Genomic DNA, 72,089 nt, shown 5'->3' with positions numbered 1-72,089 from the left:
GGTCAATAGGTGTCTGACAGTGGTTCACGAAACTTTACTAGGTATCTCCACAACCGATAGTCATGAGATTAATCCCTCGCCCCGGATCAGTGCACAAAGCGGTAAAGAGCTGACCACAGAATGCTTTCCATTCACAAGAATTGGAGTTCGAACCCCAACCACTTGCTTAAGGGACGAGATGCTGAATCATCACACCCACCGACGTGGTTCTTTACGGTTGATTTTGGTTCTCCATACCCTCTATGTGTGAAGCGATAAAACAATGGATCAAAATGGTACACAGACATGCTTACTAGTTTCTCTTCCTCAATAGCTTACTTGGGGAAACGCTCCAAGTCACGTGACACTTGACATAGTGCATACCACAAATAAGCCTCATCTTGTCTCGACCAATGAGCATCTAGCTAGTAAGATTGTAGTCCAATAAGAAAGTGCATATCCTTACTCGCATGAAATCCACACCTTCTAACCACGTGAAGACATATGTAAACCGAACCCCCTTAAGCGGTGGCATTAAATACAGGTATTAATGTTGATGATCTAATATGAATTTCCTCCAATGTGACAACATCAATTCAATTCCACATCAGAACCAAAATAGGTAACTTTGGGTTGATTTTCAAGAGTCCAAAATCTTTTGCGGCTAACCCTAGTGTCCATCTCATGGATAAGGTCGAGTTTGAAGAACAGGGGATGTTGAAGCCCAAAACTCAATATAAACAACTCTAGAGATGCAATTGCCATGAAAATATTTACTTAAACAAACTCAACTAAGTCATAATAGAAAATTTTATTTCAACCCTAATGAATAGCAACTTCATAAAATCAACTAGAATTACCACATTATTTTATTTTTCGTGTTATTCTCTCTCTATTATAGCAAACTTGATGTTTATATAGTCATATGAGTAATAATGAAAAACAAACATTTTTTTCAAATTATATCTTTCTTCATTTTCTCTATCCTCTCTTCTAATATCTCTCAAGTCTCTCTCTTCCTCTCCTCTCTCTAAAACAGAGTGCTACATGTTACTCAAATATTTTCTTTTAATTCAAATAATTTAATTTATGCAAATTTTTTATCATATTTTAAAGTTCAATATTTACTTTTTGTTTTGTTATGCTTTTTTCATTGGCATTTGTAATGCTACTAAATGTTAACATGCATTTTTTTTTTGTTATCCTGACTCTAATTGTGTCTATGAGGTGAGTCGACTCCGAATATCTCTATAAGTTTCAACTATTTAAGCCGACTATGAGATTAATCTCAAGTCGGGGTTTAATCACAGTTAAACTCCATCGCCCCCCATAACATATTTGGTGAGATGCTAACATGCATTTTATTATGCACATTTTTTTAAAACAAATGGAAATAAAATAATAGATGTTATTGTTTACATTGTTATTAATTATATTTTAAATATAGAAAATATTGTTGTTGATATTAGAGACTTAACTATTGTCAAAATGATTCTAAGGGTCGGTTTGGTGTGATGTATAAGGCATGATAGTATGAGCTTATACTATACGTTATGACATTTTCAGTTGTTTGGTGTGACCATCGTATAGTATGAGCTTATACAGCATAATCCCTTAATACATCAAAACGATGTATAACTTAATCCGGCCTAAGGGTGAGGAATAAGGCCTGATAAGAGATTTGATGTATTAACATCGTTGACCAATGTAATTCTCAAAAATTAATATATTATTATAATATTAATCTATCAAAATAAAAATTAATTTTCAATATATTAATTTTTAAAATATTAAATATTTTTATTTTTATAAAAATTAATTTATATTTTGGACACACTAATCAATAAAATTTTATAAAAGTTAATATCATATGACATTTTTTGAATAATTATATAAATTCTATATAAGGATATTTTTATTAAAAATATTTATTTTTATCATATATAGTATTATACAATGCATTACCAAATACTAGATGATATCATCTTATATAATATATTATTTTATACAATATCGTGCCAAACGCTAGATAGTATTAAAATTCAATCAGGTCTTATACAATCAGACCTTATACTATCAGGTCTTATACTATACTATGTATCACACATGCCCTAAGGCCCCGTTGATAGTAGGATAGGATAATATTTATTAGTGTAAGATCTAATACTATAAGCCTGATTGAAGGTAACGGGGCAATCATAAATTTTTGTAATGGAGGACGAAATTGTACCTTAGAAAGCTATATCTTGATTTGTGCCAGCATGTTTATGTAACTACGGGAAAATCTAACATGATCTTGTAACATAACTAATCCAGAAATATTTGGAAGTAGATATTATATATTTAAGTTGCATTCTTCTTGTCTTAAAAACTGTCAACTTTAGTCCAACCCCCTTTGGGTCCGGCCCTTATTGTATTTGTATGCGGCATGATAAATTTTATGGCGGTGCAATATTTGATATGATGTCATATAAAATAATGGGAATTATATATATCCTGTTGCAGAAAATGTTTCATCAACGGGCCACCATTTTTTAAAGGGTGCATATTTTCTTATGTTGTAGGATAGTAGGAGAGAAAAAAGTAGAGATAAGTTAAATGTGGGTCCCACATTTTAAATTAAAAAAGAAAAGAAAAATTAATTGGCACGGAAAACGAATTTGTGTAGGAAAAAGTTCTTATCTCATGTGGAAGGAGATAATGATTTCCCTTTTTTAAAAGAACAAAATAAAAATAAAAGTGTTGCATGAATTTTGAGCTGTCAGCTGCACCAACATGGATATGATACATCAGATATGACACGACAAGACACGTCGATACTTTAATTTTAAAAAATACCATATTTCGACATGTTAGGACACATTTTGATATTAAATAATATTTTAATATATATAATATAATTTATGTTTAACTCATATAATAGTCCATAATAAGTCATACAACCAATCAAATATTCAAATTCTACAACATAAGTAAAAAGCAAAGTAATTTGTATATCTTGTTTATTTTTTATGTCAAATTTCATAACGGAAAAAAGTTGATTTATAAATTAATTTTTTATTTGTAGTTAATAAAATAAAACTTAAACCTAAAAAAAAAAAATCTGTCGGAGCTTTGACTGCGTGTTAGAAAAAGTTGACGTGTGTCGGACACGTGTCAGTATCCGACACATAAATTTAAAAAAAAAAGCGTATCGATGCTTCTGAGGCTGTCAGTAAGAGATAAATAATTCTTTATATATAGAGAGAAATTATTCTCCCTAAAATAATATATTGGATAAAATAATACTATATCCCTCCCTAAAATAATATATTGGATAAAATAATACTATAGCACTGTAAAAGATATAATGATTTTTACAAAAATATTTGTTTACTTAAAATATACTATATTCATCTTTGAAAAATTCGGACTACTACGTATATTCATTAAATAAATAAAAATAGATATGCCCACAAATACTAACATAATTTCAATAAGAAGAGTGTTTGGTACAGGAGAAATTTTTTTTATCCGGGAATCACGATTTCCAGAAAAAATGATGAGAAAATGAGTTTTCTGAAAATGTTACTAAAAAATTGTTTGGTAGACTAACATATTCTTGGAAATATTGAGTTAATTTTGTTGATGTTGTGTTTAGTTTTATTAAATTTCCTCTTGTCATAGAAATCTTAAAATACCACCTTCTGGATTGTATTCCTGGATGATTTTTTCAAAAAAAATTACACACAAAAGGAAATCCTGGGAAAATCAGATTCCCGGGAAAATTTTAAAAATCTTGTACCAAACGATGCATTCTTATTTACCCAACCAAGAAAACCCGAAAAACAAAAAAAATCATGCTACTAAACGGGCCCTAAATTCAATAGCTAGCGACAAATTTAGAGATTATACAGGGGCTCTTCATCCCCTACTTATAGCCAGTGGCGGACTCAGAAAATTTTCTTTATGTCCGCACATTTAGTGACAGGGGTTCGGGGGCAGCGCCTCCAAAAAAATTTTTTTGTAAAGAAAGTTTAAATTAACGCTTCCGCTTATAATCTAGTTGCTTCCACAACAAGCTGCAGATAATAGTTTGACCAATCATTTTCTTCCCTAAATCTTACCAATCCTCCAAAATAAATATGAGAATATACTTCAGTACATCCATACATCATCATCATTTTATTTTATAGTGGTCAATAAAAAAGTCAACACTATCTATACATAAGGCAAACAAAATCACATACCTCGTCTATAGAGATTAACTTATTTCAGAATGTCAGAACTGCAATCAATATTCTTTTTTTATAAAAATGAAAAAGGAAACAAAGGATGAAGAGAACATAAGAATGAGTACCTGACATGGCAAGAAGAATAAGTTTTCTCTTTAATCAATTTGTGTTGCTACGTTGTTTTAATCATCTCTATACGTTGCTAACTAATATAAAAATATATATCATTTTTGGTCCCTAACAAAAATTTTGATCCCCAGTTTCGTCCATTACAAAAAAAAATTAGTCACCTGGTCACTATGAAAATCAAAGTGGACCCATTTAAGTCTTTTTGAGGGACTAATATGGATCTTTTTTGAATTTGTGAAGGACCACGACTTTAACTAAATTGATCCACTTTGAATTTCTCAGGGAACTCGAGACTAATTTTTTTTATAAAAGGGATTAAAGCAGGAACCATATTTTTGTTAGGGACTTAAAAGAGTATTTACTCTTAATATAAATATTGAACCAAAAGATAAATAAGAACCTAAAAAAAAAAACTAAAATGAAAATTTCATGTACGCACTTGCGAACATGTGCGTAGACGTGCGTCCGCCAGTGCTTATAGCCTACAATTTAGAATAGAAAAGTTTTCAGGGCTGTAATTATATATTTTTAATGCACTTATACATTAAAACTTAGGCTCTGATTGATTTCTATTTTCAAGAACAGTTTTTAAATTTTAAAAACAATAAAACAAAAAAACTTGATTGAAAAGACTATTTTCATCTATTTGTTTTAAAAATTGGTGTCTGATCAAATGATGTAGCTCAGTTGGCGTATGTGAGCTAAGTAGGTGAGAGTAAAAACATGTGTTTGAATCTCCCCAGTACTACCTTTGAGAGGGATTTAAAGCCTTAATCCTGGACCCGCCCCGAATCGAATTAATTGCGAAGCAATGAACCGATTGGAATATTTCGAAGAAAAAACAAACCGTGTCTGTTTTTTTGTTTTAGAAACCGAAAAAGCAAAACAACTCCAGGATGTTTTCCAAAGTTGTTTTGTGCGATGGTATTCTTGTAAATATGGAGATTCATTAATGACATTTTCATTATTAAATTGATTTTTTTTTATTTTAAATTACTTTGCGATGTCAATCTTGCAAATATGAGATTTCATTAATGACATTTTTATAAATAACTACATCTTCTTTATCACTCTAAAACTAACTATATTCAAACAAATTTTATTGTTTTTTACCCTCAAAATCAGTTTTCAAACTTCATTCTCAAAACAATTTTTAAAAACAAAAAAACTAAAACACATTCAAACACACCCTTAATAGCGCTTGGTTCACACCCTAAGACATGATTACACCGTCCATCATTTTTATGCATAAAATTAGTATGATAAATAAGTTAATAAGTTATATTTATCTTATGTTACATAAGATAAACAAGTTTACTACACACACAAAGTGAAAGTGAATCCCACATCTATTTTTTCTCTTTCCTCTTATGTGTAGATCCCACTTATAATTTTATTTCTATAACATTAGATAATCATTTTCCTACAACATAAAATAAATATAACCCTAAACTTATATAACACAATGCCTACACAGAAAAAACTAATAAAATTATATGTTGTAAAAGGTTTGAATTCAAAATCCACTTTGGAACAAAACCTGCAGCGAAGATTTAAACAACAATATGACAGAAATGTATATGAATTTACTCCTTTTTTTTCATCCATTAGTCAAGTGAAACACTATATATGTAAGTTGTTTTGAACAAATATTTTCGTTGCATTAAGATATACACTACATTTAACTCCTACATCTAACATAGGTTACATAGCTCTCTGTGACTCTATACAACAGGCATCACACTGTGTACGACAGAAATATTAATCATAGGATCATTTTCGAGATTAATCTACCATCTTTTTGTCTCCAATTCCTTTCCTTTCAATAAATTTGAAAATAACAATCAATGTTGGCAATTGTCTCATTCAGAAATCAGGATCAAGGATAGTAGACATAAAAAGTCCCCGTACAAATTCACTACGCCGAGCGCTCTCTATTTGATCTTTGTTAGATAAACATGGCTGGACATCTCTGCAATCATTAGAAATATTAGGACACATCCAAAAAAAAGATAAATGTAGTTCTGTAAATTAAGTATCTTAAGAAAAAAATATGTTGACATTAAACAGGACATCCAATAAACAGGAAGATACTGAAGTTCACATTAAAATCCCTCTTCTTTCATTTGCCCCCCTCTTCAAATTTGAAGAAACAAACAATGGAAAAAGAACCTTGAAACCCCCAAATATTTTGTTGGGACTAGCATATACAGCTAAGTTTGCTTTGGCTCAAATTATCATTTGCCTGACATATACTAGATGGAGCTCAGCATCCAGAAGAATACCCTTCAATTCTTTCCTCATCAGTATATTATCATCATCACTACTGTGAAAGCTACACAGTTAACTGTATTAATTACTTTAACAATCTATAGAAATAATCACATCTTACTGTATTAGAGGACCTTTTATGATTTCAGGTGAAGTGCCCGTTTCCAATTTGTCTAGATTACTGCTTCACAATGTGATAGGTGGTCTTTGAAAGTCAAGGTTTTGGTATATTATCAATCACTTAATAATCACTTGTTGATCTCAAAACCAATTTTGCTTTCAAAAAAGCAAAACCGATAATTAAGCAACATACATGCATGGAGATGAATATTTTGTTCCTAAGTGGTTAGTTGACTATTGATAATACGTGAGGAATGTGGTATAACACAAAGTTGACAGAGTGATAATTCATTATACCTTTCTAACGCACTATCATCTGCTTCATCTGAGTGTATTTCTTCTAAGCTAATTTCACTTGAAGAATCCGGCTGCACATTTTCACGTTCATCAGCAGAAGCTGCACTATATAAAAATGACAGAAATGGATCACGTGTTGTCTTGGAGGAAGAAATCACATGAGATGAACCAGCAGGAAAAGATTGCCAGCATCCATCCTGTAGATCCTTTTCGGAAAGAGTTGGATAGGACTCAAACTTGCAGCGTCTTGATTTGTGATGGCTGTAATCTTCAGTCAAGGAATTAGTAGCAAAACTCAAAGGAGGACAAAGAAGAACAAGAACGGTAAGAAAAAAGAAAGAACGGCTAATAACTTTCATAAAAAGGGAAATGAGGAAAAGAAATACGAGTATTTATTTTGAACAAATAAAAGCATTTCAATCAACCAGCTCAGAAAGGATATCTTAAATATGTTTCCGTGTTTTGCTGTCATGTGCTCAACAATATACATCCCCACCCGCAAAGCACAAACAGGACAAATCTGCAAATACAAGTAAAATTACATAAGTGAATGTAATTCAACAAGTATAGATAACACACCAAATGAGAAGATGATTAACAACAGCTTAAATAGCACTTAGTCACAGTCGATCAACATTAGTAACAATATCAACTTGTCCCTCATTCCTTACCAGTCTTAGGTAGATGGCTAATTAGATTCATATCAGAGTGACCGCTTGAGGTTCCACAAGCCAAGATATTGAAAGGCACCACATCATTTTATTATTGAGTCCTTTTTCAGGGCTTACTCATAGATGCAAGTAAATATAGAAAAAAAATCCAAAAAGAAAATCATAACTTCATAGAACTACATGAGTGGTCAATCATAAGGACAAACATTTTATTTTTTTTCCGTTTGGTGAAACCACCAAATATCCCACATGTAGACGGCAAACAAAATATTAGTCAAGAAATAAATTTAAAACAGTTGGGATCAACCAACAATGGTAAGGAGCTTATTTCCCTTAATCAAAAGTCTCAAGTTCCTGGGAATGGAGAAAATGGTACTGGGAAAAGAGTAGACCCTCTAAGTCTAATGGATGTGCTAACATAAAATAAAAAGAGAGAAATATAGCTACACAATGAAAGCTAATCAAGTGGGAGAGAAATACCCCGGACTTGGCTTCATTTTGATGCTCCAAGTCAATATGACACCACAGCTCCAACAGATCAAAATCCTCTGCACAGAACGGGCATGGATAACCCGTTTTTAACTCATCATCTCCATCGACATCATCAAAATCGATGCAGAGCTCTGCTTAAACAACCAAACGAAAAGAGTGAAACATTTAGCTAAGACAAGACCCAGAAAAGAAAAGAATTTTTTTTCTTTTTTCTTTTAACACGTGACCAAAAAAACAAAAACACAGAAAACGAGAACAAAGGTATCACCGAAGTGGGACTTGACCCTCGATTGGTAACTTGTTGAAGCATTTGAGAAGCCAAAGCTGAAAGCCTCGTCTTCCATTGAATTATATTATACAATATATGTGTGTTTTTCAGCTATAACAAGTACAAAGTTGTTTCCTTCCTGTTTTGCACTCTCTTCTCTTTCTTCTATGATGTTGGTCGTGGTTGTGTAAGTGTGTATAGTATTATACTATTTAGCACGAGTGAGAAAAGAGGGTAAGAGGAACAAGGAACAAGGAACTGAGGAAGTGAAAGGAGGAAAGGAAAGAGGCAAGAAATTTCGGATGGTATCTATGCATGGTTGTGGTCTGTGGATCCTTGTTTCTTAGCCAACACGAATTCTTGTTCTTCTGCATTTACCATATCCCCTCTAACAGAACGTCTTATTTTCATAAATGCCACCAACAAGTACCATCATGCACAATTGAGCAACCACATTTTGGCCCAAAAGCAAAGGCCCATCAATAGGAATCGTCTGCAGTTGAAAAAAAAAATGTAGGACATGTAGTTGTGGACTCAATGACTCACAATGTGTTGAGTTGTGTTTACAATTTTGTTTTTTGGTACCAAAAAAGTTTCAATTGTCAACTTTCAATACATTACCGGGAGATCGAATTTTCATTTTTCAATGATCGATATAAAAAGGAAGAGTGTGGCACTCTTCTTTTTTATATTTTTCAAGGGAATATGGAATTATTCCCCTTCAATGTTGTTTTCCTTTTATATCAATGTATTATACAATAGAAATACATTCTTGACTTTATCAAATTTTGACACCTTTGTAAAAAAACTAGTAAACAACAAACCTTTTTTTTTTTAGGATTTCTACTAATCGGTTCATCCTTTAGGACTAATTCGGAGTTGAAAGTAGTTAAGGACTTCCCCTCCTAACATATGCATTTCCAAATTTTGAATTTGCATTTTTCACCTTACGAGGGTCTTGAACTTGTTTTTGAACCAGCTATAGGACTAATTCGAGTGCGCAATAGGTCAGAAATTAAGATTTTATGCCTATCTTAATGCTGATATTGGTGGGGTTCGAACCGATATCCTTCCACTATCTAAGCAGTTACACCAACTAAGCTTTCACAGTCCCTTTTTGTTTTTATTAGGGTGCAACTCAAGATATAGTTTGGTTGTTGAGCACAAGGGTTGTTGATAACATGTAATTTCTGTACTGTGTGCTGAGCTTCACTTTGGGAGAAGGCCAGCAAAGTTTTCCAGGCACAGTCATCTAGCTTAAGATCTCCTCTACAGAGCCTTATTTGCGTTAATTTTGTTAAGAGTCTTGGCCATAGGAGAAATTGTAGAAGCAGTAATCAATTTCTTTGCCAAAATATTTGATATTCAAAAGAAGGGCTTCCCGGTTGTTTCCGCAAGTACTACTAGGGGTAAAAGTTTACGAGGTGGTTGTTACATCATGGTAAGCAAAACTTGGTTGTTGATTGGCTTCAGATTTGAGGAGAGAATGAAATGGAAGCAGCAGTGAAGAATCCATAGCCATCGTAGTGGGAGGAATAGGTTGTCTATTGAATTGAAGTGTTTGTAAGAGAAGTATAGAAGAATTGTTCCTTTCTCGAACTAGGCTTTTCTTCCGCATCACCTTACCGGTTTAGGTAAATATCTAATGCGTTCCCCGATCGAAGAGGTGATTTTTGGTGGAGAAACTATGCGGTTTTTGTATCTCTCAGCATGTTCGGCTGTTTGGAAGAGGTTGGTATCAATTGCAGAAGCATTGGAGCTTCTTGTGGTTGTCTTACCGTGCTTTTTGGGGGCCATAGTACTAGGTCCTGAAAAGAAAGATAGAGTAATTCAACCATAGAAGAACATCCCCTCAGAAAACAGAATGGTATTATTCACTGAAGAATTTACCCCTGCACATAACAGTGGTTTAACTAATCTCATACCACATAACTCATCTTCACCACACCCAGATTTAGCACATGCAATGCTCTCAATTTGGCACAAGCAAACACATAAAAGGCATGTCATTTTTAGTTCAATTCAAGTGTCAAACAAAGCACGAGGTAAGCATGGACCTCCTAAAATTCCACCATGTATTTCATAACAACTGACACAAAGTTACATTATGAATTATCTACCTCAAATTTCCATTTTCTATCTTAAAGACAAATTACCTTAACAACTATAGTTCTCCTTCCCAACAAAACACACCATATGCATAACATCATGGGATTCCACTTCATTCCAAATCAATAAGCACGTTTTTGCATGTTGAATCATCTACATACTTTTTCCATATTCCAATTTAGAGGGAAAATTTAACTTAACATTAACAACATCCCCTTCCAACAAGTATACTACTCACATTACTCAACAAAATACATCATATTATTTATGAGATTCTACTTCCAATCATGGCTATTACATCATATTGAAGGCACAATTGCAATAAAAAGTTCCTCATCCACCCGTTAATCATTCAATATGCTTCAAGGTACTGCTTTATATAGTTCATTTGTCGTTCTGCCTGACTTAAGTCTTAAGCCATTAGTCATTTAGTCCAAGTTTGAACACTATAGAAGTTATCCTCTAAAATTGTGAGCTCTATCATCTGTCTAAACATCTTATATTGTGCCTTGTTGTGTTAGAGATGCATTTAGTGTAGGTTTGCCACCACCTTAGATGGATGATTTCGAAGAAATTGGTACAAATATACAACAAGCTCGGACAAAATGTCTGAGCTAGTCAAAGCTCGTGTGAAGGCTTTATTTATTGCCCTCCTTTGGGGACGGCAAAGAAGATGAACATCTAATTTAAACCCCACCTGAGAGATTACAACTATTCTAAGAAAGTCTGAAATGAGGCTAAAAAGGATTTCTGCTGCTAGTGGGTCTTCTGATGATTCTAACGTCAGAAAAAATGTGTTGGTAATTCTGTTGTAAAATAACATCTCACGGCACTAATTTATTGAAACTTTACCCCTTTTTTTTGTTCAGTCTTACTCTTATATTTCTTATGGTAGATATAGGCTCTTGGTTTTGGGGGAAGAAAAGAAGGATGTAGTAGGTTACTGAATAATTTAAGTTCCGTTTATGCTTAGTCAGTAGATTGTTCCAAAATATGTTTTGAGACTGCAGAAAGCTTATTCATTATTTTTATTCAACTACGATTGTCAGGCCTTATGTTCAAACATAACTTTAGCCTCCCAATTCTTGGAACTTGGAAGCCGTATTGGCCCTTTCTTGTCTTCGAGTCACGTATTATTCTACATGAATTTATTTCCACTCTTCATATGGCTTTGTTGTTCTTTTAATTTTCTCAGAATTAATTTTCTGTTTATGTTTTGAAAATACAGTTCCTTGGTAAAAGGTAGCTTGTAAATAGAAGTGCACATAATTTTATCTTGAATAATTGCTTCAAGATATAGACAATTTACCAGATGCAATTTTTTTTCTTATATACTTGGCAGATTTTAGAGGGTGAGCCTTGGAATATTGGTAAAGTTCCTCTTTTGTAACAAGAGATCACAAGTTGGAATCTAGGAAACAACTTCTTTCTAAAAATGTGAGAGTAAGGACGCATACAATCGACCCTCGTTCCTAACCTGATAAAATCAGGGAGCTTTGTCCACTAGAGCTTGCCCTTTCCCTTTATACTTGGCAACTTTTAGAGATTCCATTACTTGTTTCTTTTAAATACTTTTAATAGTGTTCCCTTGCTACAGGCGTTTAGAATCTATCAATGAACCTCCGATAGAAACCATCAAGATATTTGAAACACATACAACAGCAAAAAGAGGTTGCGACTTTTTATGCCTTGCCAACTGTTGCGAAAAATCGGCAAGTGTACCGATCGCACAAGTAATATAATAGTAAGTAAAGTATCGTCTCCACAGGAATTGGGTCGAATATCAATTAATTGTTCCTTTTAAGAATGGATGAACAAGAGTTGGTTTGAAAGTAATGGTGTTTGTAACAATTGTGAACTATTCAATACTTTATGAACAATTCAGAGAGAAATTTGAAGAATTTAAAATAAAAGGTTTTTGAGAAAAATATTGTGAAAAGCTATTGCAGTAAAGGACTCCAACACCTTTTCGATCCCCACCTTGTAATATTGATTAATGTTTATATTTAATTACCCAATTGATCAAACAATTCACCATCTAATAATTAATTAGTTAAGCCCTAATCTCTTAGTGATCTTAACTTTATTAACCCTATTAGAATCCTAATCCCTTAGAAATTCTTTTTCAAGTTAATCCTTTAACCCAGTGAATTTTCCACGTTTGCAGTTCATGTAGCCTATCCCTAGTGCATACATGAACTGTTATTTTACCCTTTGTCAGGAATTAGAATCCCAATATTCTTATTGAAAACCCTAACCCTCGCAATCCTAATAGAGTGATCAGTTCTAGAAGAATTAGAAGATGAAGAATTAGAAGATGAAGAACAAGGTAAAATAAATGCAATTGAAATAATTAAATATAAAAATTAACCAAACTACAAGGGGTTCACATCAAGGGTTGTGACCCTTACCACAATAATAAAAGACTAGCCAGACATATTCATGTTTGACAATTTAAATAATGAGAAAGAGTTCATGAAAATGTAAAACCGGAAGAAGAAGAAGAAATCTTGAATCTTCAGTCACCGAGAGCTTCCTCTCCAATTTCTCCTTGCCAAAAGATGATTTTCTTTTAGAGTTTCTGCTTCCTTTATATAGCCAGCAACTCAATCAGGTCATAATCCTTGAATTGATTCTGATTAAATTTCCATTTTCCTCATAATTCCACCAATCAATCAGGTCATAATCCTCTAATTAATTCTGATTAAATTTCCATTTTTCTCATAATTCCACCAATCAAGGAATGCATTCATGACGCCCGCGTGATCAGTTCCAAATTCGCGACTCCACAATTCAAGGACTGCATTCATGACGCCCGCGCGATCAGTGCCATTTCAACTTCTCTCTTTCACTTCTTTTTGGTGTTTCCTGCTATCAAAATGCATAAATTGAGTGAGAGAATGATTGAGAAGGAATAATCAATATTTCTTGTATTTATGAGCTTATTTTCACACATTTATGATTAATTCTTTGCTTCTTTTACTTAGGAATCACCATATGTTAAACGCATATCAAACAATTTCCAGATTTAGATGTTGTTATCCCCAGCAATAAATAAGATCAAACATCAGGCAACAAGGATTAACTCTGTGAGAAGAATTTATGTCACTAATGCAATTTTCTACATTGAAGAGATTTAGAGTTATAATGCTATGCATGAGTGAATTCCAAGTTGAGAATTTTTCAGGAATCACTTTTGGTGTAAGGAATTAGAATCTAGTTTGATCACTTCTTACCAGGATAATCATTGCACTTGTCACTCTTGTGTATTGGATTTAACTCTCAATTCATCAGTGCAATAAGACTACCATAAGCTTGATCCTATTCTCAAGTTCCTAAAGATAAGGAACATGTAAAACATGCACAATTAGATCCAAAGGTCTTTACAGGATTGTAACTTGGCTTAGGCTAAGGTAGGAATATTTGGGAAAGTGGCTACTTTTTACTGTATATGAGATTGAAACACAACTATTTATTTTCAGTTGTTCATACTCAGACACAATTTCACTTAGTCTTTTCCTTTCTATTCATCCTTTTCCTCTTTCATCTTAACCTTTTCATGTTTTGCTGTTGCTTTGCAACTTTTCATTTTGTTTCTTTTCTCTTTGGTCTCAGCTTTTGCTTTCACTATCACTTTATTTCGGTAAAAGTTTCCTTGAATATCTATAAGCAGTGCTTCAATCTCATCAAAGGTGTGTGGATAGGAAAATAAGCTACGATTCTTAAGGTTAAATTCAACAGGAAACAACAGGCTAAAGCTCAAATGGGCTAGAAATGGAATAATAATTTTCGGTTCAGTTATTTGGCCAATGAGTTATCAAGAAAGAATTGCCTTTATCATTTCAGATCATGCATGTATTACAGAGAAACAGATCAAGTTCTAGAGTATTATCACAGTGAGGCCTCTCTAAAAAAAAAATACTGTATAGGCTCAAACCTCACGGCTGGGCAATCAAACTAGAATCTAAATTCCATTATCATCACATATCAACTGTAACTCTCAACAAAGAATTCAATCAAACAAGCAATAACAACTCTTATACTTCAATGCATTTCTCAAAACATTTATCCATTATGACTTCTCACACAGTATCTTATATGCTCTTTAAGATTTAATCATCTTATTGCATGAGTAGCAAATGGAAATTCAGGCATGTTATTCAAAGAGCGCATGTTATTCAAAGAGCTTCTTCTTTTGTCACACAAAACAAAAACAAAATAAAAACAGCAAATTGAGACAAAAGGGTTCAGATATCTCCCCTGATGATTCAGAAAACATTCTGTTAGAGGTGTTTCAGTCTGGTTCCTCTGTGCCACGTGTGGGGTGCCAATTTCCAGATTTAGAAAATTATTGTTCTCAGCAATAAAACTAAACTAGTGGAAGAATAAGAATTTATGCGCATGTACACACTCACACGGGTTAAAGCATCAATTCATCATAATGGGAAGGAAACTAAACATCATAATATCTCAATTGTGGCAACACAAAATGGAAATGTAAAAACATAATCAAAATAACAAATAACAAAAGATAAAATAAAAGACTCAATACTCTTGGGTTGCCTCCTAAGAAGCGCTTGTTTAACGTCACGAGCCTGACGTACCTCTTTATTTATGGTGGTTGGAAGCATGCTACCATTGATGACCCAATCTTCTTGATCCAGTATTGTTTCCTTTTATGATCATATGCATGTGGATAAGGATGAGGGTTCTCAGGAACTTTGAACTTAGTCTTCACATGCTTTTCTTTACTCTTGGGCTTTTCCATCTTAACCTTTGGCTTGCTTTCTTTATGCTGCTGATGGACTTCCTTATTGATGATAACAGGATATTGTTCTTCGTCTCCAAAGAAAGCATACTTAAGAGTTTCAGGCAACTCTTCTAATTCCACCTTTGGTACTAATGTAGCTGAGTCATCTTCTTTCTTTTCTAGTACCTCAAAGACAATTTCTCGCTCTTCTTCTGGAGCAGCTTCATCTAGAGCCTTCAACTCTTCTTCAAGCTCTTGAAGCTCACTTTTCTCTTCCATAACCACCTCTTTGACTGCTTCCTCAACCACATCAAGTCTGAAGCAATCACTGTGGTCAGATGAGTTCTTCATAGCATCGAAAACATTGATAGTGATTTTCTTATCATTCATCCTCAACTCGAGCTTTCCTTGTTCTACATCAATCATAGCTCGAGCTGTGGCCAAGAACGGTCTACCCAACAGAAGGGGCATTTCACCCTCTTCCTCCATGTCTAGCACGATGAAATCAGCCGGGAAAATGAACTTGTCAACTTTAACAAGAACATCTTCTATGATTCCATTAGGTCTCCTCAAAGAACGGTCAGCAAGCTGAAGAGAGACCATGGTTGGCTTCAACTCAGTAATTCCTAATGAGTTGCATATTGACAATGGCATCAAGTTGATACTTGCTCCAAGATCACATAGTGCCCGACCAATATTAGTGTTACCTACCGCAATCGGGATGTTGAAACTCCCAGGATCTTGAAGCTTTGGTGGGAACTTCTTCTGTATGATGACACTGCACTCTTCAGTAAGTGCTACTGTCTCGCAATCCTGCAACTTATACTTTCTAGACAATAAATCTTTCATGAATTTAGCATAATTAGGCATGTTAGCTAAAGCCTCAGCAAAAGGAATATTATTTGCAGCTTTTTAAACATTTCTAAGAACCTGGCATATTGTTGCTTATGTGCCTGTTGTTTGAGCTTCATGGGATAAGGAGGTTTCTCAAAACGAGAATAATCCATCAGTTTCTTTGGAGCTTCCACAGCTTTCTCCTTTGCTTCTTCTTTGTCTTTCCTTGTAGGTTCTTCTTTTTCATGCTCCAGCACAGGTGTTGGCTCATCAACTTTCTTTGGCTGAACTGATTCCGACTTTTCTTGAGGAGTGATCACAATTCCACTCCTTGTCACAATGGACTTGCATTCCTCCTTTGGATTCACCATTGTATCACTTGGGAACTGTCCTTGAGACCTTTCAGCCAACTGCCTAGACAACTGGCCTATCTGACTCTCCAAATTTCTGATGGAAGCTTGTGTGTTTTTAGTGTTTGCCCGAGTCTCTTCCATAAACGCATTAGAATGTTGGGCCATTTGTCCTACTAGCTTCTCTAAATCAGAAGGTTCCTTAGCTGGAATTGGTGGAGGCTGTAGATAATTGTTAGAACTATAATCAAGAACACCTCCTTAACCTCTCCTCTGAAAATTGCTATTTCCAGAAGGGAAATTTTGATTCCTCAGACTGTTTCGTGGCGGAGATCTTTGATCATACCATACCCCATTCACCTGCACTTGTTGAGGGGAGGCAGAAGATAATATAGATGAACAGTCATTGGATTCATGGTCACCCTTGCAGTACTCACAAACTACTGAAGCAGCTTAGGCTTGGACACTAGAGAGTTGCATCTTGTCAAGCCTCGATGTTAGATTTGCCATTTGCTGTGATAACAATTTATTTTTAGCTAGCACTGCATCATTATTGTCCAGGTGAAGAATACCTCTCTTAGGCTTAGATGACAACCCTTCATTTTCATTGGCAGCCATTCTTTCAATCAATGCAAGAGTCTCATTTGCTCTCATCGATTTGATGCTACCACCTGCTGCACCATTCAGGACCATCCGGAGATCCGGTTTACAACCGTTGAAGAAGATCCGGACCTGATCACCATTGGTTATGGGGTAATGAGGACACCTCCTCATTAGATCTTTGAAGCGGTTCCAGGCTGCACACATAGTTTCACCCTCAGCTTGAGTGAAATTGGTGATATCATTCACCATTTGATTGTACCTCTCCATTGAGAAGAATTCAACAAAGAACTTGTTTGATAAATTCTCCCATGAGGGAATACTTCTTGCAGGTTGCCTCTCCAACCAATTCAAAGCTTTTCCTTTAAGAGCAAAAGGGAACATCCTTAACCGGATTGCATCATTGGACACTTGAAGATGCTTGGTCGAGTCACAGATCATCAGGAATCGGTTTACAAACCTATGAGGGTCTTCATCATCCTCTCCACCAAACTGAGCTCTCTCCACCAGAGAATATTATCAGACTTGAGCTCCCAATTATTGTTGCCCACTTCAGGATGGACAATACTTGAATTGGGCCTGTTAAATAGTGGCGTCAGGATGGTGTCCATGAGTGGATTGTCTTCTTCATTGTTCCCTGCCATGATGTGTGTTTCTTCAGACATAATATCTAACTCGTTGAATGCAAGCTTCTTCCGAGCAAATTTTCTGTTTTTCTTCTCTGTTTTTGTGATCTCTAAATCAAGTGGAAACTCGGGCTCTTTACCTCGCATACAACTTAGAAAAGAGATTAGTAGCACTTGTTCCAAATATCACAAAAAGTTTAAAAATAAAAATAAAAATCCAATCTTAAAATAAAAAACAATTGATATAAGATACGCCAATCCCGGGCAACGGCGCCAAAAACTTGTTGCGAAAAATCAGCAAGTGTACCGATCGCACAAGTAATATAATAGTAAGTAAAGTATCGCCTCCACAGGGATTGGGTCGAATATCAATTAATTGTTCCTTTTAAGAATGAATGAACAAGAGTTGGTTTGAAAGTAATGGTGTTTGTAACAATTGTGAACTATTTAATAATTTATGAACAATTCAGAGAGAAATTTGAAGAATTTAAAATAAAAGGTTTTTATATACTAAAAAAAAAAAGTTTTTGAGAAAAATATTGTAAAAAGCTATTGCAGTAAGGACTCTAACACCTTTCCGATCCCCACCTTGTAATATTGATTAATGTTTATATTTAATTACCCAATTGATCAAACAATTCACCATCTAATAATTAATTAGTTAAGCCCTAATCCCTTAGTGATCTTAACGTTATTAACCCTATTAGAATCCTAATCCCTTAGAAATCCTTTTTCAAGTTAATCCTTTAACCCAGTGAATTTTTCACGTTTGCAGTTCATGTAGCCTATCCCTAGTGCATACATGAATTGTTATTTTACCCTTTGTCAGGAATTAGAATCTCAATATTCTTATTGAAAACCCTAACCCTCGCAATCCTAATAGAGTGATCAGTTCTAGAAGAATTAGAAGATGAAGAACAAGGTAAAATAAATGCAATTGAAATAATTAAATATAAAAATTAACCAAACTACAAGGGGTTCACATCAAGGATTGTGACCCTTACCACAATAATAAAAGACTAGTCAGACATATTCATGTCTGAAAATTTAAATAATGAGAAAGAGTTCATGAAAATGTAAAACCGAAAGAAGAAGAAGAAGTCTTGAATCTTCAGTCACCGAGAGCTTCCTCTCCAATTTCTCCTTGCCAAAAGATGATTTTCTTTTAGAGTTTCTGCTTCCTTTATATAGCCAGCAACTCAATCAGGTCATAATCCTTGAATTAATTCTGCCATCAGCCTTTTATTCTTTTTTCGTCTCTCGCTGCCATCAGCCGCCACTGGAATTTTTTTTTTCCGGGGACCTCTTGGACCGAGAAGTTCACTGTTCCTCTTTTTTTCCTCTTCACTCAGTAGCAAAACAACACCGACAGACACCAGATTCTTTTTCCTCACTGTTCATCGCGTTTCAACAAAGCAGCAACCTGTTTATCGCGTTTTGACCTTTTTCCGGCGGCCTTTCAACTCCGACCAACCACAGACGGGACCGCTACCTCCAGACGACCTCACGGTGGAAAGCCCAGCTCCAGCCAACGTCGCATACGCTCTCACGCGTCGTCTCTCTCTCTCTCTCTCTCTCTGTGCGTGAATCCCACTCGCCGACAACTCCACCAGCGCGTGGCAGTGTTTTTTTTAGGTTCCGACCAAAAGCAGCGGTGATCGTCTCTTTCTCCTCTACTTGGATCTGTGCTTCCCCTCTGATCGGACGTCGTTTGGTATTTGTTCTGTATTTTTTGGCTTCTTGGTGCTATTCTTTGACTAGTTTTTTGCAGTATGGCCTCCGACACTGAGTCAACCCTTGCAAACACAACTACAAATTCTTCTACACAGTCTGTGGTGACCCCTCTTGGTCACAATGATCTTCCTGCTCTTCATCAGAATTATCGTCTGAATGGAAAGAATTATTTACAATGGTCCCTGGTTGTTCGTACCATTCTCAAAGGACGCCGTAAAGTTTCTCATTTTGAAGGACATGTTCCTGCCAAAACAGATCCAACATTTGCTGATTGGGATGATGAAGACTCACTTATTATGATGTGGCTATGGAACTCTATGACTCCTGAAGTTAGTCAACATTGCATGTTTTTACCTACTGCTCTTGAGATCTGGAACGTTCTTAAGCAGACCTATTCAATGAAGCAAGATGTTGTCACTTGTTATGATCTGAGGAATCGGCTTTTTTCTACCAAGCAAGGCTATCTTTCTATAACATAATATTATGGTATTATGAATAAGTTATGGACTGAGCTTGATCAGTACGAGAATTTGAAGATGGAATGCAGCAAGGATGCAGCCACTCTGACCACCTCCATTGAACGCCATAGGATCTACGATTTTCTTTGTGGTCTCAACTCAGAATATGACCCTATTCGAGTTCAAATTCTTGGTAAGGAAAAATTACCGTCTCTTTCTGAAGTTTTTCACATTGTCAGGGGTGAAGAAAGTCGCAGGGCTGTCATGATGGATACCAAAGTGTTTGAAAGGTCCATTATGCTCTCATCTAAAGTTATTACTCCAACTCCATCTGATTCTAATCCCACTGATGGGTCTGCTATGATTTCAACAAAAAAGGATGGTTCTTCTCAAAGGAATTCCTTTACAAAATTTTCTGATGGTGCATCTTCTAGACCTAAGAAAGATGATCGCTGGTGTTCTTATTGTAAAAGAACGGGTCATATCAAGGATCTATGCTTTCGCCTCCATAGAAAGCAAACGATCTTAGAAAAGATGGCAAGGATGCATGGTCAAGCGCATTTTACTTCCTCTGAAATAGCTCCTGCACCTAATGAGACCCAACCTGCATTCCGTCAAGATGAGTTGGAACGGCTCTGAACCATCCTTGACTCTCTGAGTAAGCCATCTGATACTAATGCTTTGGCTATGACTGGTATGAGCTCCAAAACTTATTCTTTTCTTTCTTCATGTACTGATTTTAAACATTCTTGGGTTGTTGACTCTGGTGTTACTGATCACATGTCTTGTTGTGCTGACCCCTTTACTTCTTATCATCCTACCATTGGAACTCATACAATAGCCGTAGCTGATGGCTCACATACATCAGTTGCAGGTTCTGGTAACAGTCCTTACATCTTAAAGATGTTCTTCGTGTTCCTAAACTCTCCACGAATCTTCTTTCTATTCATAAAATTACAAAAGATTTGAATTGTACTGTAACCTTCTTCCCTACTCACTGTGTTTTTCAAGATCTCGCCACGGGGAAGACGATGGGTAGTGCTAAAGAGCAAGGTGGGCTGTACTATCTGGTGTCATAATCTCCGGCCAATAAAGTAACGGATCACATATTGCTGTCTCATGGTCAATCAATTGCTGATTCCTTAATTTGGCTTCATCATAAGCGCTTAGGACATCCTCCATTTAGTTTACTCAAGTCTTTATTTCCCTCATTGTTTTTGTCTAAGTCTGTTGAGTCTTTTCATTGTGATGTTTGTGAGTTTGCTAAGCATCATCGTGTGTCTTTTCCTTCTAGTATTACTAAAAGTTTTGAATCTTTTGATCTTATTCATTCTGATGTTTGGGGTCCTTCTAAGATCCCTCATTCTTCTGGAAATAAATGGTTTGTTTCTTTTATTGATGATTACACTCGTATAACTTGGATTTACTTAATGCGTGAAAAGTCTGAGGTACCACAAATATTTTTTCAATTTTATAAAATGGTTTAGACCCAATTTGGTAAAAAAATCAAGCGACTAAGGACTGATAATGGTACTCAATATGTTAATCACTGTTTTCCCCAATTTATACGGAATAACGGTATGCTTCATGAACTTACTTGTGTTGACACCCCTCAACAGAATGGGGTTGCTGAAAGAAAGAATCGTCACCTTCTTGAAGTGGCTCGTGCATTAATGTTTCTGACATATGTACCCAAATACTATTGGGGAGATGTCATTATTACTGCAGCATTCTTGATCAACCGTTTACCCATTCGGGTACTAGACCATGTAAGTCCTATTCACTCTATAACTTCTTTTTCCCCTTATATTCCAACTATGAGTCTTCCTCCACGAGTGTTTGGGTGTGTCGCTTTTGTTCATGTTCATAAACATCATGACAGTAAGTTGGACCCTAGGGCTCTAAAATGTGTCTTCCTTGGTTATGTTCCTGATAATAAGAAGGGCTACAAGTGCTATCACCCTGGTAGTTGAAATTTTTTTGTTTCTATGGATGTTACATTTTCAGGAATCTAAGTCCTTTTTCCAAGGTACTCGTCTTCAGGGGGAGAATAATTCACCAGAAAACTCATCACCTTCCTTCTTTGAGTTTGAATCTTTAGTGTCTACTCATTTTCCTGTGTCAGTGTCTCCTCCTCTTGTTCCTATTCCTTCTATGTCTGATCCTCCTGTGAGTGATCCTTATGTGACTGATCCTCTTGTGACTAATACATCAAGTACACCAGAGATATGGAAGACTGTGCCACCTGAGTTGGTATATCAAAGAAGGAAACAGCCCACATTGCCTCACCAGCAACCTCAATCGTCTGAACCACTGGTAAGTCTTGAAACTCATATTTCTGATCATGATGTTAATACCTCTGATGACTTACCCATTACTATTGATTCTGATGATTTACCCATTGCTCTAAGAAAAGGAAAAAGATCTTGTTCCAAGAAATCTTGTTCTTCTTGTCCCTCTTGTACTCAATACCTTATCTCCCATTTTGTTTCCTCTGCTAATCTTTCTGTGCAGCACAAAAGCTTTGTTTTAGCACTAGATTCTATTTCAATCCCAAAATCGGTACATGAAGCCTTGAAAGATGGGAATTGGGCTCAAGCCATGCAAGAGAAGATGAATACGTTGGAGAAAAATAAATCATGGGAGGTTATTGATAGACCTAACAGAAAGAAAGCAGTAGGGTGCAGATGGGTTTATGCCCTGAAATATAATTCTGATGGAACTCTTGAGAGATACAAGGCTCGATTAGTCGGCAAAGGTTAAACCTATGGCATTGATTATGAAGAAACCTTTGCTCCTATTGCAAAGATGAATACGGTAAGAGTCTTGTTATCCCTTGCTGCCCATTACAATTGGGATATAAATCAATTTGATGTGAAAAATACTTTCCTCAATGGAGAGTTAGAAGAAGAAGTCTACATGGAAATTCCGCCTGGTTTTGATTCTGTGAAGGGAGAAAATAAAGTTTGTAGATTAAAAAAGGCCTTGTATGGATTGAAGCAGTCACCTCGTGCCTGGTTTGGAAGGTTTACTAAGGTTATGATGATCTTAGGATACAGACAGAGTCAAGGAGATCACACTCTTTTCTTCAAGCACTCCCAAAATGGGAAGCTTACTGTGCTCCTTGTATATGTTGATGATATTATTATCACAGATGAAGATTTTGTGGAGAGACAGATTATGCAAACACGGCTTGCTTCTGAGTTTGAAGTCAAAGACCTTGGGAAACTGAGATATTTCCTAGGGATAAAAGTAGCTCATTCAAGCAAAGGAAGTTTTATCAGCCAGAGGAAATATGTTCTTGATCTTCTCAAAGAAGCAGGAAAGCTTGGGTGTAAATCCTCTAATACTCCTATTGAGCAGAATCACAAGATAGGCTATGAAGAGGAAAGTCCTCCAGTTGATAAAGGACAATATCAACGGCTAGTTGGGAAATTGATATATCTAGCTCATACTAGACCAGACCCAGCTTATGTTGTTAGTGTTGTCAGTCAGTTTATGCACGAACCGAAGGAAAAACACATGCAGGTAGTAGAGAGAATTCTTCAGTATTTTAAAGTTACTCTTGGTAAAGGATTGTTATTCCGACGTGATGGCAATCTCTCTTTAGAAGTCTACACTGATGGTGGTTATGCTGGATCCGTGATTGACAGACGATCTACCACTGGTTATTGCATGTTTCTTTGCGATAACTTGGTGACATGGAGAAGTAAGAAACAAGACGTGGTTTCCAGATCAAGTGCAGAAGCTGAATTTCGAGCTATAGCTCAAGGCATTTGTGAGTTACTGTGGATGAAAATTGTACTTGTTGATCTCAAAATAAAATGTGAGGGACCTATGAAGCTACTATATGACAATAAGTCCGCTATTTGTATAGCTCATAATCCGGTTCAACATGATCGGACTAAACATATTGAGGTCGACCGCCATTTCATCAAAGAGAAACTTGATAGCGGGTTGATTACCACTCCATACATTCCCACTGGGCGTCAATTAGCTGATCTATTGACAAAGGGACTTCCTTCAGACAGATTTCAAGAACTTACTACAAAGCTGGGAATGATAAATATCTATTCCTCAGCTTGAGGGGGAGTGTTGTAAATATTAGTTATTTATTATTATTTGTTGTACTGGGCCAAGCCCATTAGGTTAAGAATTAGGTCTTTTATTCTCTATAAATAGAGAACTCTTTGTATCAGATTATTTACACAGTTAAATAATATTTTTCTAATTACCTTTTTCAAGTCACCAATTTTCTTGGTCCTGTTTCCTTATTAGCTAACTCATCAATTCAATTTTGAGTACTCACTGCTTCTTGAGTGTTATTCTTTTTGTAATTCTTTTGGTATTTGAATGATTAAACTTATGACAACTATCCCAACTCACAAATCTGTTTTTCCTTGAACTACACCCATATAATTGCTTATCTAAATTGTCTACATTTAGGTGTGATTGTGCAGGGTTATGATGGGGTTGACTGAGATTAACATCAACGGGAATAAATTTAGGTTGCAGGATGATAGATTTAGAGATGTGCTATGCTGTTTACAGTAACTAATTGCTCTATCAGGGACTTATTTTTGTAAAATATCTTGAACTGTTAAATTTGTGGTTTATGCATTTCTTTTCTCTTATCAAGTTACCACCAGTGTTTTAAAACCCAGCTCGGACCGGACGGGTCGACCTGGGACTCGGTGACCCGGTGGGTTCCCCGGTCCGAGCGGGTAGTTTGACCGGTTATGTAGTCATCCCGGATTGGACCGGTTGACCCGGCCGAAACCCGGCGACCCGGTTAACTTGGGTTAAACCGGTTTTTCCTTTTTTTTATTTTTTTTGGTAAATTTTTTTTGTTGATAAGAACTCTTGAATTAAATCATATTCATATTTTATGATGAATATGATTAAAAGTAAGGTGAAAATAATAAGGTATTTTAGATTAGTGTAGTTCGTTTATGTAATTTAGTTGCATCTTATAATTATCTCATGAAGTTAAGTGGTGATAAACACTGATGGTCTCATGATCTCATCTCAACGGTGGACACTTTTTTCTTATAGTGTATATTTCATGGATACTATTTGTTATCATGATTTAATTTATCCGTATCATGTCAAGCACGAAAGGTGCATTTAACTTATATTGCATGGTTTAATCCAATATTAGGATACGGTCTAGAGCTAGAAGCTTAGAAGTATATAATATTTGCTATCATTGAAAACCAATTTATTTTTTGAAGCTCATTGATAGTTTTCTTATATGAATTTTTATTAATATAAGTAATATTTTTATATTTTTAATATGTGAACAGTAAAACCGGTTCAACCCAGTTGAACCCGATTGAACCAGTGACCCAGTACCTCGACCGGTTCGATGACCGGTCCTAGTTTTAAAACAGTGCCAGTGACCATTCATGATTTTTTTTTCCTGGTGATTGTCAATACGAAATAATAATGTTGAAAGCGCAAGACTTTGGTACAAACTTCAAAATAGGCAGTGACCTTTTTAACCCATTATAAATCCCCGAGTTGCAGGTTGGGGGGTGGAGGGGGCATACAATAAAGATACAGGACATTCATGTAAATATTGATAGCAATTGAATATTATTTTATGACTAAACTCCGCTTACAAAAAAGCAAGGAGTTTTTCTTGTTTTATTGTGGGTTTTAGCTCATGGGTTTAAACTTTAAAGGCATTTCTTTATGGGATATAAATCTATCATGTAATAGGAAAAAAATTATTTTTCCTACAGACACAAAATTAGTTGGGGTCCACTGATTTTTTGTTCTTTCTCTTACTTTCACTTTCTCTCTCTTCTAAATTTGTGTCTACAGGAAAAACTAAAATTTTGCTATGATATGATACATATATATCCCTTTCTTTATTCTCCTGCCATTACCTTTTGTTTTCGGATTCCTAAACCTCCTATTGTTCTTCTCATACTCATCACTCTTCCTAATAAATTCTTTGTATAATCTGAATTTTCTTATAAATCCAATGTGCTTCTGGCTAAAAACAATTACAAAAATCCCTTGAAATTATTTTCAGCACCTCATTTAAATTATGTATGCGACAATACTTGTTATATTGTGCTTTATCATGCTAGTCCTCTTGATTTAGGCTGGCAAAAATGAGCCAACTCGCAAAAAATGAGCCGGGTTGAGTTGGCAAAAATGAGCTGCCAACCCGACCCGCTCGGAAAAAAATGAGCCAACCCGCAAGTCTAACGGGCCAGCTCACGGGTTATTTCTTTTTTTAATTAAATAGAAGAAATCAAACAAGACCCACTCATCGAGCGAATATTTGGTGCACTCGACTCACGTGAGCCTGATAGAGAGAAAAGAGAGGAGAGATGAGAGAGAGAGAGAAAGAAGAAGAAGAGAGAAAGAGATTATGGAATTAATTTTCCCACTCACCCACCTGTGCTGCCGTCAACCCGTCACTTCTCTAAACCTAAAAAAACTCAATTGCGTTTCACTCATCTTCTCTCTTCCATCGTCGCTTCCGGCCTCCTCAGATGTTGATAGCCTCTTCTTGCATTTCCACATCTGAGAGCCAGCCATTTTCACACATTGTCGATCATCGCATTTCAGTCACCACCACCGAAAGCCCTAACTTTTCAGATTCGGCTTCATCAACATCATCGACGGATGAGGATGCCCCGCGCTATGAGGACCCGAGACCTGGAGCCAAATAACAGGATAAACAAGCTCACATGCTTCAGGCCTCGCTCCCTCACATCGTTCATACACTGATTTCTCTTCCTCTTTTCAAAAAATTTCTTCACTTTTCGTTATGTCTATATTTCAATTGCCCAAAATTACAATCCAAATGGTTGCGCTTTTTTTTTGTTCTTATTGCAAATCTAAATTCTATGGTTTGTTTACTTGGAACTGGGTGCATTGTAATAGTGGGTGAGTGTGAATTGTGGTTTTTCAGATGAAGTTGGGATGGATAGAAGTAGCGCTAGTTGCAGGAGAAATGGACGTTGGTCTATTTCTTCGAGCCAACCCACAATCAATTTTTCGAATCAACCCGCGATTTTTTTTTGAGCCAATCCTAACACGGCTCGGGTCGAGTTAGGTTGGGTTTTTTGTCTCATTTTTTTTGGGCCAACCCTAATCCGACTCATTTTTTCAGGTTGAATGCGGATTGGGTCGGGTTGAGTCGAGTTAGCCCGTTTTGTCAATTCTACTCTTTTAGTCATATTTCTCGTTGTCAACTTTACCTGGTAGTAGTCTTGCTAATTCACTTATCTAGGGCCGTGAGGAATCAAGTGGCATTCTTTTTTAAGACAGTATCATTGGTACAATGGTTATACACTTCATCAGCCGCCTTTTTATCACCTCTCTTTTTTGACGTCAAAGCTACTTTAAAGTTAAAGTTAAAGAAAAAAAAGTTTTAAAAATATACTACAAGTTATTTGATGATTATATAAATTTTTTAATTTAAAAATTGTTAATTTAGAAAAAAGCACACAATTCAAAAAAGTAACAACTTAAAAAAAGCTTCCCCTATGAATTTTTGACTTTTGGCTTTTTCCTTCATAAAAAAAACTCTTTTTATTATAAAAACTTTCGTAAAATCTATTTGACTTAACTTCTACTTATAAGGAAAAAAAGAAATTAAAAAAAAATCTTCCAAACAAGCACCATGAATGGGAATCGGTTTTATGGTACTAGGGCCTTTTGGTACACCATATGGGGGGCCATATGAGAAAAAAATATGAGTTTCACACAATTTTATATGTATAGAGGATCAAATTTATTTCATATAATATGAGTAACAATATATATATATATCTGTGTGTGTGTGTGTGTGTGTGTAAAATATAAGAATAATGTTGCAGGATAAAACAAATGTTTCCTGTTGACCTTTCGAGAAGCACGCTATAATACTTTTTTTCTTCTCTCTCCTGGTGGGTCCCACTTGTGGTTGAGTCCCCAGAAAAAAAATTTCTTCCTCGAGTAACAGGAGAAAAGTAACTGCATATATATATATATATAAGGCAGGATCTTCTTAAACCGGTGTAAGAGTTATTACTCTTACACTCAATCTTAACCGTTGATTTTTGCATATCTAACGGTTATAATTAATAATTAATTAATGAAAATAATCTAATTAATTACAGTCGTTTGATGAACGGAAATCAATGGTTAAGATTGAGTGTAAGAATTACTACTCTTACACCAGTGTAAGTTGATCCAGTCTCTCTCTCTCTATATATATATATATATATATTACTTTTACATTTTTATCAATATATTAACGAATTCAACTCATTTAACTTTGATACAAAAACTTCCTTGACATAAACTAGTCGAAGTACCTTTTATTTTATTTTATTTTTAAGAAAATCTGCTTTTGGCTAAAAAAAAAATTCTATCCAAACGGACTTTAATGAAACATTTGCTTCCAAATTTGTTTTTTTCAATTTCGTTTGTATTTGGACTAACCTATCCTACTTCCAAATGTCCAGAATGTCTTGCTATTGTTCAAATAATCAAGCTCGTGAATGTGTCGATCTCCTGAAAAATACCAAAGTCTCATGCTCTTTCCAGCACACCTTTACCAAAAGCAAAGTTTGATAGGTTTACTTGGTTGAGCACCTTGGATTCATACATGTTAAATCTGAAAGTTTGAATTAAAAAGTTTAAATTTAATATTTTGGTGTATTTAGATAAAGTCTGTAAAATCTTCTGAGTTATTTTAGGATTGCTTTAAGGAGTTTGTTTCTAGATATTAGGTTGTTAGTTTGTTACATTTGCTACATCTTCTTGTATAAATATACCTCTGTTGAGGAAGAATATGAATGAAGGAAAGGAGCCATATTACTAATATAAAAGTTTAACATGGTATCAGAGCGTTCTGATCCTTCGCCATCCTAATTGGTACCCCACATCGTTTTTTTCCATTTGTTTTGCTTTACCCAACCCGTATCCATTTGTATCCCTAATTTTTTCCCATGGACAACGAAGGCCCCAACTCCCCTCTTGCTTCCACCACATCCACTTCTCTCATTGCTAATGCCGTGTACGAAGGAATCTTAGGTGAGTCTCTTGCTCTCTCCACACTTTCTCAGACTTCTACTTGGATAATTGATACAGGTGCATCTGATCACATGATTCGTCATTCTCATGCTTTAACCAATCTTAGTTGTGCTGCTAAAACCATGATCTCCACTGCCAATGGTGGTACCTCTGCCATCACCGGTCAAGGTTCCATCGTTTTATCACCTAAATTGACACTGCACTCTGTTTTAGTAGTACCTTCTCTTGAATTTAACCTTTTGTCTGTAAGTCAGTTAACCTCTTAACTGGATTACAGAGTTATTTTTTGGCCTAATTTTAGTAGTGTCTTTCAGGGAAACCAGAATCAGGAGATCCTTGGTTATGGTGTTAGACACGGCAAGTTGTACTTCCTTGATTCCTCAGATGGTTGTCTTTCTTCCCCTGCCTTTGCTTCTGCTACTTCTACTTTGGATTCTACCTCAAGTTTGGTTTGGCTTTGGCACAAGAGACTTGGTCATCCATCCTTTAGTTATCTCAAAAAATTATTTCCGGATTTATTTGTCAAATTAAATGTTGCTGATTTTAAATGTAAAGTTTGTGATATGGCTAAAAGCCATCGTATTCTCTTTTATCCAAGCTTTAATAAAAGTTCTATTCCTTTCCAAGTTGTGCACTCTGATGTATGGGGTCCCTCTAAAGTTTCTTCTTTTTCTAAATTATATGTATTTTTTATTGATGAATGCACTCGAATGGTGTGGATTACCTTGCTTAAACATAAAAATGATGTATTTTTAGCGTTCAAAAAATTTCATGCTATGGTACAGAATCAATATTCCTCCCCAATCCAAATTTTTCAGTCTGACAATGGTTTGGAATATATGAATGGATTGTTCTCTGATTTTTTGGCAACTCATGGGATAAAACATCAGTCATCTTGTCCGTATACCCCTCAGCAAAATGGACTGGCTGAGAGGCGAAATCGCCAACTTTTGGAAATTGTTTGTGCTTCCTTATTTGACATGAATGTTCCTCTTTCTTTTTGGGGGGAAGTTGTTGTCTCTGCTGCTTATCTCTTAAATAAGACTCATTCAAGTGCTCTTCACTTTAAAACTCCTTAGCAAGCTCTCGAGTCCCATTTTTCTCTTCCTCATGTCATCAATCTTGAACCCTGAATCTTTGGTTGCACCACTTATGTTCATCTTCCCAAGTTTCTTCGCTCAAAGTTGGACCCTTGTGCAAAAAAATGTATCTTTGTTGGCTACTCTGATTCTCAAAAGGGGTATAGGTGTTTTGATCCAATATCTCATAAAATGTATGTCTCTTTGGAGGTCTCCTTCCATGAATCTGAACCATACTATTCAGGGGAGACTCAGTTTCTTCTTCTTAGGGGGAGCATGTCCTAGATCAGTTTGGAGAAGCAGAAATTCGTCTCTCTAACCAGAATACCCAAGTTGCACCTTTCATTTCTTTAGTTCATGCTCCTAGCTCATCTCCTAGCCTTACAGGTACTTCTCATTCTCTTGAAACACCGAGTCTAACTTCCACACCTGAGGTCTCACCTCTGGACATCCCGAAAAGGCACACTGAAAAGGTTAGTGACACACAAGCTGATTTATCAATACCTGTTGTACCTCAGAATCCCCCCCACAGGTCAGAAGATCTCTTCGTCAAACTAAGGGCATTCCTAAATAAATTTATGAACCAGATCCCAAAGTAAAAACCAAATACCCGATTAGCAGCTATGTATCTACTCAAAACCTATCTAAATCATGTGCTCTAATTGTTAATCAATTATCTAGTGTATGTATTCCGAATAGTGTGGAGGAAGTATTGGATGATCCAAAGTGAAAAGCTGCCATGAATGTAGAAATGGAAGCACTACAAAGAACCAACACCTGGGATCTAGTTTCTTTACCAAATGAAAAGACAACAATCGGCTGCAAGTGGGTGTTCAATGCAAAACTAAGGGCTGATGGCAGTATTGACAAATTTAAAGCAAGATTGGTGGCTAAAGGTTACACTCAGAAGTATGGTGTAGATTACCAAGAGACATGTGCTTCTGTTGCCAAACTTAATACAATCCAAATTCTGATTTCCTTGGCAGCAAACAGAGACTGGCCATTGAAGCAATTTGATGTAAAAAATGCTTTTTTAAATGGAGATTTGGACGAAGAGGTATATATGGATGTGCCGCCTGGAGTAAAGCTCTCATCTTCAAAGGATAATGTTGTCTGCAAGTTAAAAAAGGCTCTGTATGGCCTTAAACAGTCACCAAGGGCTTGGGTTGGAAGGTTTTCTCTAGCAATGAAGAAATTTGGGTATACACATAGTAATGAAGATCACACTTTATTTTTCAAACATAGAGAAGGAAAAATAACTATTCTCATAGTTTATGTAGATGATATGGTCTTAACTGGAGATGATGCACACGAGATGAGGTCACTTGAACAACATCTAGCTAATGAGTTTGAAATGAAGGATTTGGGCCAACTGAAGTATTTTTTGGGAATTGAGGTTGCAGGTTCTAAACAAAGAATTATGCTATCTCAAAGAAAGTACACTCTGGATTTGTTGTCTGAGACTGGAATGTTAGCCTGTAAACTGGCTGACACACCAATAGAAATGAACCATAGGCTTGGTATTTACCCAGATCAGATTGGAACTGACGTTAGCAGATACCATAGACTAGTGGGGAGACTCATTTATATATCACATACAAGACCAGATATTGCTTATGCAGTAGGGGTGGTGAGCAGATTTATGCATTCCTCTAGTGAAGAATATATGAAAGTTGTCTTTAGGATTCTAAGATACTTAAAAGGGTCACCTAGCAGAGGTCTACTATTTTCTAAAAACGAAAAAAAAGGGCATAGAAGGATATATTGATTCTGATTGGGCTGGAGTCCAAACCTCAAGACAATCCACTTCCAGATATCTCATGTTTGTTGATGGAAATCTAGTCACATGGAGGAGTAAAAAATAGAAGGTGGTGGCCAGATCAAGTGCTGAAGCTGAGTTTAGAGGTATGTCATATGGCATTTGTGGATTAAAAATGTTCTAAGATACCTAAAGTTAGAAAATGATCAACCTATGAATCTCTATTGCGATAATAAAGTTGCCATTGAGATTGCACATAATCTGGTTCAACATGACAGAACCAAACATGTTGAAGTGGATAGGCATTTCATAAAAGAGAAGTTAGATCAACAAATTATTAATACTCCCTACATCAGATCAGAAGATCAGCGGCAGATGGTTTAACCAAAGCAATTTCTGGAAAGGCACTTGGAGATATAATTTGCAAGTTAGGCATGTTAAAAATACATGCACCAACTTGAGGGGGAGTGTTAAATCTGAAAGTTTGAATTCAAAAGTTTAAATTTAATATTTTGTTGTATTTTAGATAAAGTCTGTAAAATCTTCTGAGTTATTTTAGGATTGCTTTAAGGAGTTTGTTTATAGAAATTAGGTTGTTAGTTTGTTACATTTGTTACATCTTCTTGTATAAATGTACCTTTGTTGAGGAAGAATATGAATGAATGAAAGGAGCCATATTACTGATATAAAAGTTTAACAATACATGTTGTAACATCCCGCATAATTAGGAACTTCTATAAATTATAATTTAGAGTGTGAAGCATGCTTGAAATTCGAATTAAATCTATTTAGGAGTTATTCTAATGGAAATTATAGGTGAATACTTATATAATTTAAGAATTCAAAACACTAGTTAAGAAGGGATAGTATTAAGTTTAATTACAATTTATTTAGAAATCCTAGTTACTACCTAGTTAATAATATATTACATAAGATAGGCGACTCATTAGGAAGCTATTTATAATACCATGGGGGTTGTGGATGCTTGCCTTGAATTAAAAATCGAATTATGTATAGGCTAGGAATATTTTAGGTACTCCTTATGGAAACTCTAGTACAACTTAATGGCTACATGAAACCACATGGCTTAGGTAAATTATTGGTCCAAGCTCTTTCATGGGCCACGACCCAAGCCTTTTAAGTGGGGGTTTAGGGTAGCCCTATATTTTCCTACTCATGACACTTAGCTTATCCCTAAACAAAATCTGCGCACTTAATCTTTATTGGTCAAAGGGAAACCCATGGCAACCTTTATCCAAATTTTTTATCTCTTGTCATGCGCATGGTGTGGAGTAAAGAATTCAGATTACTTGTAATAATATCCCAAATAAACCACCTTTGCCACCCAATACAACCAATTAGAATGAAGCCTTTCCATTTTGTGCCACTTATGCGCATATTAGGAGCAAAATCATATGATTATTTTGGTTACTGCATTCAGAACACAATTTATCTCTATTAAGCATTATCTCTATTTACCAATTGAAATTAGCGTGCATGTCATTCTATTGGGCAAGGGACATCACTTATCCACTTATTTCCTCTCGCCAAATGCCTAATAGATAATTGTGTGAAAGCTGAATGTATGCTTCTAATTGGTTTCAAGCCACACCTATCCTTTAATCTCATCACTTTCCCCTGTACGCTAATGGAAAGAAAACATAGTTCTTTTGTGGTCAATAGTTACGACTCCTAATCAACGTCACCACCTCCATATCTTTCCTCCATGCGCTAATTGTAGGAGCCATAAGCTGACTTCATCCTTATTTTTTTAACTAATCTCAGCCACAACCTTTGTTCCCTAGCCTCTCATGCGTACAGCCAAGGAGAACCCAATATGAGGCCATCCTTCTACTTTCTTGTTCGGTCGTGTGCTTCCATTCAAAGAGTTGTAGAAATTCCTATTCCCTTGTTCATTCTTTCCCTCTTCGGTTTGATGAGGAGATTCATTGCATGCAGATTATTTCTTTCGGCTCTCAAGGGAACTCCCCCTGCATGCAGCTGCAAATCTGATTTCTAACATGAAATACCAGCATTTTTAAGTTCTAACTCACCTTCCTTCACCTACAAGAACAAGTGAGCGACTCACACACTAATTACTTTCTGATTTCGGTATATGAGAAGATGTGTGGGCTGTTATTTATGTGTTTTCTGTTTCAATCCTTTGGACAGTAGGAATGAGAGGGCGCTGTCCTCTTTTGGTTGAGGATCATGAACGGATTTGGGGAACTAGTTGGGAACACATACAAGGTAGGAATCTGAAACCGTGCCATCTCCTTTCCTCCCTCTGATTCGGTTTGGTCACTCTACTCCTTTGCGTTCTACCTCTTTTGAAAACCCATAGACTTGGTGCTTGTAAGCACAAGGAGAACCGATTGGTGAGCTTGGAAATGACTCCCGTTAGTTTTGTTGGATTATGCCTTGAATTAGAAAAATTTAATTAAGTTTTTGTATGTATGAAACTTTTGCGGTCAGTCTGTTAAAATGTGTTATTCATGCCTAAGGACCGATTTTGGGAACTTGAATATAGCCATTTAAATGGGTTGAACTGTCCCTTAATTAGAAAATTTAGTAATTTTGGCATGTGTTAGAGAGTACGAAGGCTGCATGCTATTTTTAATTACCCATGACTAAGTGATAGTAGTAGGGTATGTTAGAGAAAGAAAAAATTTATTAAGTGATAGTTGTAAGACTAAATTGGTGCATGTAGGAATAATGGGATCTTTGATATTTATTAAGGTATTAAATTATAAGACAGAAAACTAGTAATATTGAAGCATGATGATCCGGTTAGAAGACTAGGATGTGAAAATTGATAAAATTATAAGCATCATGGATGATGAAAACCGAACCTCGGTGTATAAGGAACTGTGGATTGTGTCAGTTACATTCGGCCTTTTGACCATGGTGATGTGAGTTTTAAAATGTATCACCGGAATAATTTGTGGATGAAAAGTTTTGCCAATATAATGCATGACAACGCGGTTGGGAAATTGACGCTTAAGGACGTGATACTACGTTCTGTACCGTTTCCTTAGTTCTGTACCGTGTCCTTAAGACGTGATACCATCCCTACCACATCCCTGCTACGTTCTGTACCGTGTCCTTAAGACGTGATACCATCCCTACCACGTCCCTGCTACGTTCTGTACCGTGTCCTAAGACGTGATATATTAACTGCCGCGTCATTTGCAACCAGTCACTTCCGGTCAGTCCACGATGCACCAGACGCGGTAGGTAATCAAACATGTTCCGGTTAGTCATTTCAAAACAAACGTGACGCTGGTTCAAACGCGTCCAATTAGCCAATCAAATTTCTCCATGGACTGTGGGAGTCCTGAAAATGTCTCTTCCCCAACCGTGTCCGGGCCTATATTAACTACCACTCCCGGTCCCCATATCATCAGTTTGCCTCTGCATTTCACTCAGCGTTAAGGCCTTCTGGTATCTATCTTTGTTCTATACTTTTGTTGAAGTGTTTGTTCTGTTATGGAAAAAAAAATGTTGAGCTGTTTGTTCTTTTATGGAAAAAAAACGTTGAGCGTTGTTTGTTCTTGCGGAAAAAAAAACGTTGAGTTGTGTTGTTTGTTCTTTTATGGAAAAATAGTATTTCAAACTCAATGTTCCATACTTTCTCTGTTGCTTAGTTGAAGTGTTTTTTGTAATATGAAAAAATAAAATTATGAATATCAGATTATGTTCATAGTTAATCATGCTTTTTATTTGTTATTTCATGTATGCTTTATACTTTAGTATTTATTTTCCACTAAAAATTTATCCTAGTAATTATATGTTGTATGTAAAAAAATAAAGACATTTTCAAGGCACCTCAGCTAATATTATTTCATACGTTGCACTAAGTAGTAGTTTTGTTATATTGCATTATATTACATAGTTTCTACCATATTAAATATTTTGTATTTCTATCTTTTGTGGAATTTTTTGCAGGAAAAATGAGTTCAAATTTACAAACAGTTCGTGCACTTATATATTGTAATGGTAGAAAGGTTATGGGTCGTCATGGTGTAACATTTGAAGGTGAAAAACGACCAATGCGTATTACACGCGGTACTACCTTTGCGCAGTTGAAAGCGAACATTCATCAGAAATTGGGATTACAAGGGAATCAACGTATTTCTAAAGTCACCGTAAAAGCTTTTGCTGGCAATTCTGAAGGAAACAAGCCCAAAAAATAAGAAAAAAGCCATTTGGCTCCAAGTCTTACTATATAACGACAACTTCGCAGTACAATACGCAAATATCATCATACCTTCTTCTGTAATGATCATTTGGATCGGTTTCAGGTGGTATAAACAGTGCAATGGGGGGGAATCTGGACCATGCCCATATCTGCAACAAGGTCAGGCAACCAGACATAATATTTTGGGCTGGGTTTGTCGCCATGCACAATTCCCTGTAGAGGAGTGCTAACACTGCTGCGCCCCAACTATACGTGGTCATACCCGAAAAATCCCCATCTAGAAATGGCAAAATATATAAGCCCGTGAATAGAGGAGTTCAGTATGAGGCATGCCTTGGTGCGCAACCCAATGTCCATAGTGTCGATCTATGAAGGACATTCGCAAATAGCTTCCCTCAATCTCATGCGGCAAAGGTTGGTGTCCTATCATTTGTTGTACAACATTACTCCAATTTGCGCATGTCGGTCCAATAAGGGGTTCCCCGTCTGATGACAATCCAAGAATAGCATTCACATCTTGAAGAGTAATGGTCACTTCGCCCTGCGGCATATGAAACGTATGTGTTTCTGGGCGCCAACGCTCAACCAGAGCACTATAAGTGAATGATCAATCTGCAACACATTATACAAGGATAAAAGTAGTCATTATCCTATAATAAGTACAAACACATAATTCATGTCACTTTTAAATAACTAACCGACATATGACGCATGCGTGCAACATGATAAAAGCCTGCACGCCTAAGGTGCTCCACCACTGGCTCCGGATTGTTATCCGGATCATGCGGATCTGACTCCTTCCCGTGCGTTTCTCTACGAACTTTGAGAACCCTCTGCAATCCCGAGTTCCATACAACTTGGGACACATGTGTTTCTTGCACATCAATTCTCAACACACTGTAATCTTCGGGACCCGGATTAATCACCTCACGTGCCATGAACCTGTGTTATGCAAGTTTAATGTCATAACAATATATAGCACATTTAACGAATTTTATAAAATAACTAATACAATAATAATAAAAATTTTATGCTATTGAAAATAAAACAGCAATAATAATAAATAATAGAAAATTTTAAAAAATAAATAGGCTAACCTAAGATTTTAAGGACCGTAAAAATTTAATAATGCAAAAAATATAAGTCCAATAACCATAACATATTCATAATAATAATAATGTTTTTAACAAATTTTATAATAGAAATATAACATATTTAACAACTTTAATAGAATAATGAATACAATTGTACTAAAATCTTATACGCATAATATAAAACAATGTTAGAAGACAAAAAATAAATAGGACCAGTGTAGACACAAATTTTAATCATGCATTAAATATAAAGCCAATAATAATAATAATAATATAATACTTTTAACAAATTTAATAATATAAATATTGCTTGATTAACAACTTTAATAGAATAATAATAAAATTTTATGCAATTAAATATAAAACATTAATAATAAAATTGGCTTTTTGACCACTGTAGCCCTTTATTAATAATTATTTACCAAATTGCCCTCGATTAGAAACTATTACGAAAAATTAACCCTCCAAACAAACATAACACCAATCTGCCCCTGTTTGACCGTTGACCACGAAGCATACCCGGGTACCCCACTCCATACCCGGGTATATTTTAAAAAAATCAACCATACCCGGGTATGTAGTGGGGTACCCGGGTATTGTTCTTCGATCTGGAAATTTTTTGAATTATTTACCCGGGTAGGTAATGGGGTACCCGGGTAGATTTCGCGAATAGGGTTTTTTTAAAGCCCCAGCAGCCCCCATTTGGAAAACCCACAAAGGGTACCCGGGTAGAGAGCTGCTGAAGTGCGATTTCGTCCATTCTGGGAGCACGTTTGATCGATCATCTCAAGACTTTGTCATCATCCTTGGCGCACGGTATGGGTTCCTTCTACCGATTGAAATTTCAAGATTTGTTATTTTTTTCCGTTTGAATTTCTGATTCATCATAAAAATCGGCCTGACCTTGATGTAATCATGTATGCATTTTAATTTATTGCTTTGCGTATTGTTAATTTTCGTTTTCAAAATGCATTCTGATTTGTTGCTAATAAAAAACCCTAACCCAAACCCTAACCCTAAACCTGTTTATCCATATTCTCTGAAATTGAATTTTTTTTTTAATTTTTTTTTACAGTGTTATTGCATGGAGGACAGACGCGCTGGGAAGAAGAGAGCGATGAATACTGAAGGGAGGAGCAAGCACCGACATGATGTATCTTCCTCCTCTCAGCCCCAGGCTGTGCATCAGGCTCCGGACTTGCCGTTCGGATATTTATTTGAGGATGACGCTGGTGCACACGAGCGGTTTATGAAGTTTTTCATGAGCCGAAAAATTTGTGAGCCGAAATCACTGGATTCGGCGTTCTTCAATTTGGAGCAGTTCGACATAGTCCCACTTCTTCAGCAAACACATTTGCTGGTGCTTGCGGAGATGAGGTGCCTGTACTCAGAGGTCATGGTGCGAGCATTCTACCAGAACCTGGGCTATGTGCATGGTGAGCTAACTTCCCGTGTATGCGGGATTGATATCATCCTTACTGCTCCTATGTGGACAGAGTTGCTGGGATTTGACTTCGACGGTGAGACAGGGTCAGCACTATATGACGGAGACAACCATCATATATTTGGTAGTTATGATAGGGAGGCTGTTGTGGCTGAGACCAGGAGGGCAGATGCAGAGGCCGGACAATTTACTCATTATCCTGTCAGCAATTTGTCCGTGTCTGCCCGCATACTTCATTATGTGGTGACCCACATTATTTTCCAGCGCCCTCATAATCGTTCGAAGGTGCTGGAAGGTGACTTTGTGATATTGTGGGCCCTCCTTCACCATATTAAGGTGAACTGGAGGCACTACATATGCATCTTGATGTGGAAGGCGGCCAAGTCAAAAAAGGCTGAATTGCCATTTGCATTCCTGGTCCAGAAGATTTTGCAAAGATTTGGTGTTCCTATGGCAACTGAGACCATGAAGACAGCCACATGATGGAATGCCATCTTTGGGGAGCGCCTTTTGAAGCAATGCAGGATTATGCAGAGCCCAGCAGGTGTGTGGTACTGGAAGAAGGCATCTGAACCACCAGAGGTCCCCCTTCAGCACGATGCTCAGATGGAGGATGCAGGTGCAGGTAAATGTTTTTTGGATTTAGGGTAGCAGTAGGGTTAATATTTTTGCACCATCCACATTTTAATGTCTACTTTTTATGATGTTGATGCAGGACTTGATGATGATGACTCAGATGATGTTGTCCATTCTGTTGATCCCACTCCTGCACATCGCAGCCGCACACGACGACCACCAGGTCCACCATCACTTGAGGGGGGATGGACAGCTCCTGAGGGATGATGGACATTTGATCATGTGATGGCCTCCATGTATCGCTTGACATGTGGACAGGACGCCGTGATGAGTGAGTTTAGGGGCTACAGACAGAGTACAAGCAAGTGGCGAACAACGATGGAAAGCAGGATGACACGCTTGGAGGGTGGATCAGCAGGGGGTCATGACATAGGTGATGAGGCTGCGTGATCTTTGACCGCCCTTATGATGCTTCGATGACGATCAGATATTAGGCAAATATCGTGCCTATGTGTGACATGAAAACGTAAAAGGCTCAGAAACCAAGACCAATCTTCCAACTTCTCACCTAGAGGAACAACAACGAAGGCAATAGGGAGCAGATGTCCATCTCCATCCTGTGATGTTGCAATCAAGAGTGTTCCTCTGTACTTCCCATACAGATGAGTGCCGTCAATTTGAATTATAGGCTTGCAGTATTTGAATGCTTCAATGCACTAGTGAAATGTCCAAAAAACCCTATGAAATATAGATCTGTCTGTATAAACCCGACGTTCGTCACAACATGGATTTATATCAAGCTTGAACACAGAACCCACATTCACCTGCGTCATATACATCAGCCAATTGGGCAAGAATCCATAGGATTTCTCCCAGTCACCATACAACTTAACAATGGCTTTCATTTTTGCCTTCCAAGCCTTCCTGTACGTGATGTTGTATCCATATATTCCTTGTATCCTCTCTTGTATCAGAACTGGTTTTGTAGCTGGATCTTCCTTTAACATGTCTGTAAAAAAAAACACAACTTTACCATATTCTCAATTAGAAGATTCGTTAAGTTCATCGTAGAATACATACTTATAATAGCCGCACATATTACATCTGAGTCCAACTGTCTATGATCCTGTGAAAGGCCTTGATTCAGGCATGTGTGATCTTCACCCCATTTACGGACCACCCAATTAGCTCCCTTCTTGGGCTTGATTGCCCTCATAAACCATGGACATCCGTCAGTATGATTTCTACATTTCATAACAAATCTGGACTCGTCACTTTTTTCGACTATGGCTGTCCTGCGCCCCTTCATACAATGTATCTTCACAGCATGTTGCATTTCTGGTTTGGAGCCAAATTCTTGTTGCACAAATAATGGATCTCCTAACTTCCAACCTCCGTGCAAGTCATCATCCCCATACAGGATCTCCAACTCGTCATTAGGGTGCGCCCAATTAATGAATGAATAATGTTGGCTTTCATTTCAAAATGGCTCTACCGCAGTCCCTGCATCTAAAGCTTCATTGATTATTGTCTGAATCAATATCACCGAATATATATAATTTATTAAAGCAAATGTGAAAATTTAATAACTTACCGCTACTAACAGGGTCAACATGAAGTGGTGAACTGACAGGATCAACATGAAGTGGTGACATGACTGGGGTACCCAGCCTTACAGCGCTCGTGTCAGCGTCAAAATTTTCATCCACGTCAGTGTCAGACGAATCACCCTATGGAATAGCACTTTCAGATTCTCCCTCATCTTCGCTGTCCACATACTCCTCATCTTCATCGTCTTCATCCTTATCCATTGTTACCTGAGCAGGTGCAGATGATCGTACAATTGTATCTTCTTGACCAATACAGTGCGCAGTGGTTGTATGCACCGGTAACGATGAAGACTGACCAGCATCAAATTCAACATATATCTCAATCATTTTTAATACTTTCCATCCAACATACGCATCTGTGACGAACTCCACATCTTCATCATCATTGATATCGTTACCAATGTAGTATATTGTATCCATATCCACAATAGTCTCTAACCTGGCTATCATGCGGTGGATGGAATGGATGCCTTCTGACCCCATTTTTTGGAGAATTCTGTCCTTGAGTTCATTGCATGTAGTGCCCACTTTGATTTTCATCGTTTTTGTTTTTCCTTCAAATCGGACACCATTCGGACCTTCAAAATGCCTCCCATTGTAGTAAATAACTATAGGTACCATGATAGGACTTGAACTCATCTTTCACACGAAAATTTGGGTTTAGGTTTTGGGTTTGGATCTTGGTTCGGATTTTTTAACACAAAAATGGAAATGTGGAGGTGTAATGCCAATACCAAGATTAAACTTTTTGAGATGATGAGATGAAATATATGTGTGATGCTTCGGAATAGAGACGTGAAGGGAAACTGATTTGGGGAGAAAAAACTCTACCTCGCAACAATGACCGAAACCCTTGGTATTGGGTACCCTATTCGCGAAATCTACCAGGGTACCCCATTACCTACCCGGGTAAATAATTCAAAAAATTTCCAGATCGAAGAATAATTCCCGGGTACCCCACTACATACCCGGGTATGGTTGATTTTTTTAAAATATACCCGGGTATGGAGTGGGGTACCCGGGTATGCTTCGTGGTCAACGGTCAAACAGGGGCAGATTGGTGTTATGTTTGTTTGGAGGGTTAATTTTTCGTAATAGTTTCTAATCGAGGGCAATTTGGTAAATAATTATTAATAAAGGGCTACAGTGGTCAAAAAGCCTAATAAAATTACTAGCAAATCATAAAAACTAAATATACTAACCTAATATTTTTAGCAACAAAGAAAGAGACCTTTAAAGAACATAAAAATACAATAAAATTATTAATATAGCATATAACATATTGAACAAATTTTATAAAATTATTAATACAATAATCACAAATTTTTGTTGCAATTAAATACAAAATATTAATACTATAAACAATAGCAATAATCACAATTAAATTCACTATTCTAACATTTTAAGACAAAAAGAGAAACTTACAAAAATCTAATATCTTAATAATATGATTTTAACACATGTGGACCAGATTATAATACTACTTACTTGAAAATATGACAAATCTAATATGTTAATCATACAGCAAACCTAATATCTTAATAATACTGCAACCCATTAATTTTAATAATATAGCAAACCAAGCATATAATAATACTACTTACTTGAAAATGATACAGACAATGGCAAACTGAAAGAAACCCCACAACCACTACACGCGTTCTTTGTTGGAAGAGACTGGGATCTTCTGACTGAGACGAGGGAGAATAAGTAGTGGTCCGAGGAGGGCTGGATGCGGCATCTAGAAGAACGCCTCCTGGACGCGGCTTTGAGACGACCGCCTTCAGTGGAGGAGATGGTGGACCACCATTGGCTGGCGGTTCGCGGCTTGACAGGTACCGCGTCAGTGGTCTTCCGACACTGCAGAGACGCAGTCTTCACACGATCACGTTCCAGTTACATCACTTCAGCCCAGTTCCATCACTTCCAGCACCGATTGTCACGTGATTTCTGTTGCATGTAACGCGGTTTTGAACAAAACGCGACTGAAAACGGTACATTGTCCACCGCGTCGTTATGCACTATTCCGACAATACATTTCACCTCGAAATCATTCTGGTGATACATTTTAAAACTCACATCACCATGGTCAAAAGGCTGTTACATTCTTTTGTTTTTAATCATTAGATCAGCCATGAACTTCAGTACAGCAAGCCGAAATAGATTTTGTGAATTTGGAAAATAACCCTTTGTTATGCTTTGGGGTTGTCCAGTTGAATTAGTATTTTAATCCAGCTTTGCATACTCTGAATTTATATAGACAACATGTATAATGTATAATTTAATTAACAGTGATTAAATGACAATTGTAGAGTTTTGTTAAGATGAATTTATAGGCACCTAGTAATCATGAAAATCGAACCTGTATGCTTAAGGAATTGTGTGTTCTAAATTTTGTATAAATGAAAAAGCTATGTGTACCTAGTTGTTAACTAAACCAAACCTGCATGTGTAGGTCCTTGGAATGATTCTTTTTGTTACTTGCTAGAAATTAATACGACAAAAATTAAAGACAGGAAGATAATTAACTTATGGTAAGGCAGCTTTGAATTAGAATGATAATTTAATTTAAGAACCTTGAGACCGATTGGAAACCAAAGATTTAGGAGAATGGAAAGATATGTAACGTAATTGAATGAATATAATAAATTCTGATTTGTCGTACGTGGTTGTTTAGGTGCGCAAGGTCCTGAATAATTGGACTGTTTGATGATATTCGGAATGCTTGATGTAAAAGCTAAAGAGTTAAGGTATGTGTTTGGTGGTGAGATCTACTGTGACTATTAGCTAGCGTATAGAATTTTGAACTGATGCTCACATGTGCCTTATGACTAGTATTCTGTTATATGATATATGTATCCTGTTTTTGGACTTGTCATGATGGAAAATTCTGCCTATGGAAATATTTGTTAATCGGTAGCTTGGTATCAAATATACAAGAGCAATATGCTATTATGAATATGATCTAGTCATGCATATGCACATCATGTTTCACCTGTGTCTGTTTGTGTGTGTGTCAAGCATGCCATCGCATACCGCATTATGCATTCATTTTGGAGACTGAAGTATATAATAACTATAAGCATACGTTTGAGCACGCATCATATAGGCATCCCTCCGGTACCAGGGTATGGGACACTTGGCTTCAGTCCGCATAGGTTGCAGTTGGAACCCTCTTGAGGAGCCACTATGGGATCTCCATTGTACTTGTTAGTACGTGCACGACGGTGCTATGAACGTACCCTTTGGCATTATATACGCATCTTGATTAGTATTTTGGCGTTATATACGCAATATGACTAGTACCTTGGCGTTATGTACGCACTATGATTATTATGTTAGCATCTATCTGGGAAAATTAAATGTTGATGTGACTGTTTTGGAATTTTGTACCTAGTATAATATTGTTGCTATATTGGTTTTATTGCCACACTACTGGGATTTCTCTCACCCCTTCGGGGGCTCAATTTTTATAAATTGCAGGAGGGCTTAGAGGCATTTGAAGAAGTGTTAGATGACTTGAGTACATGACTATTATGTTTAAGTTATACTGTTGACAACCTTGTTGTTTGCGCTCGCTGTCTCTGTTGAGTGTATTCTGATTACTTGACCTTGATGTAGTTTCTTAAAGTACGGCATGCCATGATGTATATTTTGTCTTGAAAAGAAGTTTAGCATGACTTTTATGTTTCTGGTATTTAGCTTGCGAAAAGAATTGTTGTAGTATTTAAATTCGGATTTTGAACTGTTTTTGCGAGCACTTTGCGAGTTGTTGTTCTGGGGCTACAGACCTCCGATTGAGGTATACTTTATATGGATGTAAAGCCCCAGTTGTGTACTTTCAGATTATATAAACCTTATAATGAAATTCTGAAATCCCGATTTATTATGATTTTTACAAGTCAGGAGGTTTCTGGAAAAATACGCTGAGTTTTTGAGTATTTTACGAGTTCTGTTTCGTGGGGCTATTCTCCTCCAATTCGCGTATAATTTATATGCACGCGAAGCCCCAGATGGTCCAACAAGTTATTGTTTCAATTAAAGTTTCAAGTCAGCGCTGATACTGCCTCCACTGAAATTGAAGTGAGGCCGGCATTGGTGAAGCCATTTAGGGCCTTGACTTGGGTTAAATTTGTATTAGGTCTCATTGTTGGCCTTAGTTTAACGAATGGGCCGGCTCTGCTATTGGCTGGAGCTTAGAAAAATTGAGACACGCCTTCCGGTTACAATGGCAATAAGACTGAAGTCTGGTACAATAAAGTAGGAGTTTAATGTCATATTGTTTTGAATACGAGAAAAATTACTCTTTATAAATCATATGACTGCGCGAAAAATTTGTGAGGCTTGCCTATTCACAACCTCTTCTTATGGGTTAGTGAATTGGATTGTTGCAATCCAACCGGTCATCGGTTTTTGGATAAAACTGCCGAGTCAAAACATGATAGGAAGTGTTGTTGTTTTTAAGTCTAAACCTTTTGGTATTCTAATTTCTTATAATCTTATTTTGTGCACCCATTGGCGAGGTACACAGCGAATGATCAGGTCATTATTCCAAAAGAGTTTTGTGTGATTATCTCTTGCAGCTCTTGCTGAAAAATATTAGCTTCCGAATAGCCGTATCGAAGTTGAAATGTTCGAGTCATGGTTCTTACTGTTGTTGTCCGTGTAGAAAAACTCACAGAAGTAGCTAGAATCATGTTACAAATGATGAGCCAAGGAAGGAGAAAAAAGATCAACCGGTCACATGGAAGGTCTACACATGCAAAAATGTGCCAAATGAAATTAGGCTAAGTGCTTTATTTTTGCTAGTGTATTATATTTGGCAGGAAGGAGGGAATCATGGGAATTTATTGGGTCTATATTTTGCAGGAATGTGGGAATCATGGGAATATATGGGTATATATTGGTTCTGTATCCATTTTGGAGGGATCACCAAGAATTTTACTGCTTCTTTTTCATTCAATAAAACATCATTTCCGTTTCACTTTGCACTCTATTTTCTATGATCTAAATTGCTTTCCCCAATTCCCAATCCTCAGAGTCGTAACAAATGACTTTTGGCAATAACGAGATTTGTTTGAGTATCACCAGTTTTAGACCCTTTTTAGATGCTCAAAATACTATCGACGTTCCATCTATCACTAACTCGAATAACTTCTCCATGCAATAAAAAATATGGACAATGAAGCCTTCTATTCAGTTAGGTTGTGTTAGGTTGGACTCAAATATCATCATAACTGCTTGCATATTTAACATTGTTTTCAGAATTCAGAGAGATAATCATAAAGGAAAGCCAATTCCACGTTGTGATACAGTCATTTTCTGAAGGTCACAAGTCAACACCGTTATCACAAAAGGTGATTGCACAAGAGCATGGAACAGAGTAACTGAGCTTGTCTTGCATTTGTTCAGGTTATGCGGGAATTACTGGGAAGGGTTGTCTGTGAACAGCAAATTGTTGTCTCACATTGAAGTGAATGAAGATAAAGTAGATAATGTTTGGATCACTTTCATTTTCATACCCGGTTTTGTTAGGGTGCTTCAGTGGGTTCAAAACTTAAAAAAGGGAAAACATTTCTCAATATTTTCCGTTGTGACATTTCCATTTATGTGTGATTTTTTTTTTAAATAAGCGTGGAGTCCCTCTTTAATTAATTCACAATATGAAAAAATCAAAGCCCAAACTTAAAATACTAGAATGGATAAATATCTCAGTTACCGTACATAGTACATTAGAGTTGGTTCCTTCCGATATTTTCACAAATTTCGACTCTTTGAATCTGTTATGAAACTAGTTCGGAGTGTGAGACGGGTTAGAGATGAAGATATTTAAACCTCTCCCCAAAAATGACATGTGAAGATTGAAGCGAGATTTTTTTCTTTTCACTTGCTCAGTCTTCTTGTTACCAAAAATTAGCTATTACCATTTGGTATAAATAAATATATTATATCTTTATATCTAGCATTACCATTTCGTAGTTGTGTCAGAGTCGAACCTGCATTTCCCTCATGGTTGAATCCATTCAACGTAGTCTAAGGAGCTATTTTTTTGAAAACAGCTATTAATTTAAGTCACACAACGTAGTGTGATTGGTCCCCTTTAGGAGCTGTATGAATCTTACCCAGATGGTCCCCACTATCATGGTCGTGAAGCAGACACAGCCTTGTTTTGGAAATAGAATTGGCTATAGACAAGTAAGTGTTGTAATTATTTGATTCCGTGATTTTTTGTCACTCTCGCCCCAGCTAGCTGCTTGTAAGTTCATGGACTTCATCTGTTAATGATTTTGAACTCCATATTTCGATGGTATCTGTGTCACATCAATGTATAACAAATAAGAGCGCGTGACCCCAATTTGTATGTGACACATAATAAACAAGATAACAAGAAATTGGAGGAAAACATGGACCACTTTGATAGTGTTTGAAAGAATTCAACTTTTTTCATCAAGTTTGTAGCCAAAGCCATAACCTCCAAGGGTGTACAAAATAACTAAAAAATTGAACCAAACTGAACTGAACCAAACCGAACCGCCTCTTAAAATAATCGATTTTTAAAAATTAGTTCATGAACCGAATCGGTTTTTAAAGAACTAATTTATGAACCGAACCGGTTTTTAGAACCAGTTTAAGAACCGAACTGATTGTTAGAACCAGTTTAAGAACCGACCCATTTTGAACCGAACTAAACCGTTTCCGAACCGAACCGTTTTCAAACTGAATCAAATTGATTTTTATAACTTTATTTTTTAATTTTTTAATTTTTTTTCTTTTCAAAAGAAGGTCGACCCGAACCGGTTCCAAACCGGTTTCGAACCGAATCATTTCCGAACCGAACCGAACCACTTCTGAACCAAACCAGTTTTGAACCGAACCAAAATACTTCCAAACCGAAACATTTAAACCAATTCGATTCAATTTTTCAAAAAAACCGGCTCGATTGGACCCAGATATATCCCTGCCCCAATATATGCTCTGCGCCTACTTATTCACCTTGCAGGCTCCACACAAGTACTTTTTAAGATATGAAAATCAACTTGGAATAGTTGAGTTAAAAATTGCAGCAAACAGGTGATGAAAGGTCTGCATTTAAATCAGAAATGACCTTCCTTCATTAACTCTGCTTCTGCCTTCTGACCAACAATTAAGAAAAGCATTCATGTTTGTCATAAAACTGATTAAAGTTAAGGTCCCGGGAAATTCAATACTTTTTACAATTTTCAATGAAGGGTGTCCCTTCCTTGGGCACCCCAAAATCCATTTGAAGAGTTTACATAAGCATTTTCAACACAAAACAGGCATGTGAGCATGTCCCATCGAGTGAGGCAGGAGCTGCCTTGTGATATATATTTGAGCCTGAGGTGTTAGTCCTGGGAGGAACCTTCGTAACTTGTAAAATGTAGGTAGACCTAACGTGATATATATTTGTTGTAATTATGGTCCCATGCACCCCCAAATTAACTCACCCCATGGTTTCTAGCTGTAAAGGTTCCAAAGGCCTCTTCTCTTTTTTGGATACTTTCGTACTTCCTCCTCTTCTCCATTTTGTTCCTTTCCTTCGTGTAATAATGACCAGTGAACATCCCAGACTCTGAAACCAAATCTGGCACTGTTTCTAGGATCTTAACCATTAATAACATTACATGTAGTTCCAAGAAGTAATATAAGCGATCTATATATTATCTAACTTCTTTCAGAGAAGATGACTCTCGTCTGTTGCCAAGGGCTTAGTCTATCCTGGAAATAAATTTGTGTTACCATGAACTTAGGTCCATAATAAGCCTAAGACGTGATAATATGTCTATTTAATTAAGGTAATTCAAAATTATAACCTATTAAAAGGTGTTTGTTCCAAGTTCTGTTAAATTATTTCTAAGAATTTGAAGGTGGAAATGAAATATTCCCACCTTTGAAGTATGTTTTAAAAGTTCATGGTAAAAATATCGTCAATTCCTAGGTAATGTATAATCATATCGTCAATTCGTCACTTACAAAGTTTGTTCATCATGAACCGAATCTCAAATTATAGAATATAACTTTTGTAAATATTGCGCATTGGTGGCTGTAACAAAAGTATTCTCCAACTGCTCAATGCTGATGTCATGGCTTAAAAAAAATAAAAAAAGGTATTACTGAAGAAAAAAAAAGATCACCAATTTTTTACCAACTCCCTTAATGTTCTCATACCTAGCAGTCAAGTGTTCTTCTATTATAAACATTTTCATAAAGAAATAGGTTATAGCATCATCCAAAAGATGAATAAAATGGTTTAGAGAATTATTATAATGATTGTTGAATTGCATTTCTTTCAACAATTTTAGTGGAATACAAATTTGTTATTCACATACATTGCACATGATTTTTTTGTTCTCCATATAATTGCGCCAGAAATTATATGGTTCCTGTAAGGCTGTAAGAAATTTCGATTACAAAATAAGCTTTTTCTCACGTAAGGCTGATCGCACAAAAAACAAGATTCCACCGACAGCTTACCAAATTATTTAAAGAAAGATTATATGTAAATTTTATTCTTAGCATCCAATGATTGATGGAGCCTTCTTTTATATTAACTTGAGAGTTGGGACAGGGACCTACTTGAAATAGGAATTTTCACTCGAGGGCCCAAATTGCGTTTTTGTTTTTTTTTATCATCGTTGATTTCCCATGTTGGGAAAAATATTTATTTTTTTAATCGACACAACTTATATCCTTTCACTCTCACAAAGAGGTGGGACTCACATATTTTTTTTTTGTCAACTCTCTCCTCCTTTATCTATCTCTCAGCATGACACAATTTTACATCTTTTAAAATGACACACATTTATTCCTTAAATGTTATTCATAATATGATTTCAGAACAAAAGGAGAAAGAAAACCAAGAGCAAATACACCACGAGGAGATGGGGACCAATAGATTAAAATTGGTTATGGGGCCCAGTTTCGTTCACCTCCCAGCACCCAGAAAGAGCCGTGAGAAATCTTGGCAATTTGGAGCTTTATTTACCTTGAGAATGAGCTTGTTTTATTTGCCTTCAACTGGTTTACAATAAATCCATGAAAAGATCTGCTCATTGACATTGAAAAAACGAATCAGGTTCCAATTCCATCCACATGAATTAACTACCTTTACCCACTGAAATTTTGGTGGCAAGCAATTTTTTTAAAAGAATAATTAATTTCGCTTCATGCAGATGAAGCCATTGCAAATGCTAAGGGAAAAAAAATGAAAATAAAAAACATTATAAAAATAATGAAAACCTTGGAAATGAATAACTCAATTAGAAGCACATATTAGCTCCATAATCAATCGAGGGAATGAAGTACGACAACATTGGCCTATGCGGTTAGCAGCCTTGTCTTTTACCTCATTAAAGATCACGACATCTCATCCATAAAACTAACATTTTTTTATAATAAGAAATTATAAATATAGTTTTGACAAACATATCGTGAGATTTTATCTGCAAGGTGATTATAGAGTATCGGAATTGCTTTATCTATGTTCACTCTGAGAAAATCATTGAACCGATTTGTTTATTTTTAATTTTTTTTTTTATCAAACAAAATGTTGTCATAGGCTGAAATCCTCTGCAGTTTAAAGAAAAAAATAGCAAAGAATAGCGATGTTTACATCTCCATATGCAAGAACCCGTCCAAACATATAATATCAAATCAAAAGAATTACTTTCTTTATTATAACAATTGTGGTAGCATGTCAACGTCATAAAACTAATCTTTTACCATTTGCCCATAAAATGTGTCACTGGCCCAGGCATCCGTTGCTACGTCCCAATCCTTTATTAGTAATATATTATCTTAAACCCGACATTAAAACTTTATTCCATAATTTAATCAACTGCCTAAGTATCATATAGCCCCAGCTAGCAATGCTAGCTCACATATGAATAATTTGGATACATTATTCACAACCTACTTTAGATTATATAAATTGAGACAAAAACAATCAAATGATAGACTCCATTCTAACCGATCATATGCACACTATGGATGCTTCTTTTATGTTCTAGAATACAAATTAAAGAAATAAAAATAGATAGGAAAAAACACATAACGAACACAAGTAGCCCGAAACTATAAAGGAAGACTCCAAGTAACTGTCCAAGGGTAAAGAGGAAACGGTCCCCGCACCCTCTCATTATGCAGACACTTACAAGCAACAATGACATCAGGACCTCTCAACCCACATATCCATTGAACTTGATTTGTTCAACCTCCTAGCTATGCTTTCATCACAACTCTTTCGAATATGTTCTATTTTTCAAATAAAAACAAATTACCCAACAATGTCAAGATTGATGAAAACAAAAGTCTTCAATTTATTGTGGGGAGAAGGGAATTGAATAAACATGAACACCGCATGGTGGAATGGAAGACAGAAGATAATGGTCAAGAATGCTTGCGGTGCAAAGGACAAAATGAGAGTGAGAGGCAAGAAATGCAGAGTGGGGAAGATTGCTCACAAACAATCACAAATGTTCCGCCGCTTCCAGCGAAGCACTGCTTCCCTCAGAGTGCCCGCGAACTTAGCCTTAAGCTTCGCTGCCAACGCAATCCTCGAACTCATTGGATTGTTCCAATGCCTGATTTGGCTACTGCAGCCGGCAAGATTCCCCCATATCTTAAACTTAAGCTAGCCTAGACCCTTGTTGGTTCCTTTTGGCCCCTCTCTCTGTAGACGTGCACAACTAAGCTATCCAGCAACATACGTGTCTTCTTCCCCCTGCTTTTTGCATTATTTATTATAAATAACAACAAGTACAACAGTTCAACTTCTCTTCTTTGTTCCCATTACTGAGTAGCAGAGTGGCGGGACCAAATTTCCCAACACCAACACACTAATATTTGAACACTATATTTTCCCCACAAAAAGAAATTAATAACAATTACATGATAAATGCAAATTTGCACATGGACTACCGTCTACCGCCACCAACCATCCTCAAAACACCAAGGTACTAAATCCTAAGGTCAATCTCTACCGCTTAGCTGGTGAACGCAGTCAAGGTTAATAATCAAACAAGAACCCAGGCAGACACAAGCCATTAAACAAATAAATCAAATTTCATAATTTTATGTTACGCGATACCAATTAATGGATTTATCAAAAAGCACAATAATTGTTTTTCCTTAGGTCAGCTTTATCTGTGAATGTTGATACTCTATAAAATCTTAGTCCATCGTTCATCTCAAAATCTATACAAGAAGATAGAAGATCCACCTGTTCTTTTCTTTATTTTATTTATTTTCAAAGCAAGAACCACGTAATAGAATAATAGAATACAAAAGGGGGAGAAAAAACGCCCTGAGAAACCAAGTCTAGAGAAGAAATATACGAAAAACTAATAACTCAATGAGTAGATATCATCTGATCCGTCCATAGTAAAGAGAACAGAAGAGGAGAGAAGAGAAGAGAAGTGGGGGAACAAAATATTAATCAAGAAAAAAAAAAAAATAGACCGAAATGAGAATTAAATTAAATGAACAGAGTGAAGTGATATCACAAAACAGTACTCTGAGAGAATTTACCAGCGACTACCCTTTGCTTCTTCATGGCTCGTCGTTTAATCAATGAGTGTGTCCGTACAAGTCATAAGGGGCCCACATAGCGTCGAGCGGGCAGGGCCGTTTTGAGTCCAACCGGAGCCATGGCTTGCCGCTGCCGGACCAATGCAGCAGGCTAACCGGCCCTGCGTGGAGGTCCCTGCAGCTCCCCCTTACGTTATCGCCACCCAAACCGTGCTGGTTCCATCGGTGCTCGATTGGAGCCACGTGTCCCGCGAAAACCAGAAGGAACGGTGGCAGTGAACCAAGCTCGTAGATCCGATCACTCTTTTGGATCTCCATCCATTTCTCTATCCGCTTCGTGTAACCCTTCTTCCTCCACCTCACGAGATCTATCACCATCACTCCCGTGTTAAAGTAGCACGGCTTCCGCCACGCGAACGTCGCCGACAACCGCTTGTCCGACCAAAACGACGCCGTGAAATACTTTGTGAAGTTTGCGTGGCAATATTCCGGAGCACCGATGGTTCTAGAACCCAGGCTTGTACTCCAAAGCTTTGAGATGTCATCCACAACGACTAGATCGGAATCTAGGTATATCACCCTCCCTACACAGCTCTCCAGAAGATCCGCAAGGTAATTCCTCGCGTAGTTCAATGGCTGTTCCAACGCTTGCCTCACGGAGGTTGAGATCAGGTTCCTCACGATCTCTGGATCGAAGTAATAGACCTTGAACTTCAATTGAGGGAAAGTGGATTTAACGAGGGACTCCAGATTGGTCTCCGAGACGAGGAAGTGGAAGAAGATGTTCTCCGGGCACTGGGAATGTTGCAGGATGGAGTGGACGGCGGCGATTGAGCCACGGAGGTATTCCACGTCGAGAGTTATGGCCACGTGTACCAAGGAAGGGTCGCAAACACTTGTATCCTCAGAAATGCCCCTTCGATTCGAACCACATTTATCGGCATTGCGGAATGCAGGGGCTTTCCGAAACGAAAATCGGTTGTCACCATCGGAAGGAGGGATTTGAACCGGCGGCAGGCGGAGATGGCCGTCGAGGTGGGAGGAACGGATGGCTTCGGCGGGGTGGAAGGATTGCAGGGAAGGGGAGAGAACAATCACGAGCATCGCGGCGGAGAAAAACCCCGAGAATCTCATTAGCCACAACATTCTGAGGCGGTGAAAGCCCCTTCTCTTCTTTTTCTTCTTGGACTTGAAATCGAAACGATCGGCGAGAATCGACGAGAGGAACACTAGGGTACCCTTTATGTCAGCCAGTATTGTGGAGAGATGTGAGAAAAAAAAAAAAGGAATAATGGAATCGGAGAGTGGTTGGAATCGGTCCTTTAAGAGTAAGGATGCCGTGGGGACGAAGCGATTTGGTGGAGAGAGAAAGCGGAGGAGAGAGAAGACGACGACGGAGAGGAATCCATGGAAAGGGCTGGTGCTAAGGTACGCACCGTCGCGCTTTCTCTATTTCTTCCTCTGCTTCTGTTTCCCTCTTAACCTCCACTGCCTCTCTCTCTGTCTAACCAATGTTTCTCTGCAATAATATTATTATTAATATTAATAATAAAAAGGATTAAAATTGGAATTTGGAACAAATGGGTAGCAAGTTGCAGTAGCACGGACAAGAGCAGAGAGAGAGAGAGAGAGAGAGAGAGAGGCTCTTTCTCTTTTCAGCTTAGAGCGTTTGGGATTGCGATTTGCACCACAGAAATGTTTCAAGGCCCTGAAACACAATTATAGCTTTTAGGAGGGTCCATTTTATAATAATTTTTAAAATGTTTATATTAATTTGGTGGCGAATTAATTGATAAAAATGAAAACCTTTCTTCCCCCATTGTGAAATGGAAGGAAGGACCTTCTACCCACCAGCTGTCCCTCTCTTCCCTCCAATTGACTATACTTTCTCTTATTCTCTTGCCACGCTTTGCAATTATACTCTGACCAATAATATTTAGATATAAACTTTTATATTCATTTAAAAAAAAAGACAATACACGTTTTATTTTTTTATATTTAAATAAGTAAAGTGTAAAAGTAATATAAGATGTTTCATGTGTAATTATCCATTTTCATTCCACTATGCTCCCTACACTCTACTCTACCCTCTGTGCTCTACGCTTCAGTCTCTCTCTTTTTTTCTTTTTTCTTTGTGTTATTGGTGGTATTTTCAATAAAGGATATTAAGTGAGGTTTGGTAAAGCATAATTTTTTTTATCGAAAAAAAATAATTTTTAGAAATATAATAATAAATTTTTTTCTAGTTAAGTTACTAAAATGTATTTGATAGACCAAAATTTTTCATGAATATTGGGTTAATTTTACTGATGTTGTGTGTTAATTTTTTTATCATATGAAAAAAAAAAAAAAACAATTCCAGGAAAAATAAATTCGACCGGCTATCCAACACCCTCTTAATATATAAAGATTTCACCAGCGTCTATTGCATGCTTCATATACACATTTACATTGTAAAAATGTATAATAATATGAGAAAAATATTATTGCTAACATTATTTTTTTAATATATACTTGTGTCACATGGAATAAATAAAATGAGACAAATGAAGTTTAATACCATATATAAATTAAAGTCAAACTCATGTTATATTATATTCTCATGTTTCATACTGGTTTTCCAATTCAAATACTAGTTTCGAAAAATACAGGTTTTAGAATTATTTTGATTGGTCGGAGGACTCATAGTAGGTTTTAGTGTGTATTTTAAAATATCTATTTGTTACCTAAAAAAAAATCTATTTTTTTACACATGTCTCATTTCTTTTTTGATAAATACAAATGTCTCATTTTATTCACGGCTTAAAAAATTAAATTTCACTCATTATATTTTTTATACATTTTAAACTATAATATTAATTGTATTAACTATTTTATATTTTCCTTTTCCTCTAAACGTTTTTCTGTAATAATTCATCAAAAACGAGTGAAGACAAATTTAATAAAAAAAAAATTAATTGTATTTTTTTACTCCTTCTATGCATGAGCATTAATCAAAAACATTTTTTAATTAACTTATTATAGTACTAAAAAATTGATAGCTTTTTAATAAAGTTTTAAAAAAATAGTAATTATTTCTTTTAAATAACTTTTCCATACATGCATTAACATTTTTTAATACATGCTTAGGGTTCCGACTTCCGTCACGTTTATTTTTTCAATTTGATAACATTTTATAAAACTAAATAATTAATTTGATGAAAAAAAATTAAAAAAAAAAAAAACTAAAGTGGTGGTGGCCCTAGTATTCTTTAAGGACAGAAACAAGACTTTACTTTCATGCAGAATTATTTAGCAACTGCATAATCAATAATTCATGTGTGTAAAATTGATAAGAAAAAGATGTAACATAAAAGTATTGTACAAGTGCAACTGTACAATTACTTCATTAGTTTTGTTTTTTGACGTACATATAGAAAAATATTTTTATTTACATTGACTTGTGGTTATTTATTTATTTTTGATAAATCACGTATATTTTTTATGAGAGTTAATCTTGTTTGAGGGGGATTCATAATTAAAATTTTAAACTCCTTCAAAAATAATACTAAAAATGTAAAATGATCGAAGATATCGGCAAAAAAATTAATTTAATACTTTTTAATAAATTAATTACGCATTTATTATAGTTTTGGAAATAATTATATATTTATTGCACAATGTGACGTCATTTTTGGGCGTCACACTTGAGCCCTATATATACCCCTATTTTTACCATTTCACTTCTCACTCTTACCATTTCACCCCATTTTTACGCACAACATTTCATAGATAACTTTGCATGCGTGCTCTCAATTACAATTGTCTCTTGATGCTCCCTATAATAGCCCTAGCTTATTTAATTAGTAAATTACGTGTAATTAAGTAATTAAGCATGTATTAGTGAGTAAAAATAAGTATAAAGCCTAATTAAGTGAATTTGGGTTACTTTTGAGGTAAAAAGTGTACTCAGTGAAAATTAAATAGGTGTAGGCAAAAGTACCCAAATTATAAAAATAAAAGTGGAAATGTTCCCAGAAAAGTATTTCAGATATTTGGGTAAAGTTTGGTGGTGAATAGAGTTGAATAGATAGATGAGCTAATACCCGGTTGATCTCACTTAACCTATGTTAAGTGACTAAAAGCAATTGAAACCCATTTCATTTCCCCCACATCCCTCGAGCCAAAAACAGGGAGAGAGGAGAACAAAACCTTGAAGCCCAAACCCTAGATCCTTGGATTCTCAACCTATTTGAGTGATTCAAAAGCCTAAACCACTTGGAATCTTCCTCTCATCCTTAATCCAAGCTTGGTTGTGAGTGGGAAGCATTGTGGTGGGAGATTTCTTTCTCCAAAAATTCGACCCACATGGTTGTTGGAGAGGTTTGAAGACATTTCCTTCAAGGAGAGCTTAGGGGATCCACATTCCTTGGTTGTGCAACTGTTTGTGGTGAGTTTCCACTCCTTGAACTTTGTTTTCATGAAGAATGTATTGTTGAGGAAGATGGTGAATAGTGTTTTTGGGTTGTATGTGAGGTTGATTTAAGCTTAAGCCCTTTGTAAATGTGGTTAGTGATGATAAATAAACGGTAGAAATGAGTTTAGGTAATCTTTTAGTTATTGTTCCATGTATTAGAAAATTTATGCTTGAAGTGTTGATTTTCTAGTATTGTAAGGCATGGTTTGGTTTGGATGGATATTAATTGTGTCCATGTGATGGATAGGATTGAGGAAATTGGACCACCTTTGAGTGACCAACCATTGGAGGGAGCTATAGAGCTTGATTAGCTCATTGAAATAGGTAAATTCATGTTTTTGTTATGGTATGAATTGGATAGTTTGGTTGATAATTATGAGATACTCTTGAATGCAATATGTTGATTGCATTACACATTGTGTAGGTGGTTGTTTGTGAAGTTGATTATTGTAATTGTTGGCAAAACTTGTTGGTGAGCAAAGGTTGAACTGGAGCTTTGAGGTAAGCCTTCGGACCTTGGGTGTAAATCCCTCTATTGTTCCACCAAGCCATGAATGGGTAGTGGTTGTTGATAGTGTATATAAACGCAATGAAATAATTTAATGCTTTGTTATACGTATGTGTATGCATTTGGTGTGGCATAGGATGGTGTTTTCCTATGTTGGTATGTTGCATGACAATGCGTAATTCATACTTGGTAGTTTAGCTGGCCAGTAGGACTATTTGCATTTGAGTATCCTTAGGACAGCAAGAGCTCGAGGGATTTCTCTTGGAGATGTTTGTTACACACTGCATGTGTATTTATTCCATTATTTATTGTTATTGATATTATACTGTGATTGAACTATGGGATGGAGAGATGCTCCAAGGACCCCTGGTTTACTGCGATATATTCGTATATCTCACCCCTTGTTGTGGGGACCCCCTTTCAGGTGCCGATGCCGCAGGAGCCTCTAGTGGCAAGTGGCCGTATTTGGATTAGATGGTCATATGTTGATAGCTTCTCATTTTGGATTGCATCTCATCTAGGATAGTAGATGTATATGTCATTTACATTGCCACATGTATATGTATATTTTGAGGACACATGATGTATTTTGGGGGACTTAGTGCATGATCATTGTAGTGGTGAATGCCTTGTTGTATATGGCTTTTGGCTTTGATCATGTTTCTTTTGTAGCTAAGTCCTTTGGCATGTATATGAAATTTGTAAGAACAACGATGTAATTGAGACCTTGATGGATTGATGAATATGTAGTATGTTTATCATGTATTAAAGTTGTATAATGTCTATTAGGTGTTAAAAGAATGGTGAAAGTGGGAGGAAATCTCCCATGGAGTCACATGAAAATAGGGGACGACATGTTTTGCCCAGCTGGAGAGCGTTTTAGCGCTGAAATGGGCGCTAAAACGCTCTAAGTTCGTAAAATGGAGGAAAGGTCTCTGCCCTTGGACGTTTTAACGCGCAAATGGGAGCAAAAACGCTCAAGTGGGCGTTTTAACGCTCAAGTTGGACGCCAAAACGCTATGGAGACCTGGAGAAGGCAAATGTTTCTGCCTCTGGGCGTTTAAACGCTAAGTTGGGCGCCAAAACGCTAAATTCAAAAAATCAGTACAAACTTAGTTTAGTAAAATTAACATAACTCGAGCTACAGAGCTCCGATTTGAGCGCAGATTGAACCCACTCGAAGCTAACAAAGAGATTTATAACATAGTATGAGATGAGAAATATTAAGTAAGTATAGAAATTCCAATTTAATAAAAGGTGAAGAGAGTTTAGTATTGAACTCAAACAAAATAATGATATGATGTTAAGTTTAGTTTTGATTATTCCACAAAGTAATAAGGTTGTGGTCACACAATTGGTTATTTTAAACTCGGCGTTGTTAAAAAGGAAAAACAAGTAAGTTGTAAAAGGAAAACGAAAAATTTATCCGGGTTTTTAATTGAACCAATGTGATTGTAACTGCGCTTAATATCATAAAGCAATGTTAACAAACCGGTTCTAGAACGGGGTGTTACACTCCCTAATGAGATTGTGCTTAAGTGCCATTTTTTTGTTGCAAATTCTTGGTTCACAAATTACTTGTCACCCAGTTGCCACGGACCTTGTATTGAACCCGATCCTGAAATCGTACCATCAGTGCATGATTTTTGTTCGCTCCGATAACTCCAATCAATGTACGAATAATGCGGAATTCCTTCCCAAAAAGGAATAACAGCTTCGTCACCTGCATCTGATAATTAAAACTTTTTAATACAAACTTCCTAAATCAGGTATGAATTCAGGTATATACAAATTATATCAATTACCTTCATGATGATTTCCTAATGGGGCAGACACAACGTCATGCAATTGCAGCGTTTACGCGACCACTGCTTCATGGTATACTGGGATTTGAGACGCACCCATCTCACCACCTTCATCTCCTTCTGAAGCACTAACATCCTCCTCCATCAACGTTCTTCCATTGCGATATTTTATTGGGATGTGACGCTTGAAAGGGGCGTCACATTGTGTAATAAATGTGTAAATTTTTTGAAAGGTGTAATAAATACATAAATACTTTATTAAAAAGCAATAAATAAATATTTTTTGCCCGAAGATATGCTGTGTTCCTTGCATGCTAAAATCTCATGTATCAACTAATGCTTGTGGTTACCTTTTTTTTATATATAATTTTCTTTCCAACGGAGCTTACGAACACGGCACTTTCTCATTGGTTAAAAGAAATAACCGAGGCGGAAGGCGGTTGTCAGTTGCTATGCATGGAATTATTTTTCATTTACGACCTTAATTGTATAAATCATTTTTTTACTCTTAATAAAGATAAGAGTAACGCACATTTCTAAGTCATTGCAAATTTATTAATGGTCTGAAATTCGGCTAATTTGTATGGCATTATATATTTGAACTTTTAGTTTCAAAAAAATAATTAAAAATATGAAAAACAAAATACTAATTAGCATTTTTTATCACCATTATAGAAACTGCACATTAGAGAAGAGATAGATATGGCTGCTATTGTTACAAATAAGACTCCAACCTTTAATCAAATCATGGTAACTGTGCATGAGAGTTGAGCAGGTGAAGGTAGGGATGTGCATAGGTCGAATCGAATCGGATTTTTTGAAAAACCGAACCGAATTGGTTTAAATGATTCGGTTCGGTTCAAAACTGGTTCGGTTCGGTTGGAAACGGTTTGGTTCAGTTTGGAACCGGTTCGAGTCGACTCTCTTTTGAAAAGAAAAAAAAATTAAAAATTAAAAATAAAGTTATAAAAATCAATTTGGTTTGGTTTGAAAGTTCGGTTCAAAATAGTTCGGTTCTTAAACTGGTTCTAAAAACCGGTTCGGTTCATGAACTGGTTCTTTAAAAATAGGTTCGGTTCATGAACTAGTTTTTAAAAATCGGTTATTTTAAGGGCGGTTCGGTTCGGTTCATGGTTCGGTTCAGTTTTTTGATTATTTTGCACACCCCTAGGTGAAGGTAAAGTATGTGTTCAATCTTTTTCAGTATCATTTTTTGGAGGAGTTTAAAATCTTAATCATGGATCTGTCGTGAACTCCGAATTAGTCCATAAAAACCTATAAAATTACGTATACCCATATGATAATAATAGTAAGGGTGTGATGTTTGTCCTTTTAAATTATATAAAATTATATCATTTTAATTGAGAGAAAGAGATACATAATGAAAATCATGGGAGAAGAAAATGTAATTTTTTTTAATTTAAATTTTAAATAAAAATACTAGTTTTAACTAAAATGATCATCATTTAAAAAGGACAAATATTTTTCCTTAATAATAATGTGTAATTATTATTTCGTGCTACCTTTCTTTGTTTATGAAACTATGTTTAAGTCATGACACAAAATTTCTTATAAATCCTTGTAAGTTCAGATTTCACGGCCGTCAAATAAAACCAAACTCTTCTAAAGTAATCTTTCACAATAGTTAACGAGCATCGCAACAGGAATGTGTGTTATAAGGTCACCAAATATCACAATGAATTAAATAAAACAAATTACCATATTTATTGAGATTAAATGGAAAAACTTCACGAGTTTGCTTAGCCTTAAAAAAAATCACAAGATTCATCAAGAAACTTACAACTTTGATTGTTAGAATTACCGCGACCACTCAAGGAGGGTTGCGGTTGGACTATCTTCAAGTGTTGCAAGGATGAAGTTCTCGCACTTTAGCAGCTTTTGAAAGTTGGCTGCCCAATCATCTAATTCACTCCAAGAGAAAGACATGGTTTTGTAGTCAAAGAAACTTCGTCACTTTCATGTACCCATTCCATTTCGTACCCGAGAAGCCCATCTATGAACATGGCTTAACTTTGGCTCAAGATGAATGCTGACCGCATGCTTTACAAGGAAGTGGAGTTTCCAGAAAGACTGATATTTCTTACTTGTTGTCAGACAATCACTTTTCACACACCCCATATGGGGTTAATTGTTTTCATTTCCCATCATTGTTTTTTCTTAACAAATAGTTTTGTTGATTAGATAATTGGTCACATTGTTTCGATGAAATGGATTGAATTGATATTAGTTTGGATACAATAAATAGATTCATTATCTCATTCGCGACAACTACATTCTCACTAAGGATTATCCTGAAACAAAGTAGAGGTAGGTTTCTCTGACCAAAAGAAATTCCAATGGCCACGATGGACAAAGTAAACAATACTACTACAAGCATAGAAAATGGTCTCTTTTGGAAAGTTAGATAAAATAAAGTATCTTTATGTATAGGGGAAGGAAACGTTCTCCGTAACAATCCGTACCGTTAAATTGAAAATTTTAGAAAGTTAATAATATTTAAATAATAATTAATAAATAGAAGATTCAATTATTTTAAGTAAAACACCTTTTTGAGAAAAAGATCAATATTGAGTGTTTCGCGGTATAAATTGCAATAAACAAAATTATCCAGAAATATAAAAATAATATGGTGACTATAATGACAGCGAAATAATTTTGATAATATTAGTAAAAAATATTAATTCTTGGAATCTAGCCATTTTCAAAGAAAAATATTAATATTGCAAGGATTGTAGTAGAAACGGCGGGTATAAAAAATTACCCGGTACTAAAAATAAAATATAGATTTATGCGTCATAAATTTTATATGGCACGACGGTGCAAAATGATTAGAGATTTAAACCAGTGAAATTTTGTGGATAAGTACTGGTTAAGTTAGTGAGTCTCCCTAAAATAACAAAGACCGCTTGTAATAACCTACGCCGCTAAATTAGAAATTTTAATGAGTTAAATATGAATTTAAAAATAATCCATTATTGATATAGGATAATTATGGAAAAATTATAATAATCAGTATAAAGTCGTTTGTCGAAAGAAAAGTGCAAATACTGTGTATTTCACAGTATGAATATATACCAGTAAAGTATAATTGAGTGACAATACCTCATGAATTTAATAAAAGAATACAACAATAAAAAAATATGAAATAATGAATTTAAATATTTGTATAATGCGAACATCTTAATATAAAGCACCATTCACTGCATTCAGCTATTGTTTTTTAGAATTTTATTTTATTTCCTCCAAATTCAATTATTTACGAAGCACCATTTTAATTTCCAAGTACTATACAAAATTTTAATTTTATAATTGTGCACGTGGGGATATTACGAAATACTAAAAAATAAAAAAATTAAGATAAAAAAAGATCACAAACTACGAAAAAAAATAAGGAACGAAATATATATATATATATATATATATATATATATATATATATATATATATATATATATATATATTTTAAAACTTTTGCCGTGAGGAAAATAATTCTTTGAATTAACAAAATTGGTGGTGCCTGAAGAGGGCCCGCAGAATCTACTGGGGGGAGGGGGGTGTCGTCGTACATGGGGTCGCTTAGCTATGATAAAGGTGCACATTTAAAACGACATTCACCGAAGTCGATAGTAGTCGGTGGAAGAAAGAATACAAAGACTGTATTTATATAATTATATGTGTGAACGTACATACGACGAATTTGATCTAACTCAAATCTGGTAAAATATTTTTTATCGGACTAGACTTTTGGATTCATCATGTTTTGATTAATAATATAATCGAGACCTAGTTGATTGATAATTTGTTCACACGGGTAAATAAGGGTGACCATGACAATTTTTACGGAATCAATTTTTTTTTTAATTTTTGTTCCTAGGAACAAAAATGGATAGACAACTCGTTTGGTAAAATTGATTTATTTTTTTGTTTTAGGGATGAACCGGATTAATTTTTGTGCTGGGGAACAGAAAAAAAAAATCAGAAAATTTTTGCTTTTCTGGTTCCGAGCACAAAATGAGAAACACTTATATCTCTTAATCACTTTCCATCTCTACCATCATCACCACTAGGGGTGAAACTGGACCCGGCCGGCCTACAGGGACCTACGGCTCGGCCTACATCAGGCTAGACCTGACTTAGTATATTTTGTATAATAGGCCGAACTCGGCCTTAAAAAAACCTATTTAATAAAAAGGCCGCAGACTCACTTTCTAAAGGCCGGGCCTATAAGCCTACAGGCCAGCCTATATTGTACTATTTATTTTAAAAAAATAAAATAGAGTAAATATGTCTTGAAGAAAAAAAATATATAAATTTAATCAATTGCAATTATTTATAACTTAATTATATTCGATTATATTTTAATAGAAATCTTACTTTATTTCTTATATAGGAGGAACCAACATATCAACATGTTAGATTGTGTATATGAATATATTAAAAGATTTTTGGGAGAGATTATACTTACTACAAGCATCATGATGTGTTTGTTGGATTTATGTAGTTATTTTAATTTACATAGTATGGATTTGTTTATCTGATGAAATATATGTTATTTACTTTGAGCATTTTGCTTTTGAAAATGACTTAAATGCATATTGTATTAGTTTTGTTATGATTCATGATTCTGTTTGGATGTTGAAATTATGATTTTTGGTGTAGCAACAGAATTTGAGTACTTTGTAAAGTTGATTCATGGTTATGCTTGGAAGTAAAAAATTTAACATGCTAATGGGTCAAGCCAGACCATTTGTTTTTTTTATAAACGGGTCAGACTAGGCTAACAGTTAGACTCATACTAGGCTTGGGCCAGGCTAAATTGAAATTTTTTTACGTAGGCTTGGACTTTTCGGGACAAAGCTTGGCCCAGCCCAGCCCACTTTCACCCCTAATCACCACCACCACCATCATCCCAACACGACCACTGCCACCATTGTCGTCGCTGCTGTCGTACCACTAGTGCTGTCGTGACCATCCCCATCACCACGATGCCACCGCCACCATCTCCACCCATCACTACAACCATGTCATCATCACCACCACCACAACTACCATCCCTACAACCACCACCACCACCATCACCACTACCACCATCAACCACCACCACCATCATCGCAACCACTGCCGCCTACGCCACCAACGCCATCACCACGCCACTGCCACCACCACCATCGCTACCACTACCATCACCGCTACCATCACTACCACTGTCACCAACCACCACTATCATCGTTGCAGCCACCATCGACACTGCCGCCGCCGCTGTCATCAACCACCACCACCATCGCCACCATTACACCACCCCCGCCACTACCACCACCACCGTCGCCGCCACCACCACCACCCCCCACCACTATCACCTACCACCACCACCACCGCAGCAACCACTGCCACCACCACCACCATCTCCATGATGCCATCACAACCACCACCACCATGCCACCGCTACCATTGTCGCCGCCACCAATGTCACCAACCACCATTGTCGTAGCCATTGTGTTCACCGCCACCACCACTACCACCACCACAACGCCATCGCCACCACTGTCACCAACCACCACTATCATTGTTGCAGCTACAATTGACTCCGCCGCCGCCGCCACCATCGCCGCTATTACGCCACCCCCGCCACCACCACCACCACCACCATGATGCCATCACAACCACCACCACCATGCCACCGCTACCATTGTTGCCGCCACCAATGTCACCAACCACCATTGTCGCAGCCACTGTTGTCACCTCCACCACCACTACCACCACCACAACGTCACCGCTACCATCACCACTACTGTCACCAACCACTACTATCATTGTTACAGCCACCACCGACACCGCCGCCGCCGTCGCCACCAACCCACCACCATCATCGTCACAGCCACTACTGTCAACACCACCACCATCGTCACCATTACACCACCCCGCCACTACCACCATCGCCACTATCACCACCACCTCCACCGTCGCAGCCACTACCATTGCCACCACCACCACCATCTCCATGATGCCATCACAACCACCACCACCATGCCACCGCTACCATTGTCGCCGCCACCAATGCCACCAACCACCATCCCCACCACCAGTGTCGCAGCCACTGCCGTCACCTCCACCACCATCATCCCCACCACTACCACCGTCATCGCCGCAATCACTGTCATCACAACCAGCACCACTATCATCACCACGTCACTGCCACCACCACCGTTGTATCGTCGCTGCCTCCACCACCATGCCACCCTCCGCCGCCACCACCACCACAACCACACTATATGGAAAGGAAAGTGATGATCCAAATTTTTTTTATACTTAATAGGAATTATTTTTTATTATATTATTTGTTGTGTTATCAAACACAATTCTCATTCTCAAAATAAAAATTGAATATGTTATCAAGCACAATTTTTTTCTCAGAAACTGTTCAAAGGAACAGAAATAGACCAGAATTGTTTCTTTTCAGAAACAGTGCTAGGGAATAGAATGGTTGTCATGCACACCCTAAATTATAGAGTAAATATCATTTTTGATTCTCAGCAAATTTCACGATGCCCGCTTTAGTCCCTAGCAAATAAAAAGGCTATTCGTGGTACCTAAGAAATTCAAAATGGACTCATTTAGTTAAAATCGTGGTCCCTCACATATTCAAAAAACACCGACATTAGTCCTTAAAATGACTAAAATGGGTCCAATTTGAATTTCTTAGGGACCACGAATAGCTTTTTTATTTGCTAGGGACTAAAACGGACATCGTAAAATTTGCTGAGGACCGAAAAGGGTATTTAGTCTAAATTATAAAAATTTAAAGGTAATAAGTAACTAAAATCAATATATGTTTTATAATATATACTTAATTATAGACATTGAGAGTAATCACCAAGAGATTTGAATCTGTGTCAAAAGTATATTTTAATTAGTCCTATAAGCAGAGTACAACACAAAGGTATGAACAAACTCACACAATGTTAGAAATAGATGTTTGTATGCAGAAAATTCGAGCCCAATATGTGTTGTCTTCTTAAGATAATTTGTCCCCTCTATTGATGCCAAATGAATGTGGACAATCGTCTCCAGAGATAGAAGGAATTACGTCTCCAGAATGTGATGACACTATCAATCTGAAGCTCCCTCGAACACAACCAAATGCTTGAGAAATGACACTCACTAAGTCTATGGCAGTATGCACTGATACTATGAATGTATAGAGTAACTTAGAAAAATTCTAAAATTAGTTTTTTCTGACGGGCTACATGTAGGGTTGGCAAAAATGGGTTGGCTCGTAACCCATAAAAAATGAGCCGGGTTGAGTTGGAAAAAATGAGTTGCCAACCCGGCTCGTTTTAACCCGTGAAGAAACGAGTCAATCCGAGGGTCAAACGAGCCAGCTCGCGGGTTGCGTTTTTTTTTTTATATATAAAAATACAAAATATGATATACAAAAATGGACAAAACTCACTCATGTTGTCATCATTTCTTCCTTCTCTAAACCTAAGTCCCTAATCTTTTCTCATTCCTGCCATTTTTATATTGTTAGGCTGTGTTGTCTCTGTTTGGTTCAAATATCTTACCCACCTGGTAGCAAGTGGTTCTGATTGTTTCTGGATGTTGATGGAAATTTGTTGTGAAGAAAATTCGAAACTAAAATATTTTGCTTTTATTTTTCATTTTGTAACCCTTTGTTTAAGCTAATGGAAGCCACATAGCTGGTGCATTAATACTACAGGATCATTTAAATAAGCTAAAAACGAGCCGACCCGCGAGCAATTTTCGAGCCGACTCGCGAACCAATTTTCGAGCAAACTCGCGAGCTATTTTTTCAAGCTAACCCACAAGTCATATTTTTTAGCCAACCCGCGAGCCAACCCTTACCCGACTCAGGTAAGGTTGGGTTTTCTGGCTCATTTTTTTTGTGCCAACCCTACTCGGCTTGTTTTTTTTCGGATGGGTGGTGTAATATCCCAGAAAAATAATAGTAATTTATAATACAATAAATTAATAATAGTAATAAATTATAAATTAGTAATAATAATAATGGGTGATAAATTGTTATTATTTAATTGATCATTATGCTTTAATGTTTGATTATTTGATTGGTAATGTTTGATTGGATTAGGATGAGTCAACAAACATAAATTGTTTAGATATGATGACTTAACAAACATAAATTGTTTAGATATGATGACTCAACAAACATAAATTGTTTAGATATGATGAGTCAGTAATGTATAAGTCCTAAACTTCAACTATAAATAGAGACCTAGCCTAACCAAACCAATTCACTCTTCTCTACTACTCTTTTTCTCTTCTCACTCCAAAAAGTTTATTTTAATTATTTTCAATCTTTATATTTTTTTATCAACCGGTTCTCTGCCCCAAATTACTCTTTTCTTCTAAAAGTTAGCGAAAACATAGACCAGGTAATCCTAATCCCTAGGTATTTTTAGATTATATTTTATGTCAAATTTGGTATGTGTAATCCTAATCCTTAGAAGTGTTATGTTAATTTTATATGAATTTTGATAGGATAATTATGATCCTAAATATATCATAGGGCTATCTTATATGAAATATATTGCATGTAATCCTAATCCCAGATAATTGTGTTGACCTGTATATATAATTACGTTCCTTATAAATTCGATTTTGTTAATAATTACTATCTGCTAAATGTTTTCTCAATTTGCTTCTGCCGAACTCGGAACTGCATGTATACACCTAGCTGCAAATTTCTTTCGGTTTCTGTGCAATTCTTTAAATTGAATTCAAATTGTCGTTGCTTTTATATATGTAAACATTGTTCACAAAACAAAACTCTCCTTCTCGATTTTTGTGCGTCACTTTCCATTAAATTAGATGCCTGATTGGTTTCTTTCAATTTGCAAATTAATATGACCTTCACTTTTGCTTATACGCATATATTTGCAATGATATTTTTCTCGGTTTACGTGATCAACCTATTTCAAATACATGCTTTCAGTATATGTTGTTAGTTACAATTGTTTCTTTTGAATCCTGTGCTTTATTTTATAAATTGAGGCACTAAAATATATATATGTTTTGATAAATTAGAAATTAATTGTTAGTTGCAGAAAATAGATATTACATATATTTGAAATAAATTGAGGAATTTTGTTATGTTTGTATAAAAAAAAATTAATAGTGGGAGGATAGCTTTGGGATGGTACCTCCCAAAGTGATGAACACAACTTTTGGGCTTTATGCCTCCGATGTGAAACTGATGTGAAAATGATTATATCCGTTCTTCCCAAAGTAGTGTCTGGCAGGGTTCCCCGGGATACTAGTAGCAACTTTGGGAAGAGGTGTGCACACTAGGAAGATGTGAATTGATTATGGCCAAAGTGATTTGTTTGTGACTGGCAGGGTTTCCCGGGTCACAGGGTAGACTGGCAGGGTTCCCCGGGTCTACCATGGTTCTCTTCCCACTAAATAGACTAAATGGATTAAATAAATATTAATATAATTAATAACAAGTTGACATTTGATTCGAATTTTTGAGTTATATTATTTTATTGGATTATCATGAGTTACATTCTTTTTGTTTATTTATTTATTTATTTTTGTATATCGGATTTGGATTACCAGCTTTGCTGACTTTTGTGTTTGTTTAACTGCAATGATCCTTCACGGGGGAGCAGATTTTCAGTGAAGCATGTTGCAAAGGATGGGGCTAGTTGTGGGCAGCGAGGATCACGACTCGGATATTATATTTCTAGCTAGTTTCTAAGTTTAGAAATTTTATGAGATTTAAATAAATGTATAAGACATATTTCCTGTATTTAAACTTTAGTCTTTGGTTTTATTTTTAATGTAATAAATTTAGCCTTGCACCTGTCCATAGTACAAGTGCGGCGGTAACACTTTCCAAATTTGATTATTTTGAACTTCCGCTGTTATTTACAAAAATTATTGAAATTATTTATGCTATTATAAATTGTTAGAATTTGGGGTGTTACAAAATGGTATCAGAGCCCTGAGTTTAACTTGGGTTCACTTTTGATACTAACTCAAGGGATCAAAGATCCCACAGTTAAATAAATAAATAAGAACATAAATAATAAAATAAATTGAAATAAAAAAAAATTAAACGTGAGAGATGGGTAGTGAAGGGTTATTTTCTTGTCCTTTAAATAAGATTTATTTGAAATTCTAATAATTGCATGTTTGAAATTATTTTGTGACTTGTTATGTGATTTATTGACTAGTAAATTTTATTTTAGCAAATGAATAGAATTTTCTATAGGCTAAAAGGGTTTCTTCTAGATGTAATTTTTTTTTTCTTTCTTTGAGTAATGATGAATAATGAAATTCTTATTATTTATTTATTTAAATAAATTGGTTTATTGTTTGAATTTAAATTGCATTATCTGATACATAATACAAATATATGAGATGAGGAAAGTGATAGTTAGAGTTGACTATGAGAACAAATTCAAAAACTTAGAATTTTTAAAAAAAAACATACGATCAGGTATTATACCCGTCGTAACACTAGAATGGCTACAAACAACGCTGTTGCTGAAGAAATGGACCGACGTCTGAGGGCTATCGAAGATCTTGCATTAGCACTTGGACAACAAAACGCCCATCAGGCTAATGCCGAGAATACCATTTTTAAGAGAGTGGCATCTCATCATCCACCCACTTACAAAGGGACTATCGATCCAGTTGCTCTTGAAAATTGGATTCGCGACATGGAAAAGTTGTATGAAGTGACAAATTGTCCCGAGAACATGAAGATTAGCATTGGCTCATTTTATCTGAAAGAGGAGGCGGATAGTTGGTGGTCCACGGTGAAGACAGGCTACATAGCTGAAGAGGGATTTAACTGGGAGATTTTCAAGGAACGAGTCCGCAATAGATTCTACCCCGACGCAATTAAGTGGCAGAAACAAGAAGAGTTTGCAAGGTTCAGGATGGCAGGAAAGATGACAGTGCAGGAGTACACTGACAAGTTCATTGAGCTCTCGCGTTTTGCTTCAAATCTTATTCCTACGAGAGGGACATGGCACGTAAGTATGAAAAATGGCTGACATTCAAAATTCAGAAGTCCTTGGGAGGTATACCATCACAGACCTTCCAGGAAGCTTATGAACGAGCTTTGAACATTTTTGACATCTTACAAACTGAAGAGGAAGTCATGGAGAGGAACAAGAGAAAGCAATTTGGCAGTGGTCCTCAGCAAGTTAGTGGTGATAAGAAGCTTCGTTTTGATGACAGGGGCAATAATTGGAGTGACAAACAACCACATGGACAGAGGTATGCTGACAGAGGTAATTATGGCGAGAATCAACTCAAGATCCAAGTTCAAGGAACAAAACCATACTCTTGTAAAGGATGCGGCAAGCAGGCACACCCTGGGAAGAGGTGCAATGGAGAACTTATAACTTGTTTTCAGTGTGGTGGCAAGGGGCACAAGGCTCACCAGTGTACTGCCAGGGGATTCAATCAGCAATCAGGCTCTCAAGGAGGACAACCAAAACCAGATGGAGGACGAAATGGGAACAACAACCAAGGGGGTAGGAACAATGACAATCAGCCCCGCTACCAGCAGAACTTTCAAAATGGAAATGGAGGAAATCGGCAACATGCCACTATTGGAAATCCCAACAATGGAGCTGGAGCAGATCGAGCAACAGGTCAGAATGCTGCTATTAATCAAACCATAGGGAGTCAAGGAAGGATCTATGTCATGAATCACACTGAGGCTGCGGCAAACCCAGATGTTATTACAGGTACTTTCTTACTGCAGTCTGTACCTGCTTATATATTGTTTGACACTGGTGCATCGTTCTCCTTTATTTCATCCTCTTTTGTGGAGAAAACGAGAATGGTACCATCTTCTACCTTCTCAACCAATATTACTTTACCCTCTCGAGCTGTTGTCTCTTGCTCCAATGTTTATGAAAATATTCCGATTAGTATAGCTGGTTCTGAGCTACCAGCTGATCTAGTCCAGTTTGACTTGGCGGATTTCGATGTTATTTTGGGAATGGATTGGCTTAGCAAGTATAGGGCTAAGCTAGATTGTAGGGAGCAAAAGATATCTTTTAAGGGACCAAAGGGGAAGTACCTCTCTTATAAATGTGTTGTACCCAAACCTTCCATTCAAATAGTCTCTGCTATGACTATTAAGAGTTTACTTATAAAGGGACACCCAGTTTATTTGTGCAACGTACGCGACTTAACTCTCGAGGAGAAGATTGAACAAATACCCGTGGTCAAAGAGTATGCAGATGTTTTTCCCGAAGAGATTCCTGGTATGCCACCTATTAGAGAAGTAGAGTTTGCTGTCGATCTTATGCCCGGTACTGCTCCGATATCAAAAGTGCCATATAGGATGGCTCCGGCAGAATTGAAGGAGTTAAAAACCCAACTTGAAGAACTGTTAAACAAGGGGTACATAAGGCCGAGTGTTTCGCCGTGGGGAGCTCCAGTTTTGTTTGTGCGAAAGAAAGATGGGAGTATGAGGTTGTGTATTGATTATAGGGATCTGAACATGGTGACCATAAAGAACAAATACCCATTGCCAAGGATTGAAGACTTGTTTGATCAATTGAAAGGAGCAGGTATGTTCTCAAAGATAGATTTGAGGACTGGATATCATCAAGTACGAATCAAGGAAGACGACATCCCAAAGACGGCCTATCGTACCAGATATGGGCACTATGAGTTTACGGTCATGCCTTTTGGCTTAACGAATGCTCCGGCAGCTTTTATGGATCAGATGAATAGAACCTTCAAGCAATACTTAGATCAATTCGTGGTGGTCTTCATAGATGATATTTTGGTGTATTCCATGACGAGGGAAGAACATGAGCAACATCTGAGGATTGTATTGGATATTCTAAGAGAGAATAAATGGTATGCAAAACTCTCAAAATGTGAGTTTTGGCTGGAGAAGGTTGCCTTTTTGGGTCATGTAATATCTCAAGAAGGAGTTTCTGTTGATCCAGCGAAGATTAAAGCTATCACTGAATGGCCTAGGCCTACAAATATTGCGGAAGTCAGGAGTTTCTCGGTTTGGCAG

The 72,089-nt window shown here is 36.4% G+C and overlaps 4 protein-coding genes and 1 long non-coding RNA gene across 6 annotated transcripts; 2 read left to right on the top strand and 3 right to left on the bottom strand.

The window, feature by feature from the left end:
* Positions 1-5,917: 5,917 nt before the first annotated feature.
* Positions 5,918-8,745, bottom strand: LOC133295467 (protein DEHYDRATION-INDUCED 19 homolog 4-like). The gene is made up of 5 exons (XM_061494306.1): positions 8,442-8,745; positions 8,162-8,304; positions 7,453-7,530; positions 7,011-7,273; positions 5,918-6,294 (listed from the first exon to the last, which is right to left on the bottom strand). The coding sequence occupies exons 1-5, from the start codon at positions 8,515-8,517 to the stop codon at positions 6,189-6,191; spliced, it is 666 nt and encodes a 221-aa protein (XP_061350290.1). The 5' UTR covers positions 8,518-8,745; the 3' UTR covers positions 5,918-6,188.
* Positions 8,746-14,073: 5,328 nt separating this feature from the next.
* Positions 14,074-17,177, bottom strand: LOC133295466 (uncharacterized). Its single transcript, XM_061494305.1, has 5 exons — positions 17,057-17,177; positions 16,831-16,844; positions 16,231-16,706; positions 15,325-16,129; positions 14,074-14,271 (listed from the first exon to the last, which is right to left on the bottom strand). Exons 1-5 carry the CDS (start codon positions 17,175-17,177, stop codon positions 14,074-14,076), a joined length of 1,614 nt encoding a protein of 537 aa, XP_061350289.1.
* A 16,258-nt stretch (positions 17,178-33,435) lies between these two features.
* On the top strand, positions 33,436-45,637 carry LOC133295464 (uncharacterized). 2 transcript variants are annotated; one of them, XR_009749345.1, is made up of 4 exons: positions 33,436-33,861; positions 33,958-34,035; positions 43,388-43,460; positions 44,194-45,637. It is a non-coding gene; the product is annotated as an uncharacterized LOC133295464 (long non-coding RNA). The 2 variants fall into 2 exon arrangements; XR_009749344.1 differs by lacking the exons at positions 33,436-33,861; positions 33,958-34,035 and adding an exon at positions 38,528-39,149 and having other exon boundaries at positions 39,240-43,460.
* A 3,905-nt stretch (positions 45,638-49,542) lies between these two features.
* LOC133295463 (probable galacturonosyltransferase-like 7) lies at positions 49,543-53,545 on the bottom strand. The gene is made up of 2 exons (XM_061494303.1): positions 52,258-53,545; positions 49,543-49,774 (listed from the first exon to the last, which is right to left on the bottom strand). The coding sequence occupies exon 1, from the start codon at positions 53,401-53,403 to the stop codon at positions 52,297-52,299; it is 1,107 nt and encodes a 368-aa protein (XP_061350287.1). The 5' UTR covers positions 53,404-53,545; the 3' UTR covers positions 49,543-49,774; positions 52,258-52,296.
* A 16,010-nt stretch (positions 53,546-69,555) lies between these two features.
* Positions 69,556-72,080, top strand: LOC133295461 (uncharacterized; the record flags this gene model as incomplete). The annotated part of the gene is made up of 2 exons (XM_061494301.1): positions 69,556-70,071; positions 70,134-72,080. Coding segments are annotated over exons 1-2 (2,463 nt in total), but the record flags the coding sequence as incomplete, so codon positions are not given.
* Between the last annotated feature and the right edge of the window lie 9 nt (positions 72,081-72,089).

This window comes from Gastrolobium bilobum, unplaced genomic scaffold (assembly GCF_033153095.1).
Source record: "Gastrolobium bilobum isolate Gb01-03AN ecotype WA unplaced genomic scaffold, APGP_CSIRO_Gbil_v1 utg40918, whole genome shotgun sequence".
In the NCBI taxonomy this organism is placed as follows: Eukaryota; Viridiplantae; Streptophyta; class Magnoliopsida; order Fabales; family Fabaceae; genus Gastrolobium; species Gastrolobium bilobum.
The sequence above is the reverse complement of the archived record's forward strand: the minus strand, read 5'-3'. Positions and strand labels throughout refer to the sequence as shown.

Excerpts from the sequence above, each read along its gene's own strand:
- LOC133295467 (XM_061494306.1), bottom strand. The coding sequence starts at position 8,517 with ATGGAAGACGAGGCTTTCAGCTTTGGCTTCTCAAATGCTTCAACAAGT. Across the intron at positions 8,305-8,441 it reads GAGGGTCAAGTCCCACTTCG|AGCTCTGCATCGATTTTGAT; the intron begins GTGATACCTTTG and ends TTGTTTAAGCAG. Across the intron at positions 7,531-8,161 it reads AAAATGAAGCCAAGTCCGGG|ATTTGTCCTGTTTGTGCTTT; the intron begins GTATTTCTCTCC and ends TTGTATTTGCAG.
- LOC133295466 (XM_061494305.1), bottom strand. The coding sequence starts at position 17,177 with ATGGTCCTGAATGGTGCAGCAGGTGGTAGCATCAAATCGATGAGAGCA. Across the intron at positions 16,130-16,230 it reads CATAAGCAACAATATGCCAG|AAAGTATAAGTTGCAGGATT; the intron begins GTTCTTAGAAAT and ends TTTATTGTCTAG. Across the intron at positions 14,272-15,324 it reads ATAAAGAAAGCAAGCCAAAG|AATCGTAGCTTATTTTCCTA; the intron begins GTTAAGATGGAA and ends TTTAACCTTAAG.
- LOC133295463 (XM_061494303.1), bottom strand. The coding sequence starts at position 53,403 with ATGTTGTGGCTAATGAGATTCTCGGGGTTTTTCTCCGCCGCGATGCTC.